A 71,677-nucleotide genomic window follows, 5' to 3' on the forward strand; every position below is an offset into this window, starting at 1 on the left:
AAATTCCTTCATCTGTCAGCTTGAGGATGAACCTGCCACACTGCAGTGCCAGGCTGGAAAAAAAATAATAATTTCACGCAGAAACTCCTTTGGGAGTTGTCAAAGTATGCGTAAGCATGGTGCCACTTGCTCATCTCCACGCAGCCCGGTGTCATTATCAATTATATGAAACTCGATCCGACCAGTATAAACGACAGTGCTGTGGTGACACGAACTGCTACAGACGGTGGCGCAAGGTGAATGGATGACTCGAGCAAACTACTGCAGGTGGTGGCGCCTGGTGCGCTGATGACGTTCCAATCAATATAAGTCGTTATCGCTCTTTAGCGCCATATCCATCTGCATCAAGCCATTAGGAACCGTGATCAACCGTACTCCAGTGGCGGCTACGTATGGCGCGGCCGTGCGGGCCCTATCTTGAGAGCAATCTGCGATGGGGACAGAGAGCACCGAGTGCCGAGAGCTTCGTGTGCGCTGCATTCTCACCGCTTGGTTCGTGTTGAAGCGAGACGCACAGGTGCTATCTTGAAAGCAATCTGCGATAGGGGCAGAGTGCGCCGAATGCTGATAGCTTTCATGAGCACTGTGTTCTCGCTGCTTAGTCATGTTGAAGTGAGAGGCAGCACGAAGGTCCATTCGCTCGATGCAGCGAGCCCCATCTTGAAAGCGATTGTCTTATGTGACGGAAGAACGGACGGACAGACGGGTTTCCTTATTGGGTAGGCATATAAATGCTTATGCATTAAAAAAGAAATTGATACGTAATTGAAAGTCCCAAGAAGTTGGTGAAATGGAAGAACACTTTGGTGCAGGTGAACTTAGACCAGTCAACTGACAGTTTCACAAATTCAGTAACTGTAGTGCAGCAAGGAAAGAAAAAGAGAGAAAGAAAAATAACTAGAGAATGGCAGCTTGTTTGTGCTGAAACGCTGGTGATCATGTGTTGTAATTTGTTTTCTTTTGCACATGGGCCAGTGTAGACAACAAACTAGCACTTTTTAAAAGCAATGAAGTGTTTGGGCTTGTGATTTTCTGAGACATCTTTGTATGCTAGAAACTATACTCTTGCACAAAAATATTCACATGTGGCATCGTAAATTCAAGCAGCACAGAAGTTAGTTGCTTACAATATTTCATGTTTCCTGATAGTATAGTGGTAGATTCGGATCAGGTTTCCGCAGCATGAAAATAATGTAGCAGTCATGCATACAGTGTTGAATGACCGCAGTTTGTTACCTGCTTGACTGTGATTGCACAGGTACGTATTCTACAAGAAAGAGCTCATTGCAGCGGTGTAGTGAGAGACAGTACATTTTCCTTGTCCCAGTCCAGTTCTTGCTGCATGCTTTCTTTTGTTACATTAGTTTCCATAGACCTTAATTGGTATGTGGAAACTAAAACGAATGACAAATAAAAATACAGACAAATGAGTGAATACTGTAGAGCCTCGGTACGATCTTGTTTGTTATGTTTTCGCGGCTAATGTTCTGAAGCGCCAATCCCGTTTAATTTCCATAGGGCCGCAATTTATTAGATTCCCATTTGTTACGTTTCTCTTGCAAGTTACGTCCAAAAAGTGCTAACACACATCACCGTCGCAGCTTCATCTGTTGGTGGCGCTTACATCCACTACTGCATGTCACCGCTGAAAATGGTCACTTCGCAGAACCTGCCGTTGCGGTGCAGAAGCATTGGCATCGTTATGCTCAGATCATCACCAGTCGTATATGTCAACGTGTCTCACGCAGTCAAAAGCCATCGAGGAGGTAAAAAAAGGCATAGGAAGTCGCCGAAGGTGTCTCGTGACCTTCGATACTTTGCGTCGTTACTTCGGTATGCAAGACTGTGTGGCAACTGAAAAAGGGCTGCAAATGCTCGAAAAGAGGCTGTTCCTGAAGATTCAACTCGAGTACCACATAGAAATTACAAGCTTCATTTAGTGTGATACATGGGTATGACCACTCCAAAAAGAGCGTTTGACATTGAATCTAACCACTAAGCAGCAATAGAGCGCTTTACTGAATGGGTTTTCATTAGTTTGTTGGCTTCCTCCAATTCATTTTCGAATACTGTACTGTCCCGTCCACATTCAGCGTTTTTACCGGCATCTCCTGCCGTTGCGTCTATTGGCGTCGTTGCATCAACGGCGCCGGAGATGTTGGCAATATGCACTCGCCAAATAGCATCATCACTTGAGCCTGCTGACCTGTAGTTGCTGACAGTGCTTCTAGCTAACTACAGGTTGTTCTCTTAAATGCTTGATTATGTTAGCTAGTTATAAACTGCATTGATAACTGCTCTTTATGTCAAGACACTAATGCTAAAATTTCTTGCATTGCTTATATATTTTCCTGGTCCTCTGTTGATCCTGTATTGCACCTGTTCAAAGGTGTTACTGTACAGTGGAACCCACTTATAACAATATTCAAGTGCCATGAAAATTCCATTGTTATAACCGATAATTGTTATAACCGGGTTGCATGAAAAAGATCAAAATAGGATGATTGCAGAGCTGTTTTGAGAAAACTATAATGACGGAGAGGCCAGTGCCCCTCCCCACTACCTTACTCCATCCTGCTGCTGATTGTGATGACTCGTTTAACTGTTTAACTCTGCTTCCTGCATACTCAGTTACAAAGGCACGCACCCGACGCGCGTACCGAGTCAAAACGAAACTACTGTTTGCCACAACCACTGCAGATGAAATCACGGCCGCTATCGACGTGATCATGGATGGCGACTACGCAGTCATGAAGGCCAACACGCTGCTATGCCAGGCGGTACACGCAAGACTAAAGGCACAGCTAAAGGCTTTAAAGGCACAAAGTGTTCCGGCATTGCTGTCATCCCAGTATGATTTTCACTGATGACATGGGCGATGCGAACTCAGTCGCTTCGTTTCGGTGGACGCTAACGCCGTTTTGGCGCTATTAGCGGTGAGAAGTTGGAGTGGCGCCCTCTCCCGAGTGACGTCACGGCCAGGACGCCGCTTGCTCCGGCTCGCTCGCCTGCTGCGCACGCTCATTGGCTTTGTGTATGCTTGATGAATGGGGTGCGCCAGCCATACTTCCTGAAGGATGTTTTGGCTGCTTTCTGCTGTCATGCTTAAAGTGCAGTCTCTTTTTCAAAACTGCGTGAATCGTGAAAATTTGCTGTTTGGATGTTGAAGCTATATAGAGTTACAGGGGTTACTGCTTTTGCAAAGCACAGGTGCGCCGTGTCTGTTCATAAATATTGCATAAAAACAATGTCTGCAAATTCAGTATGGAAAATTTTAATTGTACGACGCTTCGCTCCAAACTTAACATTCCTTTAGTACTTAGTTATGGCAGACATTTCGTTTTACACAGAACAGCAATATTGTGGGCGTTTATTACGCACATCTCCTCATCTGTATGTTATCATCATCATCCTCACAATTTTACCTATCCTTCTCTTCTCCTATATATGTGATCATCATCATCGCCTATGTGCTGCGCTTGTTCGCTGACGAGCTCCCGGGCCTAATAAACGTCGTCCCAACCAAGACGTCACAAGTGGTGGAGGTGGAGGTTCGCCCCTATCTCCACAGCCGTCATTTCACCATCGTTACGGACCACCACGCCTTATGCTGGCTTTCCACGCTCAAGAACTTGTCTGGACGTCTGGGTCGCTGGATTTTACGCCTCCAAGAGTATGATTTCGAAATCATTTACAAGTCCGGAAAGAAACACCAAGACGCCGACGCTCTTTCTCGCTGCCCACTTCCTACGGCCCCGCTCGACGCCTCTGCAATCGCTTCGCACGTCACCAGTTCGATCGACACTGCTACGGTTTCCTCCCTGGCCTCAATGTACCAACTGCCTTTCGACAATGATCAGCCACTCGCCTCTCGCCAGCTTGCTGACCAGTCCTGTCAACGCTTCATAGCTCACCTCTCTGGGGCTTCTCGTCCACCTAACGCGCGCCTCCGTCGCCAGCTCGCGCACTTTAAGCTGGACAATGGCGTGCTGTATCGCCGTATTTACCATCCTGACGGGCAACGCTGGGTGCCAGTTCTACCACGCTCTCTCCGACTTCGTGTCCTCAACACCTTTCACGATGATTTGACAGCTGGCCACCTTGGGTTCCATAAAACCTATGACCGCATTCGAAGTCGTTTCTATTGGCCTGGCCTTTCTGCTAGCGTCGCCAGATACCCTGCTCTTCCTGCCAGCGTCGCAAGCTCCCAACATCTGCTCCTGCCGGCCAATTACAGCCGATTCCATTCCCCGCAGCCCCGTTCGAAGTAGTTGGGATCGACCTTTACGGGCCCCTTCCGGTCACTACTGCTGGCAATCGATGGATAGTGACTGCCGTCGACCATCTGACGCGCTACGCTGAGACAGCTTCTGTGCTTACTGGCTCTGCTTCGGAAGTTGCTCACTTCGTTCTTGAAGCCATTATTCTGCGCCATGGTGCTCCTCGTGTGCTGCTCAGTGACCGTGGGAAGGCGTTCCTTTCACAACTGCTTAACGAAGTTCTTCGAGCCTCTGGCACTGCCCACAAGACAGCTTCTAGCTATCACCCCCAGACTAACGGCCTGACCGAGCGGTTTCATCGCACCCTTGCCGACATGATCGCCGCTTATATTCAACCAGACCACAAAAACTGGGATGTTCTTTTACCATTCGTCACTTTTGCCTATAACACGGCCGTGCAGCGCACAACTGGCTACTTGCCATTTTACCTCGTTTATGGATGCTCCCCTACTTTCTTTCTGGACGTTTCATTCTTCAACTCCAAGGCTAATTCATCTCTATCATCGTGCGAAGAGTACGTCTCCCGACTCGACCACTGTCGCCAGCGTGCTCGCCTGAACACAGAGGCAAGACAACAAGACCGGAAAAATAATTACGATGAATGCCATCGCGTTGTATGTTTTCGACCTGGTGACGAGGTCCTGCTCCTGACTCCTGTTTGCACCCCTGGTTTATGTGAAAAATTCCAGCCACGGTTCATCGGACCGTACATAGTCCTTGGACAGACTTCGCCTGTCAACTATCGCGTCACTCCTCTTGACGCCCCCACAGACCGCTGTTGCCGCAATACCGAGATTGTCCACGTGTCCCGCATGAAGCCCTTCACGCGGCGTGCCTCGACACCATGACGGCCGGCCGGCCAGGATGGCCGCTTTCACGTTGGGGGAAATTAGTGTGGGCGTTTATTACGCACATCTTCCTCATCTGTATGTTATCATCATCATCCTCACAATTTTACCTATCCTTCTCTTCTCCTATATATGTGATCATCATCATCGCCTATGTGCTGCGCTTGTTCGCTGACGAGCTCCCGGGCCTAATAAACGTCGTCCCAACCAAGACGTCACAATATTCGTATTTGGTGTGAACTTTATAAATAAATCAGTATGTTATAATAGGATACTGCCTGCGAAGCTTTCGTCAAGCTTCTTATTGCTCTGTAGAGTTCTTCTACTCAAAGTGGGTACGGCAGCAATGCGTAAAAACAAGAGTTAGGCGCACATGTTCTACAAAAAAAATTTGCTGCTACTTTCACCTTTCTCCGAAACAGCTACCCAGAAAAATAATTCGACATGGCTGTTAACATGACTGCGCTTCATGTATGTATAGCAATCACTTGAAAGAAAAGGTTCGTAGTTAAGATCAAGAGCCATGCCATTATATGCCATGCAATGTTTCATAGTGGCCTGAAGTGGTCTTTATGGACAATATGGGTAGACACCTCCCGCAATGGAAGCAACTGACAATCATTATTAAGTTATGACGAGGTGCGCATTGTTCGCGAAAGCCTTCCGTTCACTACAACTTCGAATTTAAACCATGAAGGAGTCCTTTACAGCGCCAACTGGAATTGCTATAACATACTCGAGGCACTAGAGTGGCAGCTTCGTCATGCAACATCGTCACGCAACTACCGTCTGCATGATGATGTCTCGAACCACAATGGTGTTTAATTATACGAACTGAGAACTATTCGCTGTGTCAGCCCATAAGACACCCTCATATACCAGCCTCATAAACAATACACTATATGTGCCAGCCTCATGTGAATTCACTTGATTTTTGATGTCATTCTGTGAATGCTGATATTTTCTGTGTGTCCCATACCACTAAAGAATGAAGCTTCGGCTTCTTGCTGGCTGCAGCCATATGGTCTAAAAGGCATATTTCGCCCCAAAAGTTGAGCCGAGCAGCTGTGTCAGTTTCGCCAGGTAGATCGGTCAGAACGGTTGTTGAACTGAGTAGAGCGTGTAGCACTTAAAAGAGAATAAATATTGGTCCATGCCTTTTTGTGAGCAGCAAACAGCTTAAAGCCTCAATTAGCTTTACTTAATATTACCGCCACTTAAAATTAACAGGTTAAGAACGGCTTAATTTTGAGAAGCAGTTCAAGAAGCAAACAGTACTGGTAGAATGTGTAATGATGTGTTGTTTAGTCCTCGTGCTACTACTGAATGTTTCTGTGAATAAATGCGAAAATTCAATATTTTGCCAATGAGCAGCTTGTCGTGAGCAAACAAGATTTAGCGGGTTAAAATCAAGACAAATGTTGTAGAAGTCATATATAGCCAGCGTTTCTTACATGGTTGTTACACCACGGCAAGTATGGTCGCTTAACTAGATTGTTCTATGTTTTCACATTTATGCTTTTATTATCTACGTGAGCTACCGCTGCACAGTGTAGAACTGCGCATGAAAAACCCACACCGCTTCGAACTGACTTCCGTTGGCCAGCACTGTAACGTTGCCTTTGAGAAATATATTGTTGTCTAGAAAATAAGCTCTTTCAATAAATTTTTACGAACCGAGACACCACCAAAATATATTTGAGACGACTGTCATAAGTGCACCAGCATAGGGAACGACAGCGAACAGACGGAAACGTTGCAGAAGGCGCCCAGATGCAGCCCGAACTGTAGCAGACGACAAGCACAAATCCTTGCCATGACGTCATGCCAGCGACGCTCGCAGCGCCGCTTTTGTTCGTTCTCGGGGCTCATTGTGTAGCACATTTGCGGCGCTCCACCAGCCCAGTGCTATCAGCGCAGCTGGCGTAAAAGTTGTTGCGGTCCTTTCTTGTTTCGGAGGGTGGAGCGGCATAGAGCTATAGGTGCAGCCCATTCGTGTTCGGAGGGGTGGAAGGGCGACGGGAGAGAGGCGCGCGAGGCTGGCAATGCAGAGAAGGATGGAAAACAGAGCGCGGTGGTGTGCAACGGCTCAAATTTCAATTTTTTTTTTTCAAGGAGTTCGCATACCATTCCTTTTCGGCACGGACACCCAGTAGCCAGACTTCATCGTTGTAACCGATAATCCGGCATGGGGGCATTGTAGTGAGCAGGTTATTTCACCATAGAAAACGTACAAATGTTGACGGTGCAGCAGCTTCTCATTCTTTTAACCGATATATTATTAAAACCGGTATTGTTATAAGTGGGTTCGACTGTAGTTCCAAGTTATGTACGTTTCTCATGCATTTTGTAATGGTGATGTGTCTTAAGATGGTGGTGATGCACAGCCTTTGCTGTGAGTTTTGCTTTAATAAAACATACAGAAACTGTCGCTTATGTGAAGCACTGGCCAGGACAGAGGTGCAGGCACTTGCCCTTAGCTGCGAAGCAGTACTTTTCCATGCTTTCATAAAACACCCTGAATGAATACTCGTGGCGCAGTCCATAATATGGTTGCACAAGCAAAGCAGCAGAGGAATCATTTACAAGGTGCAGGTAGGCAGCGTGCGGCTTTCATGTGACTAAGAGAAAGCCTGAGTAAGCTTAAGAATACCACTTTATTTTTACATGGATTAAGAAGTTCTATGCCGCTGTTCACCTACGTTACACAATGTTTGTTGGGTCCCAGCAGTAGTGCTTGTTCTTGTTCAAGCTACTGATGGTGGCAACTTCATCATCAGTGAGTGTAAAGTCAAAGATGTTTGCATTCTCTTCGATTCGTTGAGCATTACTCGACTTGGGGATGATAGCTGTAAAAAGTCACAATCGTAAGCAGTGATTATGGAGACCGACCATTCGACTTTCCTTAATTGCTGTGCCTCTACGGGTTATTCAAGGTAACTTCAGGAACAGCTGATAGAAGGAAAATAACTGTACCTATGCCGAGTTGAAGAGCCCATCGCAGAACCACCTGTGCTGGCTTCTTTTGGTGTTTACCCGCTATTTCCACAATAGCTGGCTCTTGAAGAACCTGTAGACAAGCAGAAATGCAGCATGTCAGAGCAAAAGTAGACTGCTATAGTACAACAGTGATTAACAGTACAATTAAACCTGGATATTACGAAATTGACAAATTCCCCGAAAAACTTCGTTATAAAGAGGATTTCATTATATGCAGCTTCGGCACAAAAATTCGAAAAAGAAACGCTTACCGTATTTACTCGATTCTTACTGCTTACCGATGGCGTTGTAGCATCGTATAAGGCCCGTTTATAGTAGTCCGACAATGGGCCTCTTTGATTATCCGTCTCTGACAGTCCCGAACTGTCCGCGAAGGTGCACACGCAACGCTCATTGGTTGAAAGCACTGCTTCGGGCAGTCCGGGACTGTCGGGGATTGATAATCGAAGAGGCCCGTTATCGGCGCGCGGGCCAGCGTCGTTTGCGGCCAGTCACGTTACGCCGGTAGCGCTGCGCCAGCCGAAACGCCATGTCCTCTATACTCCAACGTGCGCGCCGTCGGCTGTTATCTTCAGAACAATCCCAAGCCCGCGCGCCGCTTCGAACAGCTGTCTGCGACCGTCGGCGAAGCGGCGTGGGCGCCTTTATTTGTTTGCGCGAAATGGCATTGTGGGTCGGCACACTCGGCGCGACCAATGCGCGGAATGGGTTAGGAGCCAATTCGGCACCGGGCCCGTCGGGGCGCGTCGGAAGCCGCCGGTGCGCTCGGGTCGTTTTCGCCAACATGACATAGCATGGGCGCTCGTGTTACGTCGGACTATAAACGGCCCTATAGTGTCACCTATTGTTAGGTTAGTGAAGTGAAGCGCAGAGACTTGCGCAGTAACCAAAGAGTGGCGCTGCCAGCGGATTGAATAAAAAAAAATGTTTTTTTTTCTTTGGCAACATCAACTGGAAAAGGAGAGTGCCGGCTTGGCGGGCTAGGCCAGCTGCAGTAAGCGGCGGGATCAGGTTTGAATGAAGGTAGGGGGAAAGGTCACGCCCGCGGCTGCAAGATCGCCGGGTCGAGGGATGCAGGCCAGCCTCGCGCACGCTCGCACGCACGCACACGTGCGCTCGCTCTTGCCTCGCAGTCGCCGTGAATTCGAGCGCGCCAAGCGCGACGCCGCTGCTTCGCATTCCGTCGCGGCGGAGAAGGTGCTTCCAGTTGCTGCTCGCGCAAAAATGACAAAATTTAGGGTGCAATATCTAGGTTGTCGGCGGGTAAAATTAGTTATTTTGAGGGGGTCTCCCGCTGTCACTTCGTTACGTAGAGGTCTCAAATAGATGTACTTCTATGGAGTAATGGCGGGGAATAGAAAAAATTTTTTATATCCAGGAATTCGTTATATGGAGGTTCGTTATAAGCAGGTTTAACTGTATAATATTAGTATGACAGACATGCAATGCCTAAATTCAAGAGGAGAGTTGAAGTAAAACTACAATGCATACATACTACAACCATCACTCAACACTGTGAAGCTGCACATCGTTGAAATGGTAAAAGTGCAAAGGAAACTTTGACATCATTTATTTATTTAGTTATCTTTTTTTTGCATGAACGGTTGCAAAGCTAGCTAAGATATCCTTGTAATTAATGATGACAGCTGAAACTGATGAACTGCAGTTGCACCAGCTAAGGGGCAACAGAAGCAAACAGTAGAAGTGCTTAACATTGTGTACTAAAATTCTAGTTGGTATATAAAAAAGAACTAAAGACTTCACATAAAACTGCAATTGAAAGGACTTCCAACAGCAAGTTCAGGTCTTTTTTACACAAGGTGCTGCTAACATATGTGCTCCATGTGTACGAACTTCCACTAGCAAGATGCAGATACTATGCGGCTTGGAGATCTCTCTGTGTTTACTGCGGTTCAGTACTGTGGCGCCATTTAGCAAGCACTTGTCGAATGATAGTCACTGCCTTTGATATTTCAGTGCACACCTCGACATCATTTACTGCCTTTTTTCTTTGCTTCATTTGTCTTAAAATGCATAAGGGGCTTCAGAGAAGATAACACAAACCAGTGGAAACACTAAGTATAACTTGTTATAAGAAGTAAAATTTTGTATGTTTGTACTCTTGGAGGCACATATGACACATAATGAGCTTCAGACAGGAGGCTTCATGAACCAGTGCTCTTCTGCCAGACTTAGTAGGCATATAACACTGCAGAACCTGGTTGATACAATTCTGTTACACACAATTTTCCAGCGCCAACGTTTGCGATCAAGAACAAAAAAGACACAATCACCGGTTATATGTTCCGGGGCAACACTATCTTTCGGCACCGACGTTCAATAGATCGGCAAACTGCGATCGTATGATACGTTTTTCGGCCGCTAGATGACATGTAAACAAGAAAATGTGCGAGGCAGTTGCAAAGCTAGATAAGATATCCTTGTAATTAATGATGACAGCTGAAACTGATGAACAGTTGCACCAGCTTCGGGGCAACAGAAGCAAACAGTAGAAGTGCTTAACATTATGTACTAAAATTCTGTACATTGTTTACTAAAGGCGCGAGCGATCGAGAGCAGTAAAGCCACCCACCACGCAGCTTCGCCGCAATACTTGCTCGCCCGTCTCACATGAAAACGCCGATGCACACTCGGTTTCTTATTCCGGTACCAGCAAATCTCCTCCCGGGTGATCACACGCCGCATTCATAGCTATCGCCGCCAGCCTACTTGCGATAAGCATTTTCACCTATCCGTTTTACAGTGCGTGGGGCGTAGCGCCGTTGGAAGTGTACTGCACGCAACCTAAACGTGCCACTGTCCCCTGCTGCAGGCGGCGCGATGTGAGTGTCACCAGTTCGACACACGTCACCGGCCACCGTGACCAGTTCGACGCACGTCAACGTTTCGTGCCGCAACGATTCGAGCAACGCTTAATTCCTAGATGTCAACTACAGTTGAGTCTGACCAATTTTTTTAGTTCAGATCGTACGTTTTCCTGGATAGTACATTTCTGCCGCATTTTTTTTTTAACATATGAAAGAGGTTCTACTGTACACATGAATATCGTAAAGTGGCAACAGACACTTTTGTTCATTTTTTTTATTATTTATGCCTCGCGGCAAATACCGCGTAAAGGAATATAACCAGCGCAAACACTAAGCATAACTTGCTATTGCAAGTAAAAGAAAGCCCATGTTGCCTGTACAGATCTCGAACTTTTCATTATGACATCATGCGTAAAGACTCAACCAGACGGACTGGCACACAATTAGGTAGTTCAGCCAGAAATACTCAGCCTGGGGACATGACATAAGCTTGCTATACAGAAAAGCAGTTCTACAGAAATTCGCCAAGTGGGGGAAGTTTCATGGAAGGAAAAAAACTGACTTTCGCTTGACACTAGCATGAAGCTACAAAGGAAAGCTAAAAGCGTTTCTCAGAAAGAAAGATTTGCAGTTGAACGAAAATGCGTTCTGGTAAGGGAATTGAACCTGAGATCAGTGCCTTACTAAGGCAGTCTCTGTGGCAGTCCTAAACTCTAGAGGTGGCCTCCATAGAGTTTCCATGGTTCCACGTATAACAGCGAGACTTCTTGAATGAGGACAAAAAAAAAAACAAAAAACATGAACACAGACAAAGACAAGCACTGTACTTGTCTGTTTTTTTTTTATTTTGTCCTCATTCATGCAGAACCAACTAGCCCAATCTCTAACGTTTCCGTTGTGTTGGTCCCGAGTTCATTCAATATGCACACTGGGATGAATTTTTCTTTAACTGTGAAGCTTTCTTTCCAAAAAACGTGTATGGTATGCAAAATTCCACCCCTTACAAGCATTCTTGCATCCTGCTGCCGACACTCAAGAATTTCCTCGCGTGACTCAGTATTCATACTGTTACTATGTGTTCAAGCAAAACAATATTCAAGTGGTATGAAAGCACTGTCAAATGAACAAAATCACAGAGGCACGACCAGAATTTTCCGCAGTAACTTCACAAAAAAGTAATGAGCAGGTACTCACAGCAGCAACTCCTCCTGCAGCACCGAGAGACGAGTAAGCCTGTAGCACAATTTGGTGTTCTTTGCAGTAGCGCAACAGGTCGCTTTGCACCAGGTGCGGGTGAAACTCCACCTGGGAAATGTGGTGTTTATCACTACATCTGAATCACTACAGCTAAAATTTTCTAATCTTCCACCAGCAAGACATGCAGAATTGCTATGCAATGTTTGAATCAAGAGAACCATTTAAAAATCACTGATGCTTTTTTGACTTCTAACCGGAGTCAACCTTGAAAACCTTTTGGGAAAGGAGACGTATCACTCCTAATCGTAAGCATGGACAATGCTCCCGACACTGCAAAAGCTCACCTGGTTCACAGTAGGCTTCACACTGCAGTATGTCAGCAGTTCCTGCAGGTGCTTGATGGTGTAGTTGGAAACGCCAATGGCACCCACTTTACCTGCAGATAGTCCATGCTTCAAGTACCACATTTTAAGTGTTGACGGCCACAGCAAAGAAAATACTACATGGGAGATTGCTTGAATGTGCACAGAACCAGCTTCCGAGCATGACCACTTCATGTGAGAATGCCTGTACGATTTGTATGATGCCAATAGCTCCCAAATGATGCAGTTATGGTAAGCCAGATATTGCGCGTTGTAGTCATGTGCATTGTTCTTATGCTGTTTGCACACGTGCACAAATATCTCTCTTATAATGCCAATTTTATGTCCCCATTTGTAGGCCCTGTAATCCAAATAATAGCTGCCAGGGTAACACACATAATCTTAATACATCGCGCAAAATCGAAAACTACGTCATTAGTAGTTGCAGATAAATCTTCAAAACAATGCTGTGCTATTCATGATTCTGTGCTATGTCTAGTATACAGGCTAATAATAATGCATCAGCATAGAATATTGCAGTACTGTAGTTCAATTTTACCCCTTTCACTTGATCTCTATATATCGCGGCAGAAAAAATGCTTTCTGCATTTGCACTTCTGGAGAGTGACATGGCATTGCTGCATACTCAATTTTACAGTGAAGCTGTTAACCTGTATGCACCCCCCACATGCGCTCCCAGGGGGACTACCCTGGGCAGCTTGCATCCATATCGAGGACACGAATGCAGATGATACGATTGGACAGGAATGGAGCGGATTGTGCACGTGGCCTGCGCTTCTGTGGTTATAACGTAACGCATGTATGTGGGGAGAGGGGGGAAGAGTGTGGCAACGGTGCCTGTGCACGTGGCCTGCGCTTCTGTGGTGCCAGCAAGGCTGCAGCAGCGGTTGCAGAAGATGCATGGGAAGTGCGGTGACCGTGGTGAAGCTTGTGTCAGCGTGTGTGGTGTCGTATGAAAAAAAAAAAAAAAGAAATGTATGATTTCATAATGTATGCAGCCAATGTATGCAGCCTAAACAGCTTCACTGGTAATCTGTCCCCTTATGAATGTTGCGGCCCCACAATTTTCTTTAAGCATGATGGGGCCAAAGGGAATTTTTGTTTAACTTGAGTCGTCTGCATCTGAATCTATGCCAATACAGTCGACTTCACTTAATTTGACAGCCCCACGAAAGGCACAAATTTGGTTTGCATTTCCCAGCGTTCAAATTAAAAGCAGAGTTTAATGTGCATGGGCACCTTCCGAGTTTTATAGATACGGCCAAATTAAAAGGCAGGTTGAATTTATCAGTGCATAATTCAAAGCAAAGCATTGCTGTAATTCATTTGTGGAGGGAAGGTTCATCTACCTTGGTTGTACAGGTTCTCCAATTCCACCCAGCTTTCCTTGCGCAGTACAGCTTGCTCTGGGTCTTCGGGCTTGCGCCCCTGCACTCCAGGCCAGTGAAGCAACAGCAGATCTACCTTTCCACCAAGCCGCTCAATTGTTCCCAGGGCAGATTCACGGCACTTTTCTCGGCCTTGGGCTACAGGTGGCACCTTGCTCGCCACCCAGAGGTCGGACCTCTGCAATCCATACTCCTTCAGTGACTGCAGGGCACCGACAAGCGCCGCCTCGTTCCTGTATAATGGCGCCGAATCTGGCGCCCACACAGCTCATAACCGTAATGCTAGAGAAGTGCGATGTGCTTCATCTTGGCTCTTATGAAAGGCAAACAGCAAGAAGCGTGTAAACGCATGAGCAAGTAGAAGGCTTTACCACCAAGATTTTGAGTAGATGACTCGCTAAATAATTGCAAGTGCCTCAGACTTCTGTTAGTGCGAAGTGTTCACAGTTGTAGTCACATTCAGTTCAGTGTTTCACTTTTTATGTGCTTTCCAAAACAAGAGAGCGGTTTGCAGGAAAATGGAGCCTTGAAGTGATTAACAGTGGAAGAACAAGGAATGTCGCTGCAGCCAACATTTCGACAAGGGGACTAGTCTTCGTCGTGGTTGATGAAGAAAAGTTTTCTCGTTGAAACGTCGGCTTCAGCAACATTCCTTGCTTGAGCACTGTTAATCATGCGGGTTGATCACTTTTAAGTTTACTGGAATTTTTAAAAATTGCCTGCTGTAGGTAACATAGTTGTAGTCCTTGAGCTAGATTATTCAGACAGGTGGACATTACTTTCACGAGCAACACATATTCAAATAATTTAAAGATTCACCAAGTAACTTCCTAATTAATAACTTTACAGTACACATTGCAATTTATGAATTGTAGCTGTCGAGTTTACAAGGTTTACTTTTTTTTTAACAAAGTGCTCTTTTATGCATTGAAGCACAAAAGTAACTGTAACACCCATGTATTTCATTTCACACTTTGGGAAATATCTCGAAACTGCCGACGTCCTGGAGATTGTGGGCTCCATCTCGCAGTGCTCCACCGGGAGTCACCTAGACCACCGAGCAGGTCCGAGGATCCAAGCCCCTCAGGGGGACAATCAGCTCAGTTGCGTGTGTTGCATGTGCCCAAAGCGGACACTCCTTCGGTCCCCACAGGGAGCGAGATAGAGCACCACAGGGAGAAGGTCCGGAGTATAATGAAGGCGTTTATTAGACTACCTTGGGATTGACTAACTGTTACACCTTGTCGGCGCATTGAACATCAGCCAGAACTCCCACAAATAAAGGTTGGCACAACAATATCTGTGAACACTGTAACATGCTGCTATACGGGAGGATGGCTCCCAACGACTGTGTTGCCAAGGCAATGTTCCTTCAGCTAGGTGTAGCCTCCGAAGGCGACATGGTGCAGTACGACCGCGCACGTGAAGTGAGCCGCATCTTTTTGGTGTAGCCTTCGCTGGGATGCGATTCTACGCAGCCCCAACCTTGAAGAACAGTTATGGGCTGTCCAACGAGCCCGCGACACGGCGAAGAGGCTCGGCCTCTCTGTCCCGATGTGGGAGCGGCCCGCTGCGCGGTGTCCTATAGGACCCTCATAAAGTTTTTCATCCATCCATCCAGAACAGGAGCAGCAAATAGGTGTGCACCCTTCTCAAGTCGAGGACCCTTGGCAGGGGCCAACCAGCCAAAGGGCTGACCGGGAGAATCGTACCGTTTCGCCATCTGGGAGCTTCCCGCGCCCCCACTCCCCGGTCGGCTCAAGCTGCCAGGAGAGAGGGGATGCGAGTTCCCACCTAAACAGACCAATCGGGTGAACCCCTGGTCCATTCGGGGGTGGACAGCACCAAGTGTTCTACGATCCCGCTGCTATACGGCACCCTCGGAGGAACGAGAGGGGGAAAGCGTCGGCCCGCATGCACAAAGTTTTGAAAGTGACTTCGCCGCGATGCGGCCCCTATGCCCAAGATGTGCTGAGCTATGGTGCTGCAATGAAATGGATAAACGCAAGACCCACAACATGCATTTCAAGTAGATGCGTTTGCAAACTCACCAGGTACAATTTGTAAATTGCAATATGCGCTGTAAACAATAAAGAAAGAAAGAAATTATTTAGAACTTGATTATTGATTTCTTGTTAATTAGTTGAATATGTGTTTTGGTATCTCATGCTAGTAATGTCTGCTTCTTCGAATAATCCAGCTCAAGGAGAAGAATTATGCTATCTGCCACAGGCAATTTTTAAATATTCTGGAAAACTTAAAAATGATCACCCCGTATATCAGCGACTATAAACTGAGTGCACTTACATGAGGAACAAGGGCTGTGTCCAGATGAATACAGTAACCAGTTGTCATTATATTAATGTTTCTAGGTTCCGATGGGTTCATTTTGGATTTTACAAGTGATCCAGCCAACCAATCATTAGGTCATATGCAAATGCATCAAAGGTCAATTGTGTTACATCTGCTACATCACTTTAATCTTACACCAGCAGGACATGCAGAATTAGAGCTATGTGATGTTTGAATCAAGAGAACCATTTAAAAATTAGATACGCTTTTGGACTTTTAAGCAGACTCAAAGCAGATGGAAGGTCAATTAAAGCCATACTGAATTAATGGAAGTCAATTTACTTGAATTGCTCCCTTCAGTGCTGTCATAACACAGACAGAAATGCCAAATTATGAATCATAGACTATCAGCACACTTCATTAAATCATTCACCTCTACTTTTGCAAGTAGATTCTAGCATCACAGTATCAAAAACATAGATGGGTTCATAATTTGTTTAAATTATAATGTACACATAATATATATATGAAAGCCATTTTAAAAGCTTGCTCTGTTCGCTGTAATGCAAGATGACCAATAGGTACAGTGATATAAGAAAACATGGATGCTAGACACCAATCCACAAATAAAGACGCAATGCGTAGAGGTAACACAGCCTGTCAGAAAGAACATAGGACTGCCATCTGGCTGGTCCACATTTTTCCTTGTGTTTCAAGTACCACTACAAATAAACTATAATCTCTGCTTCAGACATTATTTGAACAAAAAAAAATCATGAAATCAAATGTAGAGTGCACAAGTGCATCAAAAAACAGCCATAAAATTACTTTCTTCAACATATATAAAGGAGAGACAGAGAGACAGCACCCGTTCCGGGGCTGGCTGTTCTATTATCTGCTTCGTCCTCGGCATTCGAGCGCCCGAGCCCAAGTGCATCTCTTCATCTTTACACTCGGCCACGCTGTAAGTTTCCGGCATGGCTTGCAAACACGCCACTTAACATGGAGGCAACCTGCTCAGTGTGTGAAGCTGTCATTGGTGAGCCGTCCAGTGCCGTCCAGCTTCTCTGGCTGGCGGCACTAGCTGTTGCGTGCTGGTTGTAGGTTTTGCCGATGATTATCCTGCCGCTCAGCGTTGTCAATTTCAGGCGAAGTTGAAGCGCTTCCCTTAAAGGGTGCTCCATTGATTATTGTTAGTGGTGCTACCAGTCTTCCCCTCTTCTCCTCAGTTTTTTGAGGACTATCACAAGAAGAGTTTGAGAGGTTGTCCACGGATGGTGATGCTCTGAATGACTGGAGGGCAGAGTCGGAGCCATTCTGAAGCAGCACTTCGTTGCGGTGGCCACTGTGCCTTGGGCGCCGCACTGACCCTGAAGGGAGCACCTTGACACCTGCACGGATGCTACACTTAACAGTGACAGCGCCGACAGGTGCAGCAGGGGCGTTCTCAGAAATAGGCAACCGTGGTAATGGATGGCTCTGGTGAGTGGCCGCTGACACTTGCCTGAACACCAAATCATGATTTCTCATAGCAGGAATCAGAACTGAAGGATTGCCACCACCACTGCTGCTGAAACCACGAGGTGTTGGGGCTGGTTGCTGCTGAATACTAGAAGCTACCGAAGTGCTGCAACTGCTCCCCTGGTGCAGTGGTGGCTTCGGGCAACAGGCATCCTGCAGTGAAGGCTGTCTTGTGATGCCTCCCTTGTGACCTGGTGTAACTGACGTACACTCCCGAAGACGAGAACGACGACGGCACCGGGTAGAGTGGGCCTGCACGCAGCTGCTGCTGTAGCCCAGGGAAGATTATTGCAGGACTCTGGGCCAATCGGTCCAAGCCCTGGTCGGGTTCTCGCTGCTTGTGACCTAAGTCTAACGCCGTCTCGTAGACGGCGTTACCATTGCTACCCATGATGGTAGCAATGGTGATCCCCTGCATTGCACTTCTCTAATTTTTACATAGCTTTTTCTGATGTTTCATGACTGTTTCTAGAAGCACTATCAGCATAAAATTAAATGGGAAGCAAACGCTTACCGGAACAGCTTTTGTGGGCAATTTTAATGTACAATGTGCAGATCACTTCATCATCAGTTTCTAAACATTGTGCAGTCCCAAATCTACAAGTCAAAGCAATGAGTAGAGTTGAAGTACAAATAGAAGATAGGGACGAGACAGACAAAATGCAAAAAACATGCCTGAGCCTATTTTGACTTGTCTGCATTTGAATTTATTCTGATAGCACATGGGGGGCCTGTTTACCAGTTCATTTTTTTCCCTGGTGTGTACTATTAGTCTCGGTTTCCAAGATAATGCAAAGCTTGCACTTGTTCATTTCAGGGCTGCCACATACCAATCAGCCTGTATCCCTGCTTCAGCACAGTTGGCAGGAGGGACTTGAGTGCAGCGTCCGAGATGCGATATGTTCCAACTGGATTCAACAGCAATACACCTTGTGAAAATTTATTAACCAAAAATGCATATATGTAAATGAGCACAGGACATAAAGTGCATGTTAAGTTCAGTGGAGTCCATCCAGTTAAACCAAGACAAATTCTATGAAGGAGAGCCGAACTAGAGCGGCACTAGTACCAAAAAATACCAGCAACTTTCTCATTTGGCTATCTCCTTAGTCTTATGCTTGGTTTTGGTGGATTTCATTCATGTTAACATGAACTAATTTGTCCATAAATCTATACTACGTAAAATTTGATGGCTAGCACTGCATAGAAAAGAAAAAAGAAAACAGACATCGGCAAACATTTTACTACAAAACGTTGTGTGCCATAGTTTGTTTATCATGTGACTCCACGTGCCTTGGCTGTAACCCGAAACATGTCAAAAGGATTAAAAGATGTCAGATGAAACAGGAAACATTATAGTCGTACATGAGGAAGGTTGGCAATGCATACAATCTAGAATATACACTGGCGTTACATTTATGCGATGCAGCATGTTTTCATTTACAAATAAAGAACTTTTGCAGTACATATTAAACTAGCACACGCAACTGGGACTAAGAATTTCTGTCAGCTCTGAACAGCGGATACACATTGGCATTGCCTTTATGCAGATGTAACATGTTTCAAATTACAAAGAACTTCTGCAGTACATTTAATACTAACCAGCACACGCAACTGGGACTGCAAATTTTTGTCAGCTGGGAAGAGCAAGAGAGAATGATAATGATGCCTATATGTTGCAAACCAAAGTGGATTGAGCTGGTGTGGCCTATATGTCACCAACCTATTGCTGGGTTATAAACAAGTCAATGTGAAATAAGTTTATTCCCAAGCGTATGAGGTTGCATTCCCTTATTTATGTTCAATTAACTCCGGACACAATGACTGTGGTTCATGACTAGCAATTCACATTGAGCTTGTTGGTACGTCATACTACAGAGCTTAGGCAAAACGCAGTCAAAACACCATGACACAGGATAACAGGCACGCACTTTAACAATACAGTATGTCATTCTACCATTGTCATTCTACCGGTGGACCATTAGAGTTACAGAATGGATACCGAAAGAAAGAAAGCGCAGTCGAGGATGGCAGAAAACTAGGCGGGGTGATGAAGTTAGGAAATTTTAGGCACAAGTTGGAATCGGCTAGCGCAAGACAGGGGTAATTGGAGATCGCAGGGAGAGGCCTTCGTCCTGCAGTGGACATAAATATAGGCTGATGATGATGAAGTCATTCTAGAAGTTGACTAGAGGACGTATTCTGAAACGTTCCTCTTCGGCGATCGTTCCCCTTTTGCCTTCAGGCGCGTGTTGATTAGCTGGTTGAGCAAAATTGAATGACGTCGAGCTCAACCAGCCAATCAGCTCATCCAATTTTGCTAACACAGCCAATCAGCGCGTGCCTGAAGGCGAAATTGTTGCTGAAGTGGAACGTTTCAGAATACGTCTCTAGGGTAGTCATTGAAGCACATACATCGCACCAATGCATCCACTTGTATACCAAAGAACCATGCATGCATCTATTTCATTATATCAACTAAATAGTTGGAATTTTTTTGCATGCCATGATTTCAGACTGAAGTATGAACAATGGTGTATGTATTGTGCTAGGGGTGCCTCAATGCCACGCTTCTCCGTCGGAAGGCGGCGCTGACATCGAGGCACCCTATATTGTGTACGTGCTCAGCGCCGCATCTAAGGAGCTAGGGGTAAAATTATGCAGAGCTTTTATATCGGGAATAAAGATTGCCGATGTTGAAGAACAAAAGAACACGAAATAAGAAAGCACCACGGGTGTGCCTAATCCGCGGCCAGTAGCGAACGCGCGCGCGCAGAACGCTGCCGCTCGTGCATCGGTCTCGAGAATGGACATTAGTGCGCGTGCCACACGCCATCAAGGCATTCACCTCTCGATTCTCGCAAGTGTACTGTGCGTGATATTCGAACCTCACCCAACATACAGCCGACCGCAAAGGTGTTCGGAGCACACGACTTGTGAAAAACTCGACCATTCCCCACCGACACACGAAAAATCCTTTACTAGATGCAGTCTTTTCTTTATTTCTTTAGCATGCTGCACCGCTCCTAAATGTGACATATTTCTGCGAACAACCAACAGACAGACAGACAAAGAACTTTAATGAAGGTCCTGAGAAGCTCCGTTGCCGCCTCTCACGTCAAAAATCTGTCGAAGCGCGGCATAGCCACCACGAAACGAAATTGCCTTGCGGCCAGCTCTCGCGCGTATATCTGCATCGGCTCCGCGCGCGAGCAGTGTACGTAGGGTGGCGACTGCGGAGCACAATCAGGCCCATTGTCTGAAACGCGATAGCAACACACTGTATTTAATCAGTAGTATAGTAGCATGGTGATCAGCTACATGCATATATAGGCTATGCCAAAACATGCCTGCGGTGTTGCGTTACAATCGGCAGTTTCGGTTTAGGGTACCGGACCGCACGTGACCGTACCAACTGCACTCGCTCTTTTAGCAACGGTGCCCGCGTGCTGCATAAGCTTGTGATTAATAGATTAAGTTGTTTGTTTCTGCAAGCTTGTTAGGTTTCATATTGAAAACAGAGCAAACGACGCATTGCTCGTCCGTGTCTTTCGCACTGAAAAGTATGCGAGACGAATGCTACGCATGAAATAGGCTCACATCCGATGGCAGGTAGATGAGCTCCGTTGTTCAACAGCAGTTTTGAGGCCATCGAAAGAGTCATGGCTCACCAACAGATAAAAGAAATGCAGAACAACTGCAAACGTGCTTGAACAGGCCAGAAGATATCGGTTGCTCAAGGAGAAAAACAAGCACGGTTGCCTGGTCCCGTGTCAAAGAAAGCGCCAGAAGCGGCAAGTGTGGTGCAATCGGTGAAAACGAACCGAAACCGAAAGCCTAATGACAAATCGTGCTCTATAACCACGTATCCTCTATCATTTTACCGCATGATTAGCATGACGCTACGCAACAAAAAGCAATAAATTCGCAATAGCTGACTGACCTCTTGTTAAGGCAACTTTCCTTGTCGCTACTCCCCACCCCGATCGACATAACTAATGGTTGCATGCACCAAGATTTAAGGACGTAAACATCGTATATTAACATTTATTATTGAGGTAGTAAGGAACTATTCGTTAATGAACAGCAGTCCCGTTTTTAGAATGTGGCGTTTGTGTGAGTGAGGGGTAGCCGATGTACGCATAACGAAATTCTGCCGAAAAAAAAAAAGAAGAAAAAAGTGCAGTATCATGGAGCCTCGGAAAATATTTGTACCATGCAACATTCGTATGAACCACAAAACACAATCGCAGCGCCAGCGCTCACTGCACATCACGGTGAGTTCATTTCAAATGTAAAAATTTAATTTACCGACAAAATTGCACGCGAACACCCTAGAGTGACGAGAGTTATGGTGGCTCAGTAATTTGCAATGTCGAAATTCCAGAACGCTTTGTACGCATACTTTCGCCTAGTGTAGTGTACCATATGTGTAGTTCTGGCTACACTCATACTGCCAGGTGTTTAGAGTATGTCTAGAACGTTGTTCTGGCCTACGCTAGAGCCTATGCCTACCACAATGCCTACCAAACATATCTTTTTGTACCAAACCTACCAACAACCAGTGCTGGCGCTGCCAGCGCGGCCTACCTAGGCCTACCAGGGAGTACTTGGTACCTGTGTAGTATTCTATTTGTTGAAAAAGAAAAGTGTTAAAAATGTGAACGAACAAAAAAGATGACGTATTTACTTAAATTCAGTTAATTTAGATTATTTTATATATTTTTGTTCTAATTTCTTAACATTTAGTTTTGTAAGCACCGTGTGAAACAAAAGAGAGAAATAAATTTTTGTTAGAAGTAAAATAATTTCGCTAGAGGAAATTTTATAAATAACATTTTTTTCGAAATTGTTTACTACATTGAGCACGATTCAAGTTACGAAACCAAAAGAGGCAAACACGAACAAGCAAAACAACGCGATGCTTTTCAAGCATGGCGGCTGTCGAGAAGCCAGCGGCGGCTGCTCCGTGCCCGCAAGTTGGCGTAAAGGACGTAATCGAGAGTGAGTCGAGCCCATTACTCCTACTCAAAGTTGTCATAAGTTGATCTGGTTTGCATGGCTTGTGACTGGCAGCGATTGGCCTTGCGCGTATTTGCGTATTCGATCGTCCAAAACAAGAGGCGTCTCGTACCTACTCTCTCGTAAAGTTGTTTCGAGCTTTCGGTTGAGTTTCTGGTTTGTATCGTAGCGATCGTAACGCGTTGTGCCTGCTGCATTTCATCCGTAGCAGCACAGGAAATTATGTTCTCAATTTCGCCGCTCTCTAGCAGTGAAATTCAGTGAGGCGTCCGTCGATGACAGCGAAGTGTCTGCATCTCTGCATTGCGCTGTGTGGTGTGTTTGTGGTAGTGGTTCCCGATCTTTGATGATGCTCGATGGACTGTGCCTCCTACTTATGACTGCCCCTGGAACAGATTCGCAGAATGGAAAGGAAAATCCGAATGAGAACCCCAGGGAGAGTCTTCTGGAGAAGCTCCGTGCCAAGGCCAAACACTACAAGCCATGGGGAGACATGGCCAAGGCGCTCCGCATGGCTATCATGGTGAGCTTTCCCTTTTAGTGGTTCATTCCGCATGTGTGTATGCGGGCGAAGTAAACAGCACCTAGCCATTTACTGTAGAACGTTGATTGTCTGTGTGTGCACGGAGAGAATGAGCATCGCAGTTAGGTAGAAGACATCAGAACGTGTGGTTTCGAGTCTTTCATTTTGATAACGGGACATACGGGTCCTGTGCACATTCTCCCGAGCCGTCCTAAGATCATATTGCAGACGTCCATGCACATCCTTTGACCCTTGCTGTAGGATGTCAGTTGTCGTGATTTCTGGCGTACGTGTTTAGAATTTGAAAAAAGCGTAATATTTCATTTTTGACAGGTGATATGTGCGTGATTGCGATCCCACTTGTAACGAAGGCCGATATATTTTGACACAATCTGCACTGTTATTATTTGCAAGATGCTCTTAAGTGAAATTCCGTGCACACTCTAGCGTCAGCCTGGCATGATAAAAAAGATATCTTTACTGTTTAGAATATGCACAAAGTGTACATACATGTTCAAATAGTCAAGACCTTTGACATGTCAGTCCATTGTTTTCTCGTAGAGCTAGAATCGATCGTCCCATCGTACTGGAAAACCATTGTATTCAATATCACTGCCAGTTTTCATTGCTTACACATGCAGTCTCCGTAAGGAGGAGTGGTGAACTGATTTTGCAGGCTGTACAGATTGTCACTGAAACAGAAGTTAGACTATGCATGCCCTGTTCTTTGGCAGCTGCAACCATTTGCCACTTGGTAGTAGCCATGTGGTAACAGTGAAGATGCATGTGAGTGAAGGCAAAAGCAGCAAGGCACTGTGCCACTTGATGAAAGGGTCCAGTGCCCCGCAGGGGCATCTGCGTGAGCAGCGTTTAGTGTGTTGCAACACCACGGACCCGAGCAGATGGGAGTTGGACCCTCGCGCGTGTAGCCTTGCATAACTTAGCCATGCCCAGGCAAAAGGGGATCCTGGGTGTTGAGCTGATGCCAAATGTTTGGACTGTGAAGGCGTTTATTAGGCACCAGCCTTTTGGGCCGATCGTTATTTCAGGGTCTGAGCTCACAGCCCGAGCGGCATTTTCCAAGAAAAGTGCAGGAGAGATCAACCCACTAGAAAGGGCTGGAGAGCATGACCCACGATGGCGTTCGCATCCTTCGCTACAGGGCCTTTAAGGCCCATCGATAGAGGCAACACACCCCTTTGACCTCGGCTTCACGTAGACAGCACCCCCCATACTAACCCATCCGGGGAAAATTGGTAGTTACCGTTTCCTGTCCTCCTCCCCAATCTTTGTCTTTCTCTTGTTTGATCTGTCCTGTCTTCTCTTCATTGCCTATTACTCATCTCGGCTCGCACATGCGGGCCGAGATGTGTTCGCAAACACTACCTAGCACTTTCCGCCACAGACTCTGGTCAGCGACGGTCTCCGCATCGTGGCGGCCACAAAGGGCTCCGTGAGCTAATTTTGCATTCTTGAACACAGCATAAAATGCATTCAAAATGGACCTACAAATTCTACAGTGGAATGTGAGAGGACTTCTCCATAACCTCCACAATATTAGAGAACTTTTTCATAAATATAATCCAAAGGTGCTGTGTGTTCAGGAAGCACATCTAAAACCTACGCAAACAACCGTGCTCAGACAACATGCTATCCCTCGGAAAGACCGTGACAACGCTGTTGCCTGGTCTGGAGGTGTAGCAGTAATATTTGATAACTCTGTTTCCTTGCCAAAATCTCTCTCTCCAGACGCCCCTCGAGATGGTGTTTGTGCTAGCAATTCTCTTCAACAAGTTTATAACCATCCGTTGCATTTACAGACTGCCTTATTACCAACTAAGCAAAACATAATCCTGCACGCTCATTGACCAGCTTCCAGAACCACATATTATCGCTGGCGATCTTAATGCTCACAGCAATTCGTGGGAAGACTCCTGGTGTGATGCGAGGGGTTTACTTATGAAAAACTTTCTAGTAACCTGTGGTGCATGCCTCTTTAATAAAGAAAGAGTCATCCACCTGAACGGGAGCACGAAGCTACAAAGTTGGTATAGCGGCCGCCCCGGAAAGGCTTTGGTCCCGGGTTCGAATCCCGGACCAGGTTGAATTTTTCTTCAACTGTGAGGCTTTCTTTCTGAGAAATTCTTTTGTAGCTTCGTGCTACGATTCAGGTGGATGACAGTTTGTCCCTTCCATGTACTTTCCTCCACCTTGCAGGCTTCCGCAGAACTTATTTGCCCTAATACAGCAGTATGACAGTCCACCCGTGCCTCTTATTGCAAAATAACATCGGCTGACTGGAAACATTCTAAAGAGTCAACCTACTTAACACGAGATTTTATGAAAAATTTTTGTATTGATGATGCATTTGTGCTTGTACAGTACAGTAGTGGGTCATATACTTCCATAATGGTGTTAGCTGTTACTTATTTAGCCTTCAGTGCTTTTTTTTTTGTGTAGAATACAAGCTCAAACTAGGTGCCTTTCATTGTTCCTGATTGCTAAAACGCTCATATAAAGCAAACAGGGAATAAAGCCAAGGAAAGCATAGGGGTAATTAGCCATAGTTGAAATTGAAGTGTAAGAAATAATGGAAAAAAGAGAAATGGAATGGTGGACGAAAAGATAACTTGTAGACGGTAGGTACCGAACCCACAACCTTTGCATTACATGAAGTGCCTACCATTGCTTCAAGGCTTCTTGAAAGGCCGGTAAACGTGGCTGCTACCACCACATTTAGGAGCACACAGTTTTTTTTTTTTTTAAGTACTGTTAATCCCTCACTGGATTATTACATGGGTGGGAATGAATACATCAATAAATGCACAGAGGTATGATGCTATGATGCTAACAGCATATGCACACACAATAGAAAAGAAAATGATCCAGGCAAAACAATTAGAAAATTTTTTTTCACAAATTTTTATTTCCTGTTTATTTTGAGTGTCCCACTTTCAGGTGAGCATTTTTAGTGCCACCAAATTCTTGTTTCATTGTGGGCTACAGGTTATTTTATCAATGCTGTCAGAGTAGACTTTTTCTTTTATTATGCTTGCTTGGCTTGATGGTGCTAAGCTGGAAGGTTAGCAGTTTGGTTAAATGGCACTACTGAAAAGTAAATAAGGATTGTCATGGGAATGCAAGTGTGAAGTATAGTAGATGCGTCACTTATGTTCAGCACCTCCCACTGTATTGCAGGAAAAACACCACTTGGTGGACAGTGCCGAGCGCAGCCAGCTTCAGAAGTGCCTTGACACGATCCAGAAGTCCATCAAAGGTATGGCTATTCATTGGCACTGCATGGTTGACTTGAGATTGAGAAACCCCGCGCATATCAAGTATACATCCTGTTCACCAAGCAAGTGAGAATGACACTGACGGTCCTTGCAATGTCTTCATATATTAGCAAGATTGAAAGAGAAATGGCGCTACTGAACGCTACTGTAGCAGAAATGGCGGCGGAGTGCAACTGTAAGCGAGCGTACCCAGTACATATTCCCACATGACGCTGGTAGGCCAATAGAAACACGGCGGCAGCCTATGTGAGGACGGACGAGGGGAAAAGGAGAGGTGTCCTCGCCAAGGTGGCATTCTTCAAAGCGTGTCGCTACTTTACGAAGTTTGAGGGGCTTTAATTGGTCCCAGAGGGCGTGTAAATGTAACTTTCGTATTCTCGCCGCCAGTGGGTGCGACCAGCCACACCTAATTGAGCCCCCTGAATAAAACTAAAGGTACTGCCATTCTTTTATCTTGCCACCCGAGTCGGTGAGCGAGGTGGTCCGGGCCTTCTCCACTCCTCGCAGTTGGAGCAGAGTCACATGGTTGTGCTGCCATTTCCACGGAAACTCGCGATCTGCTGGCCGCACCTTTCGTTGGTGTTTTTGTTTGGACTTACGCTGGCGCCATGACAATTGCTCATTATTATGGTGCGCAGCCTCACGATTGCGGTGATCGCGAATTCTGGTGTTGCATCGATCACATTGCCACGCAGAGTGATCACCACAGTCAAAAAGTGAAAACTGACAGGGCGAGCAGTGAGGGGACTCAGAAAAGGAGAGCCCAAGAGAGGACGAATGTCGCTCCCTTTATCCCCCTTCTTCAGAGGGCTTAAACCCAATCACTCATTGTGAAGCCCAGACGTCTAGGTGCTTCTAGTGAGTGGCAAAGTGAAGTCAGTCACCTGCAGAATCTTGGTTTGAGCTAGTTGGTGCTGTCACATTACCTAGAAATGTCTTTGAATAAACCACTGTGGTCTTCACTAACCATAGCTTCTTCACAACTTCTGTTGGAAAACCCCTCCAGTTACTTTGCCAGCAGTTAATACAAAAATAGTATGAAAAATGCGTTTAGGCTGCTCTTCAATAATTTTAATGCTTACAGAGTCCAAGGTTTGGTTACTGTTACCCCATTTCATTATAATAAAGCTCTAATTTAAAATTTACATGCTCCATACTGCTCCATTAATAAGATACAGTGGAATCTCATTGATACGATCTTCACGGGAACCGGAAAATAAAATGTATCACTAGAAAATCGTATTATCCAAAATACATTGCTCCTATAAGACACTGGCTGGGAAATGAACAAAAAAAGCTTATCCCGAAAAACATATGCAGAATCATATCAACACGATTTCACTGTATATGTGCAACAGATTGCTCCAGAATGAAATTTTATCAGCTCCTAAGATTGCTACAAAATGACTTTGGGCATTCCCACCCCTGCATCGAGAATGCTGTATTTTTCTTGGATTTCACATGTTGGTCCATACCAGTGATTGCTTTGCTGTACTCAGGGATCCAGCTGGAGCAGTTTTTTTTTCAGAGCCTTTTTGTGTGACCCTGCTCATTTTCGGCTTTCAGTGACATCGATGCAGTCCATGATAGAGAGGCTGGACACCATCACGCGACAACAGGGGTGAGTTGCATGGAGTTTTGTTATGGAAGGCGCAGTTATGGGCCATGTGCTTATAATGTGGATATTCCAGCCTCATGTTCACAACGGGTCCTGGAGGCCAGGAGTGCTTCATCAGCTCGGACATGTTCTATGTGGAAGTCCTACTGGAGGCCAGTGGAACGGTGAACGACGTCAAGATTTCCCATCACGGAGATCCCCTTGTGAGTGATACCATCTGCTTTAGTGCATTGGAACGCAAGATTGTGGATATTGGTCAGCTACCAGAGTGTATGCCGAACCACGTTGTAGCTTTTCTATTTTGAGGTTCCAGTGTATCTTTATTACATTACCAGGTCTTGTCTGCCTCTCATTTACCGACAAATCTTTGCTGAACAAGAAAGAGAAGGCTAAAATTCTGAGTTTCAAAATGGCACTAAACCAAATGCCTCACAAAGGCCGATGACAATTTGATAGGCGGACTGATTTTAGTCGAGGAATTCATGAAGGTAGGTCAAGCTGTCACCATGTTGGCCAACTTTCTAAGGTGCTGTTGGTTCAGCTCTGCCCAGCGACAAAGAAAGGAATGACAAGCTGAATATTAGGGATGCTTAGGTGTAGTTTTTCATTCATTGGTGCTATATATACGACTGCTACTGTTCATTATAACAATCGAATCTCGTTAATTCGACCTCTCAGGGGGCCAGAAATTTATTAGAATAAAACAGAGTTCAAACTAAGGAGAGCCCTTTTAAATATAGCACCCGATCAATTGTGCGATACAGCGCTCAAAACCAAAACCGTCACTCAGCTTGCATTGAAAGTCTTATCTTTATTAAATCAGCGTGCAACGAGATATGCCGGAAGAAGCCTAGGCTCCATATAATGTCTAACTGCGAGAATATTGCGCCTCGCACGCTATTTGCTGTGGGTACGAGGGAAAACGTGCAAGGGTGAGCTGAAAAGGATGGTGGCTGGAGCCTGCCCAATATTGAAGATGATGTGATCACGTGCGCGCTAGGAGCGGGGAATGGGGGGTTTAGGTGAGCGGCGTGGTAACGTGATCAAGAGTGCACCAAGGTCTCCTTCCTGCTCCTTTTAAGCTGGTTGGGAAAGGAGGGCGCACACCGCTTTTAAGGCACGCAACATAATGGTAGCTAGCGACGCATCGAACTTTTGCCTTTGGCCCGGGTTTGTCCGAAAAGCAGTCCATGGAAGTGAGAAATTTTGTTTGAAATAACCATCGCGCAGTCTCTGGAGTTTGAATTCATGGGTCTTTTTCTCTATTCAGTTACATAGAACTTTGCCGGAACCTACAGAGCAGTTCGAATTATTGGGATTTCGCTGTAGTATTTATTGGGCAAACTTCATGTTCATATTGCGTTTGCAAGTCATTTAGTTTTGGTGCACACAAACACTAAGCTTCTGCCATGGGCAAATCAATGTAAGGGCTATGGTTTTATGCAGTGTGTATATAATAGCTCGCCCTCTCTCTTAAAAGCAATAACACATTTGGCTGTTATATGTGTGCAGGCTATTTCTTTTTATTTGGAACTTGCATGACCAGCTCTTCACATAAGGTGTCTTGCACAATTCCTCGTGTTTTGTTTGTGAACTAATAATTACAGCAACAGCATTCGTTGGAGTAGGCTATACAGTGAAAAGTGTTAATGGTACGATTTCTACGTGCTAAACTGCAACATTGCTTCTCCCAGGTGACTGACTGATGTGTTTTTGTTTTTCTTCTCTCTTCCTTCCACATGTGACAGAGCTGTCCTGAACTGACGCAGGTGCTGATGTGAGTCCAGTCACCTTTTGTTTCGCCTGTGCATTGGTGTTCTTGTTATAAGCTTTTTCGTTTTTGACCCAGGCGGGGAGACTTCGCAGAGTTCACCAAACACCTCGAAGGGCTGGCATCAATCTATCAGCTGAATGCAGACAAGTGAGTGCACTCCTTTGTTTTAAAAGAGAGAAAATTTGATTCTGGCCTTAATTAATTAAAATAGTTTAATTAATGTGCCCACATATCACAGACCCTATTGCTCTTGATTCATGGTACCTAATACATTTATCCCGCAAAAGTGTACTTGCACCTCAGTAATTGGCTCCCTTTCTCCACTGTCAGCTTTTCTTTCTTTCTTTTCTTTTTTTCTTTTTTGTTATTTATTTACACAAAAGGAAAAGCAAGGCCATTAAATGTAAAATACAAGGAAAAGAATGGATTATTATCTGTACAGAAGAAACACAGCTAAAACCTTTGTCAAGTTTAAAACATAGCAGCTAAATCAATGTTTCCGTTTTTAGCAGACCATACGCAGTAAAATCTCGTTGATATTATCCTAGTACGATTGCATGGTGCCAATGTTTGCGACGGAGAAAACAAGAAATGACCCAATACAGTTACATTTCTTTTTAGCTATTAATATATTCCTGGGAAATATGATCCTTTGGCAACAATGTTCATTAGTTTTGTGATTGTACGATAAGTTTTCCGGCCACTAAATCCCATGCGAACAAGAAAAGGCGTGAGGCATGCGCGATTGAGAGCAGTAGTGGCCCACCACTGCAGTTTTGCCGTAGTACTAGCCCGCTCATGTGATGTGAAAATGACGGCGCGCACTTGGTTTCCTCTTCCGGTACCAGCATATCTCGTGTGTTGTCGCATGTCACCATTCACAGTTATCGCCACCAACCGTATTGCGATAAGCATCTTCACCTATCTGTTTCACAGTGCTTGTGGCGTTGTGCTGCTGGAAGCTTACTGCATGCTTGCAGGCGACGTGATGTGATAGTCATGTTTAGCTCTGGCGGCATCGTATTCGAGCGTCGTCCACCAGCTCAATTTCATTTCGGTTTCCCTGCGCTGGCTTAAAACACTACACATCCCAGGCTGCTCAACAGCTCAACGCGTGTCACCGTCTCACGCTGCAACGATTCTCACACAGTGGGCACGTTAAAACTTCCCGCCAATACGCCATGCCTGAAGAAGCTGCCAAGTGAGGCCTAATTTGAGGAGTGCAAACACAAGCTTGCCGAAGCCGCAAAAACGACAATGCGCGTCTCGGGCTGCTCGAGAAACACCAGTTCGGCGCGCGTCGGGCGTCTAGTGCTGCACCGATTTGAGCGACGCTTCGCATTACGTAGATGTCAACTACAGTTGAGCCTGCCAAATCTTTGAGTCACTTCAGATCGTACGTTTTCTCGGTTAGTACGTTATTTCTCGTGTTTTCTTCCAGAATGCATGATGGAGGTTCTTCTGTATATTACTCGTAATGGCCCTGTTAGCTAAGCTGATGTGAATGGACATCATTAAACGAGAATGTATTAAAAACTCAAGCACTGGTTACATAGTTGGGCTTAATCTGTGGAAATATGCTACAATTGTCCTTGGTGCTTATGGCACAGCAAGTTATCTCTGACTGTAAAGCCTACATGTATTTGGACAAAGTAAGTTACAAAAACTAGTAATGCTGTACCACACAGCGCACACTGTAGTACTGCATAGATCACAGTTAAAATATGCATTGTGGCAACATTAAAGGGACACTTAAGCAAAACAATAAATCAACTTAGACTGATAAAGTATTCTTCGAAAACTCTGCTGTCGTTAATTACACTGCAATAGGGCAATTATTAGAAGAGAAAATGAAGCTCAAAGTTATTTTCTTTTTTTTTAAATTTTGTGTGGAAACCCCAACGTCAGCATTTCATTGTGACGTCATGACTTCTAAAGTAATTTTTCGTATTTGGGCCTTGTTGGCTCAGTAAAAGTTGCCAAATATGTGCCTTTATTAACAACAATGTTTCCAGTTAGAGGAAAGAATAGCTGTTTATGCAGATGTAAAATCACGGTTGCTGTCCTCTTTTTCCCAGTAATGATGGCTGCAGCACTCGAACTTGTGTGAAATGTTACACTTACTAGTACTGATAGCATAAGGCATGATGTGGTATCCATCAAGGATCAGTACTGGGTAAGAAAAAGACTTAGCAGATCTTTGTCTGAACTTTTAATGATGGAGCTCTGCATAAGCTGAGGCGTTGCTTAAAAGGCCGACGTTCTGTCAATTGGAATCTGTCGATAACGTCTCATTATTCTGTCTTTTCTTGTTACAGAAAACAGAAGACCAAGGCATACCTGGCTCTTCAGGCCCTGGAGACCGACTTGAGTATCTTGTCCCAGCTGCAGAGGTATCGGAATATGTCAGAGAAACATACTGTGTTCTAAAAAATTTAATTATGGGTTTTACGTGCCAAAACCACGTCTGATTATGAGGCATGCTGTAGTGGGAGACTCCAGAATAATTTGGACCACCTGAGGTTCTTTAACGTGCACCTAACTTTAACTACACAGGTGTTTTCGCATTTCGCCCCCATCGAGATGCGGCCGCCGTGGCTGGGATTTGATCCCGCGACCTCGTGCTTAGCAGCCCAACACCATAGCCACTAAGCAACGACATAGGGTATGCTGTGTTCTATTCTTTTATTTCACATTCTGGCTTTTCTTTAATTCAAGCACTCCCCACCCCCTTATTTTACTAATTTCCATGATGACTAAAATGGGCATTGTGTTGCTGAGCACGAGGTCGCGGGATCAAATCCCGGCCGCGGTGGCCGCATTTCGATGGAGGTGAAATGCAAAAAGGCCGGCGTGCTTGCGTTGTAGTGCACGTTAAAGAACCCCAGGCGGTCAAAATTAATCTGGAACCCTCCACTATGGCGTACCTCATAACCAGAACTGGTTTTGGCACATAAAACCCCAGAAAGAAGAAGAAGGTGACTAAAATGGGGAAGAGTGTGTAGACTTGAAGCAAATGAAACTCTTTCACTCTCTCGGTCACCTGTAAGAATTTATGTTTTCATTAAGGGCCATTGTCACGTTAACGCTTTCCTGTTTTACTTTTCAGCTTCATGAATGAGCCGAGCAACCTTGTTCACAAGTCTCCAGTTGGCATTTTACAACCGCGCAAGGGAGGTAAGCACAAGCTCCACACAGACAGTACGTTTATGGGTCTAGGAAAACAGAAGTACTCACCGCTGTCCACCAGAGTGCCTGCACTGGCAGACACTCCACACACACTCCGGCACCCTTGATGTCACCCTTTAACTGGCAGCTCAACGATTATGTTGACCACAAGAGTATCTGCAAAAACTAGGCGAACCTCGTGGTCATATTCTCACCAACGTGAAAATTGTTTCCTTTGTTTAAAGAAGCTCTTGTATTTTATGTCCATAGAGGTACATCTCAAGAACACACATTGAACTTGTCAAAGCAAGTATCAAACACCAGTTTTTGACCATACATTTACCTTTAGCCGGCAGGCCAAAAATATTTTTCGCCACCTGTATCTTGCTTAGTTTTCAGGGAAACCCTTTGTTATTTTATTTGGTACGTTTTTGAAAAATATAAAGGTGAATTAAAGCAATAGACACATTCTAGGCGAAGTCTTTCTTATCCTGCCAGTTAAAGGGATACTGTGCAAAAGCAGAAAAGGCACTTTAGTGCTCCAAGCCTGCTGATTATAATTTTATGCTGTGAATGAAGCCCAATGGGCATGCTTCTTTCAGATACAGTTAAACCTCGGTATAACAAAATCTGTAAAATCTGCAATTTGCTTCATTATATCGAAATTTCGTTGTATTGAAATTTGACCTTTTACGCAAATAAGTGCAGTCGCCTATAAATTTTTCTTACCCACAAAGGGACCGCAGAACTTTCTGAATTGTCGGGCAATCAAAAAAAAGCAAACTTGAATGAAAAAACAATTCATTTTGATGAATTTGGGAGTCGGCGACGAATGATACGGTTGCATGCCACATCGACGATATCTTCACGTCGGCGGTACAAATTAAGCGAAGCCAGCCATGCTTTTGCGTGCACTCTGCCCCTGCAGCTGATAGCATAGCCTGCACTGGGATGACGCTATCATGAAAAGCGCTGGCAGTGGGGAGCGAATGCTTCGTCTGCCTCGCACCAACTGGTCACCGAAACTTGAGATTAAGGAACCTCTAATATTACATGTGCGGGAAGACAGCTTACATGATGCCATGCCGTCTCGGCATGCCCAGTCTTTGCACATGCGGCAGATTACCTCTACAACAGGGTGCACGGCTGTGCATGCACTCGGCCGCGTTTACAGCCATGCGCAGCCACAGCCCGGATGTGCGCTGGAAATCGAGATACGTGCCAACCAACCCCCCCTTCCCTTCCGCGCCCCCCCACCCCTGCGCCGCTCTTGCTCCCTTACCCCTCTTTCTCTTTGCTCGTGGGGGAAGGCGGCACTCGTGAAGCCGCCATCTTTCTTTTCTCACCCTCGCACGCTTTCACTCGCAGCAAAAGCACACATTGCCCCGGGGGGCGATACGATCTTATCACACTTGGACTTTATATGGAACATGATGTGGCTCCACTTGAGCGGTCACTCTTGTCATGCGGTGCGCGATTTGAGAGGTGCGTCTGCAAGCAGCCGATTGTAATTCAATCATTTTACCATCTGCATGTGCAGAAGTTTACGTGTATGGTCTCGGCATTCCTTTGCAGAGGCAGTGAAATTTCGTTATATTGAAATTGCATACAAACACGCTTTGTTATATTGAGGTTCTAAATACATGGTGTTATATGGACAGGAGGTTATGAAAAGTTCTTGATATACTTCGTTATATTGAGAATTTCATTATATTGAAGTTCGTTATATCGAGGTTTAACTGTACTACAGGCTTTTATTACTATTGCTGTGTATACCCTCACCTGTCAGCTGGTTATGAGTAGTTTGAAAGAATATTCCTTGTAAACATATCTCCTATTGTTTTGACTAAGCCATTCAGTTGTCAAATTCTTTGTACTGCTATTTTAAATAGGAATGCAATGCTGGGATCTTTTCTGTGATAGCTTTCAGACATAAATTTTGTTCATTTCCGCTAATCCAGAACAAGTCTAGCCAACTCTCACTGTGCCCTTTCTTTTTTCAGTCCTGTATAATGGTTTGTTTAAATGCTTGCATTACTACTTGAACAGTATTGTCTGCATTTTCCTTTCTATGACAAAGTTTTATGTGCAGGGTAAAAAAAAATAAAAATTTCGGGTCACAAGCTGTGGCACTACTACTGCCTTTCATCTCTGTGTGTTCCCTTTCCTTTCAGGACACCCCATGAAGCTCACATTCTTTATCTCACCCTACGACTTACTCGATGTGGACAGCAAGTCTTCCATCCCGCTCACTGTCGAAGGCAAGTGTTTAGCTGCTATTACCTTCATCTGTCTTTGTTGTGTGTGGTGTGTGGTGCTTGTGCAGCCTACAAATACCATATCCTTGAGCATGTGCACATTTCGAATCCTAAAGATAAAGACTGCAAGGTGCAGCATTTGTAGTCTGTTCTTTCCTGTGCAGGGAAATGCTTCACAATGAAAATTAATTAAGAGGCCAATGATTACTTCTTGCTGCCACTTTTCACATGAAGGCTTAATGGGGACCAAATGATATATGTAGTTCTAAAAGCATTATACTGCTTCACAATTTGTCATACAACAGTGCTAATAATTCAATATAGTATAAGTATGTGTTCCTGTCACACAGCAACGCATATACCGTATTTACTTGTGTAATGAACACACTCGCATAATGAACGCACCCCCCAAATTAGTCGCGAAAAATCTGAAATTTTTTTTCTCACGTAATGAACGCACCCCCAACTTTGCTGCTGTGCGGTCCCATGATCGAATGGCCGTGCTATAGTTTTTCGGAGAGACTAGGATCTTTTACTCTCGCACATGTGTTTAAAGCAAGTGTACTTAATCTCAATGCCCGTTCATGACAAAGCCATGACGAGAGAACACTGGCGGGAAGCGTACGGTAAGAACAGGCTGAGCATTATCATAGTAGCTTGGGACCTGACGGAAGCAGCGGCCGCGATAATGCTCAGCCTGCTCCTACCGCATGCTTGCCGCCAGTGCCGGCACAAAGGCTGACTTACGGACTCTGACTACTCTGAATTGGGAGAGCGCGGGCGCGATGCAGGTCGCGGCGCTTGGGAGAGTACAATTGAAGGAGGGGCAGCAGGCATAGTCTGCGTAGTCTGTTGCTCGCTTTTCTGCCTGTCTTTGGTTTCGCTGTGTGCGATAGGCCCAAAGTCGAATTATACGCCTGCTGTAGGACAGAGAGTTTATCTGTTCACAAAACTGAAATGCTGATCAGATACCAATAAAGTTCGACATGCTGATGAGCAGGTCGGTCGAGTAAAGAGACGCACCCAGTGTTCTTGACAAACCAGTTGCCGAAAAGCAGCGCTTCAACGTGATGTGTGCGATAACGGCAGACGGCTGGAAGCGGCTGCAAGGACGAACTGTTGAGGGAACCATAATGTGGATGAAGCGGCCAGCGACCTGGACGACAGGTCTGATGGTTTCAATGCGTGGTGAAGGGCAATAAAAATGCTGTTACGGTTTGCAAATAGCTTACGTCTATTTTTACTGCAAAGATAAGTTATCTAATGCATTTTCAAATCATTACCATCTTAGTTTTCAATTTTTGGCGTTTCGAAAAAGTTCCCATAAAATTTACCCTGCATAATAAACGCACCCCCCAACTTTGCTATGATTTCTGGGGGAAAAAAGTGTGTTCATTAGGCGAGTATATACGGTATATAGTACTATAATGGTGCCCTAGCGAAAAGCCCAGTGTTGATATTGGTCAGTTAGCATTCCTTAAGGTGTGGTACATAAGTGCCTTTGCATTTCAGTCCTATGAAAATTGGAATTTGGTAAGTTTGTATACAGACATTGTATGTAGACATAAAGCAACAATGGTGCTATGAGGGACATCATATTGGAGGGCTCCACAATAATTTTTAGCACCTGGAGTTCTTTTACGTGCACCTCAACCTAAGTACTACACGAGCATTCTTGCATTTTGCCCTCATCAAATCATGGTTGTCGTGGCCAGGAGTCACAACCATGATTTTATGCTTGGCAGCAGAATCCCATAGCCACAGAGCCACCACATCAAGTTAGCCACCTATGATGGGAACAAAGAAGTCCAGCATATGGTAATGCAATACAAAATTGACGCTTAAGAAAAGGAAATTATATTGGAATATACAAAGTGCCCCAATGATACCATATCAGCTACAGTAGAACCTCGTTCATATGTTTGGGGGGGGGAGAGAGAGAGAGAGAACCAGAAGGAAGAGAGAGAAACAACTTTTATGGGAAACGGCAAGGAACATACTGAATCGGGAATACATAAAATTTGAAGCTACAAAAAAAATGTTGCGCTCACGGTGACATCTACTAATGCGAAGCATTGTGTGAATCACTGCAGCACGAGGTGCCGACGTGTGCCAAGCTGGTAAGGCCCGAGCGGCCCAAGACGCACGTGCTAGTCATTTTGCTGCTTCAGCAAGTTTATGTTTGCACGCCTCGAATTTGGCCTGGCTCAGTAGGTTCACTGGGCAAGGCATTTTGGCAATGAGTTTTGATGTGCCTGCTCTGCAAGAATTGTTGCAGCAAGAGACGCTGACGCGCATCTAGCTGGTGCCACTTAAGTGGCCTGTGAGATTTTTCATGTTGCATAGTGTTTTAGGACGGCTACAGAAAACTGAAATGAAATTGAGCTGGTGGGCAACGCTTCAAGATCGAAATATAACCCTTATTTCGAGCCGCCTGCAGCAGGAAAAGGAACCTAGTTTGGGTTATTGCCTATTGAAAGCGGGTAGTACACTTCCAACGGCAGTACGCCACACACCACCTGGGAACAGATAGGTGAAGATGCTCATCGCAATAGGGTTAGTGGCGATAGTTGTGAATGCTACGTGCAACAACCCGCGAGGAGATTTGCTGGTACTGGAAGAGAAAACTGAGTGCATGCCATCATTTTCACGGGACACGGACAAGCGAGTACTGTGGGGAAGCTGAAATGGCGGGCGCCTACTGCTCTAGATTGCACGTGCGTCACACCTTTTCTTGTTCACATGAGACCTTGCAACCGAAAAACGTATCACAAGATAGCAGTTCAGCAATATACTGCACGTTGGTGTCGGAAGATCACGTTTTCCAAGAACATATTTAACGGTAAAAAAGAAGCGTAACTGTATGAGGTCATTGTTTGTGTTCTTGATCACAAACGTTGGTGCTGGGAAATCATATGAAACAGGGTCATATTATCAACAAATTTCTATTGTATAGAATTTTTAAATCTAGTTGATGTTTTAATAGTTGCTCTTAGGCAGAAATCTGATTCCACTCTTCAGGCATGCGTGGCAGATGTTTGTCCGTGTCTCTTTTTTTATTGTACTTTGTGTAAAAATTCCAGCGCAGTAAACTGGCCTTGTGAATGTCATCTCATCTGTCACTCATCGCTCCACTTTGCTCTTATTTTTCACAGCCATCCTAGAGAAGGGTCTTGGTCACTCTGTGTCTGTCTGCATTGAAAGCTCAGGTTCACACAAGCTCCAAACAACATCACTCATCAGCGTCACCAACACCCCTGAGGGTAAAAAGTGAGTACTCGCTTCTAAAGAGAGTTTGAAATTGCCTTGTTCAAATGGCCACTAGAAAAAACATTGAATCACTTGATACTTGCAGGTTATAATTTTTTTTTGTTACAAAAAGACTGATTCATCAGAGGAGAGGATGAGGTCCAGGCTTTCCATTTTGAATGTCACTTCCAAACTATGGCATCAATGACGCCATTGTGATGTCATGGATTTCACATTATATTCATGTATTTGAGCCATTTTACTGTGCGAGCAGTTGATGCAAGTGTAGCACCATGTCCGTCGCATATGTGTTCATCCCTTGCGTAGCCTCCACAACTTGCTAAATGGCTTTAAGTGATTTATTTCTACAGACAGAGAAATTGGGGTAGCGAGATGAAACATTGCACAGATATAGCATGCAGTGTGGACAAACTAGAGGTGCTTTTAGAAATGCTCAGGCGCAATTAACCACGCATAAGCAACGACTAAAGTTTTGAATGATTGCCCATTAAATGGTCCTGTATACCGTAGAAGCTTGTTTGCAAATTGCAACAGATCGCTGCAGACAGAGGAATAGCAGAATTCGGATAAAGATTTCTACATATCAAGTTGAACCTTTGTAGTACGTATGTTCTTATGTGGGTCTCAAATAGGATTTTAATTAAGTGCTCAAGGTGCCCTTTGGAGCAGATGTGGCTAGGGGGAAAAGAGTGATGTTAGTGGATGAAAATAGGACAGCATACAAGTGTTTTGGTGACGGCGCAGTGCAGGGTTATGATGTATGACATCAGTGTCTCAGGAGAGAGTATGGTGCATGCAGTGGTGTGGTACTTTATTGGAAGCTTGTCGCACAGACAAGGCCGCTAGGAAGAAAGCCGTCAAGGTTGCACAAGAGTGAAAATTGCAGTGCTCATGCAGAATATCGACAATATTTGCATGATAATAAGCAACAGCACTTTAGCAATGGATGTTTATGAGGTGAACATTAACTGCTGCTGCAGTATTTGACATGGGTTTCTTAGAATGGTGCATACATCTGTAAGGATTTCATTAAAAAACTGGGTTATTATGCAGGGAAATCCCATGAAAGCGTTAAGTCTGTTCATTTGCTTGGTTTTAATGAAATGCAATATACTTTCTTTTTCCTTACCAGTGCGCCAGGGCTAGTGCTTGTAGAACCTATAAAATCAGCAGGAGCTGGAGTAAGAACTTCTATGCAGTGCAGTCACCCGTCCTTCGTTTTAGCTTTTTTTTTTTTTCTAGCTTATCGAGATTCCACTGGCAATAAGACTGACCTATTTGTGAATCAAGGCATTTAAGTGTACAGTTTGCTGAACTTAATATTTCTCTCCTTTAACATTGCTGCTTGAACCTTGCAGCCTGCCATCATTTGCTGCCCTGAGCAACCTCAACAGCACAATGCTACCAGCAAGCTTTGTGCTCAAGCTGCCCAAGCCCATTCCCATGGCTGTGGCATTGGTTCGCAAGATACATGCTGTCACATGTAAGCTCTGTTTTGCTGCATGATTCAGTAAACAGAGGGTTTGAAATAAAGATCCTGTGCAAGATTAAAAATGTACTACATAAGCTGCATACATTCTATGCACTTGTTTGCTCAGTGGTGCTAAGTATAACAGTGCTCAGTGTTTCACATATAGATGCACAAATAGTAAAGCAAAGTGCTTGTTCTGTTGCACGAAGAAAAATGAATTTAAAAAGCTAAGCAAGAAGTCACTTCATGTCAAAGTTTGTGCTTAATTTGTCATGCAGAAAATGTCGCTCTTGGTACATTGTAGCTGCTTCAAAGCTTGCAGACCCTAGGCTGTGCAGTATGCGCACATCCTTTAGGAGTGGTCTTCACAGCTTTATACACGCAGGCAGGCAGCCTTTGAGGCCAAGTTTTGAAGCCACTGCACTGCACCAAATGGTGGAAAGGTTCAAGGAGGTTTACAACACCTTGTATGCCTAGTCATCTTCTTGCTCAGGTTACACCCTCTGTCTGATGGTATTAGCTTACACACATGTACCTGATTCACCCTGAGAGTGCCTACTACTTATTGTGTTCTGTAAAAATAATTTGGTGGTTACCAAGCATGATAAGTCATCTTCCTGTCATCTGTGGTGGTGTAAACATGTCTGGTGATAATTGACTGTAGTCTTGGGCTTCTTTGCATTCATCACAACATCCCTTGCAGGCAGAATATTCACTGCGCATTTGCACTGGGAGAAAGACATTGCTCTCATTGTGATTTCTGCTTACCGCGCAGTGATCGAGTGTGCCGACACCAGCACTACACAACCTCTCCTGTCCCTCATTATCAACCAGGCATCAGAGGGGAAGCTCACTGCTTCGAGTGATCGTGGCCTGAATGTGGTGAGACAAGAATTGTTACAGGATGCACACTCCCATAATCTTTGCAAGGCAGCAGTTGTGCATAGAGGTCATGCTTGCAAAGAGGAGTTGGCTGTACTGTAATGTTTTTGTAAGCATCCTCAAGTCTATTATGCAACTAAGACGTAAGATGAGTGTCATTCTTTAGGGGGTCATGGTATCTCACAGGAGTATTCGACCACTGTGGATTGGGGCTTGGAGAGCCATGGGGCCGCGTCAGCCGTTGCCTCGCATAATTTAGTGCGCCACTGCGCACACGCTCAGGCTGCACAAGTGGGGCACAGAGCGCTGTGCATGCAAGAAAACACTGTATTGCCCTAAGTTAGCAGAAACAATTTATTTGTCGCTTATTTGTTTATTTGCCACCCAACACTGCACAAACGCCTGGTTCTGGGGCACGGGAGTCAAAAGGGCTCCTGCCTCAAGGGCGAAAAATAGACAGGGGCGCCGCGAGCACGTCGCTGGAGGAGGATGGCTCCCTGCGACACGTCACTAGGAAAAGTCCCCACGGCTATGCTTGCTCTAGAGATGATCAATGGGCCTACTTGCGAGAGCTTGGGTACTCTCCGTCGGCTTGGGCCTTCAGAAAGTGCTGCTCGACAAAGAATGACCACGCGCAAGCAATAGGCACCGCTCTTTGGCCTAGCGTTCGGAAGAAGCAACACAAGGTATCCGCTGGCTGTAGGTGCGAAGGCTCTGTAGATGAGCTCAAGTCCAAGGCCCTAACAAAGGGGCCAGCAGATGAGAGGAGAACGTGTACGTACCCAGTGCTGTCCCACAGAGACCTCCCTCATGCTCGCTTGGCGAGAGCGAATTCAGTGCAGCCTCAGGGAGAACACAGCAAGAGCGGCAGGAAAGCCCAGCTTGTTCATGGCAGGAAAAGGGTCAACTCTAACTGCACATAGTTGAGTGCCGTGCTCAAATATTGAATATGGTCCTGTCTTTTTGCTAAATGGCAAGGCAAGTGTTGTGGCTTGCCACCACCTTGTCACATTACTATTTATATTTTGTTGCTTTCTAGTTTATTTGGGAGCTGAGTTTATAGAGACCCTGAAGCACCTTTTATTGAAACTATAGAAACATGCCTGAATGACTGATGTTTTACAGGAAATGTATTCCCGAAGAATGTATTTTTTTTTTAATTTGAGTATGAGCGTAGATATGAACAGGGCAATGCTTACTTTCCCTATTCCCCCTCAACTAATTTATCTATCTCAGCCAAGGCAGGGCATCGATAGCAATGCTTTGCCTTTTGCTCCTTTATCTTTTTTTTCTGCGGTGCACATGTGGTAATCACTCAAGGTTGATGTCTGACAAAAGTGCCTGAGAATAATGAAGGAGCAGTGACAGGACTGGTGGGACTCGTTAATAACTACCGCTTGCCTGTCCTAGATCTGGAAGGGTGTGCATGGGTGCACGAACTTGGGATTTCGAGTAATGGGTCACAAGCAATCACCAAATGGTTGGCGTCCATGGGCCACTGCCACTGGTTGCCAGCTGCCAATGCCAGCTGTCATGCCTGCTGTAATGTCATTGCTGATGCCGCATAGGGCGAAAAAATTGGTTAATCCCTCTTTCAGAGGTATTGGTCATAACACAAAAGTTAAATGTGTATTCTGAGAAGCAGTGGCAGCTTTCTTGTTCATTCACAAATACAAGTTCACAAACATGCACAGTCTTTTATTAATTACAGTTTCACTTAAATTGCGAAGCAGTGGCAGTGATAGCAAGCATGCGAGGCCTGTACTGCTGTGCAGCGTAAACAGCACCCCAGAGGCTGTGAGGCATCATTGGTAATATATCAAACACGCCAATACCGCATGACATGTTTTTTGTGAGCGAAAGCACAACATGCTCCATGCAACTGCACTGCCACCGACACAAAAGCACCCGCATGAATGAAATGAAAACGTGGCACAGACTCGCCATGCATTTTCATCCCTGATGACACTGTATTATTTTTATGGTCGCAATCACGCACATCGTGCATGGCAAGGCACTGCTCGAGTTCAGTGATAAGGGTTCAGTGGGGATGATTAAAGGTGACTTGTCCATGACGAATGTTGGATTGCGACAGTGGAAAACGAAAAGTTTGCTCGTGTGCGTATGTCTGAACAAGAAAGTGCATGCTGACCGCTTTCCCAACTAATTGTCAAGGTGTTCCATGGAGAGGATGTGTGGATGGCAACACCATCTGGTGCATTTTCCAACATTCCCCCTTTCAGCTCTACCGCCTCACAAAACGGCAAAGTAGCACATCTTGCGAGGATGCCAGGAAATTAGCAAGATGATGATTGCGTGATGTACATAGTACATAGTACAGATTTTTGGTGGAGCCCTGCATTAAAGGGTTCCTGAACCACCCCTCGGGCTTGGTGAAAAAACACAGTCAGCGGATAGCATATGCTGCTGTGAACATCTCAGCCAAATTTTGCAGTCGTGCGTGGTGCATGGAGCTCGCAAGTGGAACGTGAAGGCACCTTGTCCTCGCACGTGCTCTTTTCAACAGAAGCCTGCTCCTCGCTCTTTTCAGGACACTTTATTTCAAAATATAGCAGCAGCTGCTATTGGCCAATAGCTGGCATCAAGAAGGGTGTTTGGAACAGTGTGCTTCTTCCTACTGTTACTGTGTGTATTTATTGACACAGTTTAATGAACAGGCTGAAGTAAGTGAAAATCTGCTTTTGAATTTCGATAAAAATGATGTACTTCTGGAAGAAGCCGACTATCGTCTGCTCACTCGGCCACGGCCACCCGCATAGGAGTTAAACTTGGCAGCCCTGCTTATCGATGTGATAGCTGTCACCAGCACTGCACAAATGCCCGCGTGGCGGGAAACCAAAGGGGTCCCGCACCAAGGGCGAAAATACAGAAACGGGCGCCTATAGCACGTCGCTGTGAGAGCACAGGCTCAAGCTGGGACATGCCGCTAGGAAAAGTCTCAGCGGATATGCTACTTGCTCTGGTGATAATCAATGGGTCAACTCGTGAGAGCTCGGGAAATCTCCTTCGGTTTGGGCTTTCGGCAAGTGCGACTCGGCGTGGTACGACCTCGCGCGAGCACTAGGCACTGCTCGTCGGCTTACCGTCAGGAAAGGATCAGCACAAAGTACGCACTCCTCGCATGGGCAAAGGCACCGTGCGCGAGCTCAAGTCCTAGTCACAAAAGTGTCGGCGGACGAGAGGAAAGCATGTACGTGCCCTGCGCTGGTCCCGGAGATAATAGAGCCACGCTCAGTAACTAGCAGCCGAAGCGTGGCCGCGCAGTGACGTCCGCGCCCCGCCCTCACCGCAAACTACCGCGTGTGGAGTGCCACCGCTGGAACTGGTTGGGAGCGGGCGGGGATAGGCGAGGAACGGCAGAACAGGTGAAGCCTGCGCAACGGCGCCTCCCTCAGTCCCCTCAATGTTATGCCAGATTGCAGCTTTTCTGCTGCATGGAGCAAAATGTTTGGCTCGCATGTTCACAGCAGTATTATTGACAGATAGGTAACATTTTACCACTGCGTTTAAAAAGCGTTTCAGCGCCTTTTAATTGTAAATGCGATAAACCTGTAGGTGAAACTGATTTTACTGCATTTTGGTAGCTTTTGTGTGGAATATTCGTCTTTGCTTGCAGACACTGCCAGATCAGCAGCACTGCTACTATCTGCTGTCGGGCAGCCCCGAACTGCCAGGAGTCATGGTGTCTGGTGTGCCCTTCACCCATCCTACGCACGTGCCACAGATCTTGGTGTTCCTGCGGCAGCAGCTGTTGTTCAACACATTGGTGGCCAGCTGTGTGCGCCCCTCCAGCCGACAAAGTGAGCATTGCGCAACTATCTCATTTTTCTTGTTAACACGCTCTTTTTTCACTGCTACCTTTTTATTCATTACGAAAACTGGTGGAAGGGACCCTTGCTGAGGCTCAGCTGTAATAGGGTGTTAGCCAGCATAGAGTTGAACACCACTTATTGTGAGCTGGATTGCAGCTGATCTTACTTGAAAATCCATGAGACATAAATGCATGCATCAAACCACGTGTTCCAGGGGTTCTCAATTTTTTTTTCCTGAGGGAACATGACAAGCTTGTCTCTGTAGCCTTGCCACTTAGAAGTGTATGCTGTATTTCTCAAACTGGATTTTGCGACCGGCATCTTAGGGTTCCGCGAATGGCCAGAATGATTCCGACCCCATCTCGTTTTTCCCCATTCAATTCCACAATTTATCGATTTAGAGAAGAACTTAGCATTTTGGATTTAACGAAGCCATTGCATGCCACATCCTCACTGCAGTAGTCTGTAAGCAGCGAGAGATCCACGCTGCAGCGGCACACAAGACTCATCATTGTGTGACTTGCGAGCCCACGGTGGGCGCACTGAGTGCTTTTAATTCGTTCTCAGTAGCGCAGTTTGTAACATATGAGCGGGATGCGACTCAGAAGTTCTGCAAGCTGAGAGCCACTTGTCTGCCTGTTTTACTGTTGTTGCCGGTAAATGACGATATTGACCGTTTAAATGGTGTATTGTAACCGACAAGCGGAGCACGTTCATGCATCATTTGTGGCTCAGGTGCATCGGTGTCGACATGGTGCCGTTTTGATACAGGCTTGTTTGTTACCGGTGCTAACATATGGGGCCGAAACTTGGAAGATAACAAAGAAGCTCGAGAACAAGTTAAGGACCGCACAAAAAGTGATGGACCCAAAAATGCTAGGTGTAACGTTAAGAGACAGGAAGAGAGTGGTGTGGATCAGAGAGCAAACAGGGATAGCCGATAGTCTAATTTACATTAAGAGAAAAATTTGTCGGCCCTTCCACTCCGTGAAGATAGTTAACCAGCGAAATTGAAACGTGCGGTCCTGGTGTTTATCACTGGGTTAATCTTGAGGGTTCCTCAAAGTATTTCTAAATTATGAGATTACACGTTCTGCTGCGATGGAGAGAACGATGTCACTGATGGTATGCCTGCAGTCCGCCGTTGTCGCTTGCATTCGATGTGTCGAGTTTGCTCAGCGACGTAGGTAGCAGCATTCGCCTGCCATTGCCACTTGCGATTTCTCGAAATGAAATACTTTAAAATTAAATCTGTCCGTCACGTAAGACAATGAATGGCTCATAACCCCTTAAGCAATAGCTCATACCCCCGTAAACGCGGCCTCCCCATTACGACGACAGAAGAGAAGTGAATTTCTGTGCTGGAATGATGAGCAGCAACGCAGCCAGCCGTGGAAGAAGACAACGAGTGTGGGAGCAGTGGTATGAGTGCAAACCGAGGGGCGCCAATGAGCCAGCTGCGGAAGAAGACGACGCTCGAGCCATTGCTGATGATGATAGTTTTCTGTACACATGCAATTTCACCTAGCCATATACGGTTTCGCCTAGACATATAAAGCTTCGCTTTAAAGAAATGGAGCTGGGCAGGCCATGTAATGCGTAGGGTAGATAACTGATGGACCATTAGAATTACAGAATGGGTGCCAGGAGAAGAGCAGCGCATTCGAGGATGGCAGAGAACTAGGTGGGGTGATGAAATTTGGAAATTTGCAGGTAGAAATTGGAATCAGCTAGCGTAAGACAGGGGTAATTGGAGATCACAGGAAGAGGCCTTCGTCCTGCAGTGGGCATAAAAAAATAGACTGACGATGATGATGATGTTTGTTACCGCACTGTGTCGTTTCCGTATTAAATATGGGAGACAAACATTTCGATGTGTGGAAGGGGCACAGCTGCTTGCTTGCCGACGCGTTGCGATCGGTATATCAAAGACCATTCGGAGCGCGAGTGACTTGTGACATTTATTTGGGAAAAATGAAATAAATATTTGTGCGCCTGGCCATACGTTTGCATGACCATACGTTTGCATGAAGACACTGTTTATGGTGCACGCTGCATTACGGTGCGCAGAGCGTTGCGACATTAAATGATTGCTTGTCTATTTATTTATTATTGTGAGTTCCTCATCAAAAGTGATGGCCTTTGAGATTAAAGGCAACGTGCTGGGCCGGTATTTTGTAGCGATACCTTTCCAGTAATAATGCCTTTTCGTGCTTATCGCGCTTTGTCAGTGGTTGGAGCGACCGTCCGCTCGCGTTATCAACTGGGATACCTGGCTGTGAGTGGTGGATGATAAGACTAGAGTAGAATAAGTCATAATGCCTCGCTACAAGATCGCGGCCCTAAACTGTAAATAACTGAGGCCACACGCAGACACGGTAGCAATGCTACTTTGGTTATGTGGATTCACAGGGAATGAGGCCCTGGCCGCTACCCCCTTCACCTGAGGCATGCTGGCAACTTCAGCACTCACAGAAGTGACCCCCCCCCCCTCCCATTTTCATTGTCTGTATGCTTTAATCAGCCCTTAAGTGAGTCTGTGTATAAGCACATCAGTGGAAAGTGCGCGAGGGGAGGGTTTCCGCAGCACACCGCAAAAGCTGATGGGGTACTCCAAGGCCAGAAAGTTTGAGAACAAGTGCATGGACCTTTTGGTGAACGTTCACTTGTACAAATGGCCATACAAACTTAAGATGTCAGTCACAAGTATTTCTAAAGTGAGGGGAAGCAAAGACGCAATGGTTTCTCAACATCTCTTGGAAGCTTTTAGGGTTCCCTGATATTAAAGGAGTTTGGGGCTGAGCATAGTGTCTGTGCACAGCTCATTGACATGCATACGGTTAGCCCCCTGCCAGCTGTTACTTGCACTTATTTTGTGCCTTATTTTGTGTTAAAGTTATGCTAAATTTTATTGCATGCATTAATTTTTTGTCTTGATAACCTTGCCATAAGCGAAAATTCAGCATACCAATACTATGTAACACCTGCTTTCAATGGCTTTCGGCTTCTCAATTTCATGCACACTGACTTGACGTGATGTCACATTCATTGTACTTTAAATACCAACACTGAACTAAGCCTGTTGTCTGTTTATCTGTCACAAGGAAATGAAAAGTAATCTGCATAGGCTGGGCCAAATTGCTAGGCTTTACACACCTTTCAAAGCTCGCCATATTGCTATACATATCTTAGTGCCTGCCCATATTCCAGATAGTAAATTGTTCCACGTGTGACTAGTTCTCAAGCTCTTTGTGGACAAGCTGGTAAGGCCCTGCCTTTGTTTTTTTCTTCTGCAGGTGCCGAGATGTCACACATGTTCGAGGTGAACACCACATCTATATCAAACATAAGCATCTCCTTCGAGCACCCGCTGGATGAATCTCTGGCCACAGGTACAGCCTCTTACTGCAAGTTGGTCAAACGATTGCTCTTTGTGGCTTATATGCTGCTTCTTTCTCCCTGCAGTTGACCTAAACCTTAGTGAGATCACCAGCGTCAAGTGCCGCATCTACACTCTCAACAGTGACATTAGCATCTGCACTGATGAATATGCCAGCAAAGTTATGCAGCGGTGAGTGCATTCACTATTAGGTATTTGCAGCGGGCACAAGACGAAAGTGAAATAGGTTCTCTGTGTGGTTTTAATATATATAACAGCTGTAGGTAAGTTGATGATAATCTTTTGGTGAGATGACAGTGCCAGTCCCTCAAATATTGGATTCTGGCTATGTACAGTAGCACCCCACTGATACGTTTTTCACGGGACCGTAAAAAAATAGATGTAAGAGCCGGGAAACACAAGAGCCGATAAATAGGAAAAATTGAGAAATGAGAGTAGTGTTGAACTGCACACAATATTATTTTAAGTCTTACGTGTGAAAAAAAAAAAAAAGTCGTAGTTTCGCACGAAAGCCGAAGCATCGATTGCGATTGCAAATTAGTAGACAGCTATACAATGTAAGGATAGTAGTTTTATCGTCCGTATAAACTTGTAAACATTCGCTTATTAACTATATTACCTAACAAGCATTGTGTCAGCGCCCACAGGCAAACATGAACGCATCACTCGATGAGCATGGACACGCGCTGTCAAACGCTGGCGTGAGGAAGCGCCGTTGCAGCAGCGAGCGAAGTGACCTTCGTGCTGTTGTCTATCGCTTCGACGCAAACTGAGCATCGACAACACACAGCACGCACAAAGCTACGAGCCGCGACACACCTACACTGCCTAGACTCTGCCCCCAACACACATCGCTTTCAAGATACGGCCGGCGCGACCGCGCATCGCTGCGCAGTACGCAGTTGATGCTAGAGTACAACGCCGCTCGCTATCCCTCCCTCCCCCTCGCTCCCTTGCTGGTGCCTCGAGCGCAACGGAACAAGGCGCACTCCCTCCCTGCTTTTCTTTCTTTCGTGCGCGAGATTTAAGCGCGGTCGTCGGATCCCCTCGCACGTTTTCACTCGCACATACAGCGTACGGCGCGTGGCGATGGCGTTATCGCACTTGGACTTTATACGGAACATCTATGCGCCAAAACTAATTTTAGGGCCACAACGCTTCATAGACACCATCTTTAGATAGCAAATACGGATCTCAAAGGCCATACTTTTGCTGGCGGAAACAGAAAATACATCATAGGTGTCGCCCCCGGCACTTTGGGAGGCCAATGCCATCGTCAAGCCACCAAATCAAGCGACATGAAAAGTCAAAATGGCTGCTCGGGCCAGCACGGGGTGGCAGTTCGCAACGTATGATGCGGGAACGGTCCCACAGTTGCGAAGCAACGGCGGGGTTAACAATGCATTGGGTTCCATGGGAGCTGTGCCGGGACCGGCCGAAAACGACACAACAGCCGGGAAAACGCAGCACCCGGGAACGTAACAGCGGGATTCTACTGTATATCCCTTCCTTAAGCAGTTCCAAAATATAGATAGAAATGAGCGTGTCAGTGTAGTTCCGTGACGTGCTGCTGATTTACAAGCTTTCCTGTGGAAATTTTGTGTACATTTATTATCAAACAAAATCTTATCGAGGTGAGAGGGTTGAATTAAGACTGCATTTATGTACTAGCAACATACTTCTTGTGGCAAGTATTTTTGTGAGCAGTGGCTCCAGAGCAAAGACCATTTTCGTTTTTATTGGTCCTTTTAACTTTTAAAACAGTCTGTTTTAAAGTTATTTATCCATTGCACTTATAAACTGAGAAGCCGAGTGCGTGATTAACTTTGGAACATTTTTGTACTATGTGCAGGTGCCTGTCTATCCCAGTAACCATGCGAGCTGTGATACGAAAGGCACAGGGTCAGCGAGCACGCATGTCCAGCCAAGGAGATTCGTACTGCAGTGCACTCAACAGCAGTGGGAACGCATACCTGACTGGTCTGCCTGGCTATGGTCCCAACCCAGCAACTGGCTCATTCGGCGACTTCACACCAGCCTGGCAAGGCCGATGGCTATCGGGAATCCGAAGAGGAGCCAGGCACTCTCGGTTCGCTTCTGGGAGGACCGCTGCCATCACAGAGTCCCAACATGATGTTGATGAGCATGCTGAGTGACGTGCCCTCGGCAAGCAACTCGCCCGCCGCACCAGGGTTTCCTTTTTTAGGCCAGGCCAAGCCTCGAAACAAGCGCAAGAGAAAAGCGACGACTTCGTCGGATGGCCGCAGCCCCAAGCGCAGAGAAGATGATGGCGGTGGGACTGACCCAGAAGAGGAGCCTTTTTTAGAGTCTGAAGCGGGGCAGAACAAGGCGGCGCTTCTGAACCCCGCTGAGCCGGCTGGCGCCACCGCGGAAACTGCCACTGACAGCAATGCCAGCTTCCTCCGGGAAGGAGGAGGAGGCGCACTTTTTTCTGAGGAAGGCACAGATCCGGGGGAAGCGAACCGGCCTCCTGGCCGGAAGGTCAAGCGTGTTCGCAGCGAAGAGGCTCGGGAAGACATCAAACTCGAGAGGGAGGGCTCTCGGTCCCAGGACAGCGGTCCAAAAAACTTGCTTCCCGGTGGGGACTCCGATAAGCTGTCCCGCTCGGCGTCACCACCGGTCAGCTTCAAAATCGAAAAATCAGGGGACAGTTTGAAGATTTCCAAGACGGAAAGCAAGTCGGGTTCCAAGCCCCGCGATTCATCAGAGCTACGAAAGAAGATGGACAACAGAAAGGAACGCAAAAGAAAAAGAGCAGAGAGTGTCGATTCAGGCTGTCGTGAGCCAGCCGTGGCTGTGTCTCCAGAGCCAACAGAAATGTCCCAGCAGGCTTTCAACCTAAGCACAAAGCCACATGGCTCCATGAGTCCGTCAACATCCCGCCCTCCTCTGAAGAAGTCCACGAGTTCTTTTGTTAGCAATGGAAAGAAACTTTCAAAGCCACTCCAGCCTGGACCTTCAAGCTGTTCAAGAAGCAGCGCAGAGACCGACAACCGACCCTCTGTGAAGTCTCCCCAGAAGAGCAGCCCCAGCAAGCCAGTGTCTTCTTTGTCAGGGAGCACGTACGTACCTAGTAGCAGCCCTGTGACAAAGCAGCCTCCATCATCACCGACAGGGACACTGAAGTTGAAGCACCTCAATTTGCCTTCGTCAACCACAATCACACCAGTCGTGGCTAAACCTGCTTTGCCATCACCGACATCCACAGCAGCTCCCAGTATTACAATAGTGCCCACTACATCTGTAGCTGGTGGCTCTAACAACCTAAACAAACCTCCAAAGTCACGCAAGGGTTGTTTAAATGCGGTGATTGCCAAGCTGACCAATACGATGGCATCACCGCTCGTTGGGCCGGCAGCTTCCGAACTTTCGGGTGGTAGGCCAGATGTAACTCTGAAGACATGCGAGAAGAGAGACAGTCCAACATTAGGCAAAGAGGTAAAAGAAGGGAGGACGCCAGTCACTGAAGGTAGTGCAATAAAGGAGGGTTCAGGTATCAAGCTCACAGTCACCAAAACATCTGGCATATATAAGTGCTCATCAGGAAAGGCCAAAATGGGTGCATCATCATCCAAGGGAAGCCTCTCAAGTGGGGCGAAAGTTAAAAGCTCTCAGAAGTTGAGTGGCTTGCCCGTTGGGGCACCAGCCAAGAAACTTCCCACCAAGAGCCCCGCAAAACTCAGTCCAAGCCAGGGGTTCAGCCCGTGCGACAGTGCACTTCCGACATTAGTGCCTCGAGTAGCCCATAACAATGCAGGCTCTCTGAAAAACTCACCCAAACTGGCTGCAACTAGCAAGGCAGGTGCACGGCCTGAGAAGAAACCCAATGAATCCACCAAGCCTATTGCCGAGAAGGAAACCACCAACTTGATGCCACCGCCACTGCATTCTAGAACTGGACCCAAGAGTGGCGAAGGTGGCCAGCCTCCGCCCGATGAGGCTGCCTTGCGAATGCTCCTCGGTCCTGGGGAAGGTCCAGATGATGATCAGTGGCGGGCGCTCAAGGGGGATGTGGGTAGTGAAGAGCATCTGGCGACCAAGCTTGAAAACGGACCAGAAGTTGGACCTGTGGCACTAACAGTACCACGGGTACCTTCTGAAGTTCGTACCTCCGAAGACAAAGGACCCAGTACAGCAGCTGCCCTTCCAGTTCCCTTAACCAAAGCAGCACCCCCGGCTGCTGCCACTGCTGGTGAAGATGATAGTAGCCCTGAGGATGGCCTCGTCATCGATTTTGCAATGGACAGCAAGAAGGCGCCTCCCGTATGTCACAGCTCCCCGAGGCCGCCAGAGCCTGTGGTGGCCCCTGAACTGTCAGCGAGGGCGTCACCAGCGCTCAGTCTCAGTGCCAAGTCGCCATACTTTGTGCCGTCTCCATCACTAAAATCTCCACAGGCGGGGAGCCCACCCTCCAACCATTCGGTATCAAGCTCACTTTCTAGACCCTCACCATGTGTCATTGACGACGACCTCATGGACGAAGCAATTGTGGGACTCGGGAAGTGATGAGCCTAGCTGTAGTGCAAGTGCGCATGTAGAACGCTTGTGAGGTAGCTGTGCTCCTGGACAATGCTGATGGATTAGCATGTGCCTTCGTGCATTGTGCAGCTAGTTGCTGTCACAGACTCGTGCAGTGTTAATCGTAGCTACTACAATTGGAGAAGCCATCCCAAGGCTACCTCCGGCAGCACAGTTGGACTTATTTGACTGCCCTGTAGATATTGTACATATAACTTTTTGGAAACTGTGTATATAAAGTGTTTGTGTAACCATCACAATTTTAACTTACCTCGAACCAGGACAGTGTTGGACAAATTACGTGGGTGCAAATACATGCATACTGCATGAAGCAGAAAAAAAAATGCTTACTGCCTTTTACTAGTACAGAACAATTACTGCTGCTGCACAGTTACTCTTGTGTCATCTTTGTTGACTTGTGCTGTAAATAGTTGTCCATCTTGAAGAAGGACAGCAGGGTTTTGTTCACAACACCTTCAGCTGAAGGCAGTATGTGGACAAGTAGCATCAGTTTGTTTTCATTGGCAGTATTTATTGTGGAATCATTGTATTTCACCTTATGGCGCAAGTGCTCAGTCTTCAGGGTGCTGTATGGATAAGTCTTCAATGTATATGGCATGCTTGCATTGGCACTTGTTGCTGGCACCACTAACTTGAGCTCTTTAACTGCCTTTCTAGAGGACACATCTATCATTCTGCCATTACTCCCGAGGTGTAAAGAGCGCATCATACGGATAGCAAGCACGAATTGGTCTAGGCGAACGTTTCGTGACATGGTCACTATTGGGTGAGCTGGCATGATAAGTACGACCGACAAATAAAGGACAAATACCAAATGTCATAAAAGTAGTCTGTTCCAGATATTGTCAACTGGTTGCTGATGACACATAATCCACATTGTTCTGCGTAGGAGTGGGGTATTTTCTCTGGGATGTTTGGCATGACGTAGGGGCTCTCACCCCCTCCTCTCCCCATTTACAATGCACAAGCTCAGTGTGACTATTCATCAAATTTTACATTGAGGCAGTTGCAGTTGCCTTTCCTGATTTTTTTTTTTTTCCGAAAGTTTGTTGCTATTGGTCATGGCAGCTTAGAGCCATGCTGTTGCATCGGTGGTTACTGATGTGGGCATTCCATTGAGCTAGGGCACACCATTTACTGCTTTAGATTGAAGACAGCTACTGGTGCTGCCGCAGCAGCGGAGGCTACATCTGGAGTAAACCTAGCTAGGTGAGTGTTGTACAAGTGCATGATTCTGTCTTTACCTTCCTAGAAGTAGCTGGTTGTCCATTTGTGCAATGCTTGCTACTATTTCTGCAGTGCAGTTGCAACACAGAGAGGCTAAAACTACATAGAGCACAAAACATTTGCTGCAAGTGAAAGCATTACAGATGTCGTAGCATGGTTTATTGATTTGTGCCTTGGATGGGGACTGCTGCAGCTGTTATCAGTGCACCAGTCGTGATGAAATTGACATAATTAGTATGGGCATATTTATATACAAATGCTTGGTATAATAATTATGGCATAATTATTACCTGTAATATTTATTTGCAACTGACATGCACTGCTATGGAGGCATGACGATGGCTACATACTTGCTGCCAAGTGCAGTCAGACTTCCACAACAGGCCACAGGTGCCATGGCTAAGAGATACAGACACTGAGTTTGATATAGGACACCTTGTGGATAAACAAGGGGTGTCACATTTTGATTGTTATGAAAATCATATAAGTATTATCTGGCAGGTATTTTACATACATCCTCTCTAGGAAATCCAACAGTGGGTGATGTGGGCATGTATATTTTTATTAGCTACCCGAGACATCGACTACACATTGGGTTAGTTGTTTCTTCACAGTGGCCCACTGTGGAGCAATGATTTGTTATGTACCTGCTTATATTCAGGTTGATTGTTGCAAGCAATGCTGGTACAGCTAACTTGCTGCACAGTGAATGTATTGATTGAGTAATAAACTGCAGCTTGTTTTTTACAGCAATCTTGTTTTAGGAACTCTCCCGCTGCATTCGTGATGCCACGGTAGGTCATAATATCTCCCTGGTAATGGTAATCATGTCATAACAAGATGATAGTGCAAGACGAGATGCATTAAGATTTGAACGTGGGGCTTTCCCTTCTGAAAATTTACAACTGCACCACCATGACATCGACGAAGCAAGAGTACTAAGAGTAGCAGTACCTTACAGGGCATCGGTTGTGGTGCATGAGACGGTTGAAAGCAGGCACCAAGATGAAAGATAAACGAATACAGCAGCAAAAAGTGAAACGGGATGTGAAAGAAGAAGCAAAAGAAACAGTTCTCCTGAGCAGACGTTTTTCCCAGAATGCCCTTCTGTTAATATTTCCCTCCGATATCAAGATGCCCTGCACAAATTCAGCTTGAATCTTTCGTGGTCACAAGTCCGAACTATTGTGGATGGGTTTTATAAGCACTATGACAACACTGAGTGAGTACTGTATCTTGTCCAAGAAAATTTTTTTTGCCCTCAAGGCCTTGCAAGAGATGTCCAAAGAGGCACAGAAATTAGGAGCAGGGAGGATGTTGGAGATGAGCAGTACTTAAACCGTTTTTTAACATGCAGTGTTTAGAAAAAAAGAGTTCAAATTCAAACTGCAATAGATGCATTGGAGAAGCATTCAGCGCAAAACTAGTGTTAAGGAGGATAAGGTTGACAGTTATTTTAAATAGGACTGCACAGTCTGTTTGAATTAAGTAAGTTCAAAATATTACATGTGCCATTGCTATATATTTCATTCAAAACAAAGCACAGCAACAGGTGGATAAAGAAAAACTGTTGCGTACCATCAGCATATATTGAAACACGAAATAACTGATCAATGCTAGGGGTGTTTGACTAGTAAAATTTCCTAATCGAATATGGATATTTGAGGAAAACAGCCACTGAAAATTCAATTGAATATTTTCTCATTTTTGAAGCAACATGTGGTTTACGTGGAGCCTGTCTGGTAAAAAACGAAATCGGGCTCACGTACGGTACACTGACACATGCACTTAATAGCGTTCACAATTGCAAGTCTCGATAACTGAACAGCCGTGTAAATGATAAACAATTTCTTTCAATTATCTGGGGTACCATGGCAATGACAGTAATGAAACAAGATGGCTGGAGAGAAGAACTTTATTGAATTGGGGAAAGGGGGTAGGGGCTTAGGAGCTTAATGGGTGGGGCCCTTGTCAGGGCTCCACTGGCTTCTGCCGCCAGCTGGACGTGACCCAGAAGAGCCTTCTGCACCTCCGGGTCCGAGCTGGCAAGTTGTGCCTCCCATTGCTCCAGTGTGTTGAGGCTGGAGAGAAGTACGATAGTCGTGATACTACAACACCACAGATTGCTTTAAGGGGATGCAAACATGGTGATACTGGAAAAATAATAAATTGGAAGCAACTTGGATATAGACTGCCTAAAAGCGAGCCATTCTTGCTGAATGACTGCAAATTAGTGAGCAGAAGTTTTCTGTCCATCCAGTTCACTCAGGAACTGGTGCCTCTGCGCAACAGCCGCAACTACCGTGCAGCAGAATCTTCAAGCAGTCCTCACATCCATAGTTCTGTCTGCCACAAGACTTCAATAAACGTTTGATCACTTATATATTCGGAAGAAATGAATATTCGACAATTTGGCAAACACATGGCAACAACAACGAAGATAGGATCAACAGCAAATTTCTTGTAATATTGGGCAAGAATGGCGCAGAAATTCATCAAATATTGCAAAAGGCCTATGAAAATGGTGTCCTAAAGGAAAGGACTGTGTTCAAGCAGGTCCAGCACTTGGAACATAGTTTGAATTCTCGAATTGAATAGCAGGGACTATTCAATTTGTACTTGACATTTTGAATATTCGCATAGCCCTAATCAGAATGCCTCTTGTGACTTGTAATTACCAAGTAACCGGATTCTAAGGGCGGAGTTATTCCAAGTATACGTTTAGGAGTCTGAATTAAGGCACTGTTGCAAATGCAGCTGAACCTGGAAATATCGCAATGGAGTAGTTTTAGAGTTGTTCGAGTTTTCATTTATGCTGCAATGGGGCTGAAGTGATGTTTTTTTCACACCATACCAGTAAGAGCTCAGAAAAACCACACAAAAGGAGGTTACCTTCACGACGAGATGAAACCTATGATTGTCTCGTTGCACCATTTATCTGCAACCATTTATATACTGCGTACACTGGTCAGCTCAGTTACACAATAAGTCTGTCCCAAATGTTAATTCAGCGAGTCAGCAAAGATGTTGGGTGTTACGGAGCCGCTCTCTCACTCTGTCCACTCGAAAGGACCCAGTTGACCTCTAGTACGAGCCAGACTGCTGTATGTCAAGGCAGAATTTTATGCGTGCACTTTTCGTGCAATCCATTTTTAGTCTTTTTCGAAATGGAGATCAACGAACAGATGGAATAAAGGATCAATATCAAATTTATTTTGGAATTGGGCAATAATGGTGCAGGAATTCGTCAAATATTGCACAAGGCCTATGGAAATGATGCCCTAAAGGAAAGAACTGTGTTCGAGTGGGTTCAGCATTTTCGGAAAGGCCGTGAAAAAAACCCAAGGATGATGAAAGATAGGGACGCCTCTCCACATCATCTGAAGATGAAAACAATGATCATATGCGTTTTCTTCTGCTCAGTGATGACCGATTGACTATGAGGACAATATCAGAAGCACTTGGTTTGGGGAAATAGTCTGTTCACCTTATTTTAACTGAAAGTTTGGCAATGAAAAAGTCTGCACTATGATGCCAGAACTACTGACTCTTAAGTAAAAGTTGCAATGAAAATAATGTTGCATATTTTTGATTGGAAAAAACTTCAGAAGACAAGAATGAACTCTTGAAAAGGGTAGTCACCGGTGATGAAACTTGGATTTATGAATATGACGTCGAGCTGAAATCAAAGAGCAAGGAGTGGGAAAAAAAAGATGAGCCAAGGCCATAAAAGCGTGGCAGTACAAAGCAAAAATCAGTCATTTTGATCGTGTCCTTTTTTTTTTCTTCTTTTTTTTATGGCCATGGAATTGTGCACCACGAATTAGTACCTGAAGCTCAATTTGCCAATGCAGCTTTCTACGTGGAGTTCTTAGAGACCAAATTTGGCAAAAGTTGGGCACTGGATTCTGCACCACGACAATACCCCTGCACACTCTGCATTGATAGTGTGCGTCTTTGAAAGAACTTTATGCACACAAGGGGGGGGGGGGGACGAGTACAGAGAAGAGGCTAAGACACACGAGCGCAGTGTGTCTTAGCCTCTTCTCTGTCCTTGTCTTGTGCGCATTATGTTCTTTCATGTCTTACCAACATGCCCAAACAGTACAGTGTGTCTTAGCCTCTTCTCTGTACTCGTCTTGTGCGCATTAAGTTCTTTCATGTCTTACCAACATGCCCAAACAGTCACCTTAGCAAGTCTTTGACATGCAATTCCGTCACTGTGCTGGAATACCCTCCCTACTGGCCGGATTTAGCCCTCTGCAACAGTTTTCGTTCCCCAAATGCAAACTGGTGCTCTGGGGGTGGCATTTCGGGGATGCGACGACAAACTTCCAGCAATGGAAAAAAAAAAAAAAAAAAAATGGTGGAGCCAGAGTATTGTGTCTAATGGGGAGCATTTTGAACGTAGCCACATTGATGTATTTGGAAGTTCGCAAAACGAACTTTTTTAAACATAATGCATAAGCTTTTGTGGCAGATCTCGTAAAAATTCCAAAACTTCTCACCGCAGTCTTTGCGCCTCGTTTCGCGCTATTCCATTTCAACATGTAAACCAGTTCAGTCCATTCGTTGACATAAGACACCTCTACGTTGCTTGCCAAAGGTTTGAGGGCTACGAGGAGAAATACCTAATGCTACTCGGCGATGCCGGCGCGGACCAGTTCTTCGATGAACACACGGGAAGCACTGTGTAAGCACTGCCGGAACAAGAGCAGATGCATAATTACTGCGGCAGCACAGTTTATTCTTGAACAAGTTTCGATGACTTGTACTGTAAATAATCGTCCATTTTGAAGAGTGACAGCACTGTTTCATGCACGACGCCTCCGGCCGAGAGCGGCTTGTGGTCGAGTAGTATCAGTTTGTCGTCGTCAGCGGTATTTATCACGGGATCGTTAGACTTCGCCTTATGAGGCAAGTGCTCGATCTTCAGCGTATCGTATGGATAAGTCGTCACTGTTGACGGTATGGAGCTGCTCTTACTCATTGTCGACAGTACCGACTCCTTGAAATCTCCGGCAGTTGTCGCAGAGGGCACGTCTCGCATAATTACGTGCCATATATTTCTATGCTCAAATGAGCGTATCACGCGGACAGTGAGTATTAGATGGTCCCGGTGAAAGTCTCCCGACATGATCAGCTGGACACGAACGGAACGTGATGGAATGAATGATGATGATAGCGTCGTTATTTACATTGTGATTGCATATGATTTTTCAATTGTAAATTCAAAAGTCATGTACTTCTGAATAAAGTGTACTATAAAATACTCTGCCTCCGAGGGCAGACTTATTTTTGTCAAAAGAGACATACTTCACCGTCTTCACGTAGCTGTAAAAAGCATTGTAAATAGTCTAAAACCTCCCTGTCTAAATAGCGCTAGTGTTGCTTATAATTGCCACTTAGTGGCAGCACTTGTTTAAAGGCTGAAAGTGGGCGTCTGTTTTGCGCATCATTTTCATTATTATTTTTCATAGGATTCATATTATTTTCTTTAAACCGCGGTGCTTTAAACTTTAAGCCGGGCCAACTTTATAGATGTTTCTGACATCCAGCATATCTGACCATTTCGCCATTATTATTGTTCTAACAATTAGCTCATGAGATTGAGTTAGAAGTAGACGTTTGACATTTCCTGCCAATTTTTTTTTAGAGAAAGTACTTGAGGAAATGAACTTGAGAAGAAGTTTCAATCATGTGAAGATTTATACATCACATTCACATAAGCCACACATAAGCATTAAGCTTGTTGCAAAATTAATAATAAAAGGGATTGCCTTTTGTACACGTGCTGCACTCTAGCGTCGACCATAGTTAGTAAGCTGTGTATAAGTGCCTTGTCAGGCTATAGTCGCACGACTAACATTTTACAAAGCATGGTCATAGCAACCTGACGCTACCGTACTGAAGAATTCGTCCAATCAACAGTTTCGACCTTCCTCTCACGATACGCATGCGCTACTTTTGCATCAACCAACTAGCAACATTGGAAGCCGCGAAAGGCTGCACGCACGAGGCACGATTCTCGACGTTTCAGGAGCGCCTGCCTTCATCGCGCACCTGGCTCCAGTAGGTTCTCTTTAGAGTATCTGCTTCTTTTTGGTTCAGCCCGAACGTAATAAACCGGCGTAACGCTGCGGCTGGAGTATATTTTTTAGCGTTTGTGTTGCTTCTGTTAACGGTGTAAATAACTGTAGAATTGACTAGGGCGGTGGTGGTCGTATGTTTTGATCACTATTTCGTGCGTCTGACCAGCTACGGCGTGTTACTGTGTGATATAATACACAGCGTAAGTATAAACCCATTAAAGGCGCATCGGCTAGACCAAATCGATGCGTGTTCTGGCTCAGATGTGGAAATGAACCGCACGGAGCTGCTCATCGACGCGGGTGGGGCCGAGTGGCCTCTTTCCAGTAGTGTTGTTGCTGAGCGCGTTTTTATTTTTCTTCTGCAGCTGTTCGCTCGACAGCATGGTGATCCTTACCAGCTTCCCGCCACCGGACGAAGGCATCCGTCATCGCGAGGAGGCGACAGCCGCATTTATCCAAAGCAGGGACCTGGGCAAAGGAACACTGTACATCGCCGAGAGGTGCGCGTTGCTGGATGTTTCACATAGCCCACGAAAGGCAGGAAACGTTGGCTAGTTTATAAGAACGGATTAAAGGACACGAATACGTGTGCACAGGTTCTGTATGACGACTTAATTGAAGTGGACAGTCCACTTGGTGAACCCCTCCGGATCAATAGCTGCTTGAATGAAGTGCAGCCCGTATCTGTTAAGTGCATAAAAGCAGCTTTTGTTCGACCTAGCTAGTCATGAAGCTGTTGTCTTAATGCTGCAAGTCCTTGGGACTTGTAATATGGGGTTCTCCTATTGTGGCAGTTACAAGTGGTGTTAATACTGTCGCCCCTTCATAGTATGTAATGGCTTTTTGAATGTCCCCTAGGGTTTACCGCACCTTTACCCACATACACACTTCATAAACTTCACTTTCAATCGATACCTCATGCGCATGGTATGCATTAATAGTCGCGACACAAAACCTGGGCCTTCAGTTGTGGTTTTAACTTGGCAACTTGTTCACCACGCAAGATTTAAGCATTTATGAATAGTTACATGTCATACCGCATCTGCCTATTCCGTTAAATGTGTGACACTTGAAAGAACCTTTTAGGGTGAAGTGTGCAGCATTATACCTGGCGGAATGCGTGACACAAGCTATACACTCGCCAACTTGCCTTTTAATGTAACATTTCTAGAGCATTCAGTTCATATTGCCCACTTTCTCAGCTGAGATTTACTTTCAAGCTACAATTTTATTATGTATAGAGCAGATTTCCCTCCTAAACCGAAATGTGCTGCACGTGATCTTATTTTCAAGACTGCAAAATAGCCTGTTATCTTCCGTTGCAAATGAGGTGGGACACACTTGCCTGTAAGTGGTGTTCCCCACTTTTTCTCCAATGTGATGCTTAACGCTAGATCTAACATTGTGCACCGCATAAATAGCCATCAGGGTGACTAGCACAAGCTGTGTTGGATGTGATATACCGAATTGCTGCATTGTGTTGCAGAGGAGACAAACACACTTGGCTTCAAGCACAGTGGGAATTGAGTGCATTCTTCATTCTCTTGCAACCAAGCACTGGCAGACAGTCACAGCCTAAATGTGCGCCTCAGCCCTCATATTCTGAGGCCTTATCCTGCACTACCACCACGTGCATGGTCATTTCATCACTGTAAAAAAAAAAAAAAAAAAAAAAAACATTTTACGTTCTGAAGAAAAATATGGCAGCATTTTATAGCTGTGAAATGTTCGATATATAGCATTCCTGGAAAAAAAAATTGTGGTAAATTTTGTAGATGCCTTGTTGTCGCATACTGTGACCTGCACATTTATTTTGCCAGGGTCATTACTCACTTTTTAGTGCTCAAATGTCATATACAGATAACTTATTATTGTCAAATTTTTGTCTAAGAACACATTTTATATCTCTGCTTCTGTAGTATGTCTATGATTTGTCATTTACAAATCTGGCTCTCGGAAAGTGTCATTTGGTTAAAAATATTAGCGTCATCATCTGTTCTACAATCCCTTCTACAAATGCATGTTTATGCAACTTGCCCAAGGTTTTGCAAAGTAAATATAGAAATCTGTTCATACTGGAGCCCATGGGTGGCCCCAAAGAAGAAACAAACAGAGCCAGTGTTTATGTGTCTAGGTTGTTGGCTAGCTGTTGTCCCCGTGCCCTTCTTTTTTGGATATTATGTCACCATCTATTGAGCTTGTTGCACTGACCGTCACAATTGTTGTCATGACACTGCTGTAATTTGATGTCATTTCCTGTCACTTGTCATGGCACTGCTGTTGTTGACAGTAGCACAGAAGTGCAAAAGCAAGAGCACTGCAGTAAAAGAACAAGAGCTGATGTAAACTCATGCAGTTGAGCGACGTAGAACTAAGCCATCGGCTTTTTGTTTCTCAGACTTTGCCATGGGCACTTCAACATTGCTGTGTGTTATATGGTTGAAGACAGTGCTCCTAGCTGAAGCAGCTACACCACTGCAGGGACTGAATGCAAAAGCAGCCATCTTCCGATATTTCCACGCATGTTAAAGTGCCCATTACCAAACCACAGAAAATTTTGGTTATACACTCGAAGTTGTTACGAGCCCTCTGGGGAGCGTTCTACCGCAAGAAATTTTAAAATTGATTCATTGATAGCTGAGATAGAAATATTTCAGTGCCGCGAACCCATGATTTCAGGAGGCGAGCTTCACCGCCAACCTAGACACTCCCTCCACTCGTCCCGTCTAGCCTCCACAAGTGAAATTCCTTCCCTACGTTCTTCCATACTGCCGCTGGAGGATCGCGTGATGCATAAATCCCGGGCCCCACCTTCTTTTTACAGCGAAGCTGTATATGGCTAGGCAAAACCAAAATCTGTCCGTCCGTCCGTCCGTCAAAGTCTGACCGTCCGAGAAAGGGTTCAAGTGCAATGGCACATACCCCTGTGCACTCCAGGTGGTAGGCTTTGGGAACTGTAGCGCACCCTTGAACTACCCTTATCACACGTAAAAGAGAAAGAGAGGCGCGCCATTATCTGTGCCATCAGTGACGTTCCCTACGTCACAGCCGAGCGCGCGTGCAGCAGTTTCTCTCCAACTTCAACATGGGTTGCGCATCGGCCACAGGCCACGCATCGTACGAACTCCTGAACAGCAGGCAGCTTACGAAGAATAGCGCCGACAGCAGCACTGTGAGAGAGTTCGTGTTCGCCATGCTGATGCTGCAGTCCAGGCACAAGAACAGGCCCGGCTGGCCGAGCGCAAGCACCAACTGCATACCGAGGATCCGGCATCCTACAAAGCCGTCGTTTCATGCACTGTCGGATTTTAACCCAGTGATAAACACCGGGGCTGCACGATTCAGCTTTGCTGGTTTACCATCTGTACGGAGTGCTTGGGTGGTGATTTTTTTTTTTTTTTGCCTCGCTTTTTTTTTTTTTTTTTGCGCAGAGCACTTCCACTGACAGCGTCGCGCGCGTGCTGTTGCGTTTGTCTCGTTATGTACAGCGCACAATTTTGCATGCTGTGCACGAGAGCACCCGACTAGTGGTAACACTGAGGCAGACCCAAGCGGATCACAGAGCATGATCGTGCTAGAACACAGTAGAAAATGGCATAGTTTTGTTGTCTGTGCACACAACAAGCAGACAAAACGGAAGTACATCTCTCTTGCTGCAGTGCGAAGTAAAACAAAAACATGCAGACATTTGGTTTGTGGGGGCTTTGTAAATTTCTCTAAAATTTAATTGATATTTTGAAGCAACAGATCACACAAATAACTAATGATGCCTTGAATAGTTATCGAAGTCACGTGTCACTGTGAGTGGCATCACTGCGCACTGCCATGTACGTAAACACACTTGTGCGATTGACGTGTACTCTCCCACGAGGAGAAGGGCAAACGGCGTTTGGTTTCAAATTTTAGCTCTTTCCATGGCGCGTAGCAATGTGATACTTAGCAGCCACGATCGTTAGCGCACATTGTATGCACTACGCTTGTCAGCTCAACATGACCAGACCTGATGTGGGGCCCTTTAAAGAACTCTCGGCAGTTGAATTTGTGTGGAGCCCTTCAGTGTAATCTCTCATTTGTCGTGTGCAGCTTCGTAACATTGAAACCAACCATTCAGAAATAGGTGTTCTTATTACTGATCTCAATCTCCATTCATTTTACACGAAACTTTGCTTTTCCATTGTATAGCCTCTCATCATGTGGTCTGATTAACGCAGCCGTGTCTCATGGGTTGGCCAAAACAGCTCTGGTTTTTCACTGGAGTACCCGTCTGTGGCACTGCACGCTTTGTCGCGGGACCTGCGAGCCTTTCCAGAGGAGTGCCTCTATCTTATGATTGACGGCGATCTGGGTGAAGGTGAAGAAGGTGAGTGTATCGAGGAACCGTCCTATAACAGGGTTCACAAAGCCTGGGAATACATTTATTATGGGTAGGCTATCGTTACGTATCTGCTGACATTGACTCTTATGTTCAAGAATATTTACACATTGGTGTAAAGGTGGCACTTCTTTTTTCTGGTAATATTGACTTTGTTTAGTGTAAAAAAAAAGCACTGTAGAGGTGGCTTACCTTTGCAACTACCAGGGTTCGCACAGCCCCTTGAAATCCTTGAATATCCTTTATATTGACAGTATAAGTTCAAGGGCCCTTGAAACTACTTGAATACCCGTGGGCTCCTTGTAATCCTTGAAAATCCCGTGGGATTTGTTCCGCTAGAGGAAATTAACGATGTACCTCCGCAAGTCATGCTGATATTTAAGGCCCTTTCGCTTACGAATGCCCATGAAAACAAGCTGTGTTGACTAAAGGGCAACATCAGGAAGTTTCGGTTTTAAATCTCGCAGCCCCTACGTCGTCTGGCAACTAATATGCATTGGAAATCCCATCCAATCCAATGCGAGACATATCGCTCGCTCGGCTTGCGTATAGTGCCTAGAATATACTCTAGTGTGCCGTCCACCGAGAGTCTCCAACGCGGGACGGTGGCGCGAGCAGTGATGCCTGCCGCCGCGGGCCACCAGACGGCGATGCCTGTCGGCACCATGCTAAATCCTGCGGTGTTCGACTCGCGTTCGTTTGCGATGCGTTGATTGCTACGCGTCGATTGCAATGCTTAGTTCATTTCTCGCCTTGCTGCCGCTTTCGTTGCAGTCTTTTCTTATTGTGAGTGGGTTTTTTGCATCTATGTGTGCACTCGTCTGTCTAAAGAAACTTTGAACAGGTCGCGAAACCGCGATTTCCCAGAGACGCGGAAAGAAACGGCTCATCTCATTACCCAGCGCGTCCGCAGACCCCGAACGTATTGCGGATTGGGACAAGAACATAAGAGGCAGATCGCCGGGCAAATGGGGAGACTCGCGTCGTGTCTTGCCTGAAGTCCGCCCATGTCTCAGCATGGTCCGGCACAGTCTCGAAGTGCAGCGCACCAAGCGGCCGGCGGCGGCAGGCATCACACTCGGTGCCACCGCGACACCCGCTCTCGGCACACTAGTATGTGTCTTTTAGGTACTATAGTCGGGCCGTTTGTCGGCCTCCTGCGCGCCATTTCAGTGAAGTTCGCGCTTGCGTTGTGTGTTTACTTTGACAAGATGCCAGGCGGGAAGTGCAAGTTTCAGCCTGCGTGGCTGCAACATACGGACTAATGTACACTGATGTATACTGTAGCATTGATTAAATGACACGGCAGAAGTTAAACTGTAAAAAAATTATATCTTAATGTCCAAGCCTCAATAAAATACTACCATGATGGTAGTAATGGCGAGCAATTCGGCATGCAAAACAATGTCAAAGTTTGTACTTTCTTTCACAGCATACATTGCTCGTTGATATCATCATGTACTATATTGTGGCACTGTGCATAAACCGATTGCAGTTCCTTGTACTTGTGCGAGCATTTCCTACACCATGGTGGATGCTCACGGATGCAGTGACACTTGCTCATATCGGTACCATTTGCTTAGTGCAGTATCACTATTTTATGCTAATTTTGACAGTGGACAATTGTTTCTTTTACTATAATTTTATTGGCTCTGTGGTATACACTTGTTTGCTTAAAGGCTTTTAAAATCTGAACCTGGTTTTGTTGTTCACTTCTTCCACCACTCGAAGAATCCAGCGAGAATGGACAGGATGACGAGCAACCTGCGTCAGAGATCCGCTTCGTGCCAGACGACAAGTCGCATCGTGAGTGGATCCAGCTGTTAAAAGCATGCCTGAGACATGCATGTTTCGAAACATGATAGATCCCACATCTTCTTATCCACATACGCATTTTCATTCTTGTAATGTTAGCTTTAGCTCTAGAATTTCCAGCCTATTTGTGTTAAAGCTTAATGTCAGTAACATGTTTAATTGCATGTAAAAGGACAGGCTAGCATTGGTGTGGCACAGCATCCGTTACATTGCAAGAAGCACTTCATTAAATTACAGATGACCGTCTGTTGAGAGGAAGAAATCTGTTTACTGTTTTACTATAACATTGTAGATACAAAGAGGATATGTAGGGAGGTTGGGTTAACTAGATGGAATATTCCAATTTACTACCCTGCGTGAGGATGCGGAAAAAAGGTAGAGGACGAGAAAAAACAAGCAAAGTGCAGGACGACGTTTTGATTATAGGCTTTAGAGAATTCTTGAACTGTGCATAAGCCTATTCCAAGCAGTGCTCTTCAATCATATCAGTTGCAAAACTGGTATTTGATAGTTGATATGATAGGGTACTTGGAAAACTGGCCATATGCCCTGTGTCATATGCCCTGAGTTTCAGAATCTCAAGTGCTTGGCAATGAGAAGGGGGGAGGGGGTCTGCTGATTATTGTGTCCCTTATGTGCAACCAGGATAACTATAAAGTGTCACATTTATAGCATTGCAACAAGGAAAAAGAAGTGCATGTGCAAACAATATACAATCAGTTTATTTCTTTATCTCAATTTATTTCAAGCACTTATTAGCAGGCGATAAGTGGCAATACATCCAAGCAAGGTTTTATTTGGTCACTCTCTGGTGGCACATCAGGCTTTGGAATCCTTGCAGATTGACAGCATGCCTAGAGTTCACAATGAAGTTGCATATCTCTGAATTCATAACTCTGTATTTTTGCCGTGTTAACACTGCGTCAGCAGAGTAATTTTTGCTCCTCCTCTGGTCAGTATAGCTGAAGTATGAAGTAAGTAAACAACAAACATGTTTAGCTGGTTTCGACATTGCATGCATAAAATAGGCAGGATGTGACTGTGTCCGTTATTCATCGCAGTGGAAGCCATGTACAAGGCAATGTCAGAGTGCCAAGCCCTACACCCAGACCCTGCTGATGTTGGTGATTCAGATGGTAAGTTTTTTGGGTCGTTGCTGAGTAGCCATGGATTGAGTGAGCTGCCATCTTGCATTGGCATGTGCTTCCTTGTCCTCATGCAGATGACGGCGTTTATGAGGATGCCGATGAGGAGGATGAAGGGGCTGAGTACGATGTTCGAGCAGCCGAACAGCAGCGTGGCTGCCACCAACTTGAAGCTGATGCAGGTGCTACCATTTGTCTTGACTGGGCAGCTTTTTCCATTATATTTACATGCTATAAGTATATTTGCATGTTGTCAATGTTTGTCTGAGAGCACCTTTGCAACAAAAAAAAAAAATCTTTGCACTTCCACAACCACTACAGGCTGCCAGCAGATTTACCAAGAAGTGAAGCATCGATAAACTTGTACAATCCTGTAAGAATTTTTGAGATCACTGAATTTTTTTTCTAGTGCTTTAATTAAGCTTTGTTGTCCAGGTTTTTGTACGCCTTCAGTCATGTTCTATTTCCTCATTTTTTAAAATACTTTTTCACAAGCTCGTTCACCTCCTTAATCTATATAATTAAACTTGCCAAGAGATGGAATTGGCTGGTGTGTAAAAACCTAAATTAAGATGCTTTTTTTCAATGTTTCATTCAGAATGTAGGCACTGGAGCCCAATATGTATTTTTAATGTTTTGTAATAAAAGACAGTTATTGTGCATGTGCAACATTTAGTAAATTGATTGAGCTTTTGCATATGACACTAATTATTTTGCTGGTGACCATCTGACCGGTTCTCGAACTTCACATCCTGTTAAGTTCATGGTATTGAGCCTCTGCGCAGCAAGTTTGGCTAAGCATGGCTTGAGGTAATTTTAGCTGGCATGGTAAGAAAATACCATATTTGCATGAATATAATGCAACCTTTCTTTTTTCCCCTTTCCATGTTTCGGAATCTAGTGAGTTCAACCATCTTCAGATTTTGTTGTTTGTGAAAGCCAACCTTGCAATACAATACAATGTTCACACGGAGAGGTGCACAGGTCCTTGGTTAAGAGAAGGCGCGACAAATGACAAGTGGGGCAGCAGTGGAGAGTAGTCAGCCCAATCTGCTACTGTAGTACGCACTGGCCTTGCTCCTTGTGCATTGCATAAGTGTTCATGCAAGGGCTCATCATTATGGTAGATCACACTCTTCGCTCTTCTGTTCACACCAGTGCTCTCACAACACACTGTTGCACCGTAGTCACCTCTGGGTTGCATTAGCATGTGCTGTAGAGCCGAGGAGACTTGAGCCATGCACAGGGTGTCTACCACCAGGGAAAACCTAACATTTTCAGGGAAATCGTCAGTAATAGAAAATTCAGAGAAAGAACAGGGAATTTTCGTTTCGATTGCCTTGAATAAAAAAAATTGGTACCTACAGTGGTCATGGCAAAGTTAATAGTATGCCAAAAGGAAGCGAAGTTTTCAACGGAACATATGCAATCCACAAATAATGGTGTCTCTTGCTGCATTTGTGAATTTGAGCCTTGCCAGGTGGTTGGAATTTCATTATCATGAAGCACGATTCAATCAACTCTGATACTGCATCCCACCTGATTTGCAGCTTACTGGTAGTAGTTGAAGATTATGAGCTGGCATAGCAACTTGGCAAACTATAAACTACCGATTGCTTTCTTGCGCATGATCCTCCAGTGTTGTAGACTGCTAGGGAATTTTCATAAATATAGTCAGAGAAAACCTGGAAAAATTGGGAAATTTGAGAATGGCCAACGTACTAGACACCCCAATGAGGCACCCACAGGGGCTGGCGCAGCTCAGTACCAGCACTTAGTCATCTTCGTTCCGGTGCCAAGCTTGTTGGAAGCAACGGTCGCAAAAGCAACTTTATTTGTTGTGTTATCCTGGCTGCAAGTGCATTTGTATTGTTCTCGCAGGTAACGGTGACTGGGAGGCTGGGGATGAGCCCATGGAGACAGGGCAATTTGAAGACGCAGAACCAGACCATTGAAACTAGCATCATTCAGTAAGTAGTAGCAGTAAGTCATGCGCTACTTGGTATGACAACCTCTCACTCCGCCAGTTAGATTGGCTGGAAACCTTGTTCAGATGCTTCTACTATAAAGTGGCAGTGGTCTCGAGCACAAAAAACCAACAGCCTTTTGAAAAATGTGCGCAGCTTTTCTCTGCAGTGTTTGACTACATAGTTATTCTCTCATAGTTTCATCATACAGGTGTCACCTGAATGAGGAGCTTGCATGCACATAGCCTACACAGTTTGTCTCGGGGACACAGGATAAGACTTGTAGGTGGGCTTCTTTAGAAGGGGCAGAAAGCAAAGCTGTTACTCTTCTGTGACAGCGGTAATGGAAAGATACAGTGTCAGTTCCGAACTTTTGTAAGGGAAAGCTCAGATTCGTTGAGCACATGTAATTGATGGATTTTATGTGAGGTTGAACCCACAGAGGAAGGAAAGAACTAGGAGGGGGCATTGCTCAACACAATTGAAGCAAATCGAGTCAGCCCAACACGGGATCGTCACGTCAGAGCACGCGGTAGGCTTCAATGCTGCTGCTATGCAGGCAGAACAACTGAAGAAGCGCGCATCGATTAAAAGAAACTACCGGGAACCAAGCATTCTCAGCCAATAAGCTGAGTCGGCCAAATCGTGGTCACGTGTTGGGCCTACTTTTGGAGGGAAAAAGCGGAGGGAATGGCTTCACGTAGAATTGGCTTGCCAAGGCTGGCTGCATGACGTAAGGCTACTCCTAGTTCATTTCCTTCCTTCGTGGTAAAACCCAACGAGGTGCCATAGTTGCTCTGGCGTTGTGCTATTGAGCACAAGGTCACAGATGTGATTCCCTGCTGCAGCAGCCACATTTCAACGGGTACAAAATAGAAAAATGATTGTGTACTTAGGTTTAGGTACAGGTTAAAGAACCACAGGTATTCAAAATTAATTAAGAGCCCTCCACTACGATGTCCCTCGAAACCCACCGGCTTTATTCTCAAACAAGATGAAGCAGCTATTATAGAAAAAAATAAAATATGGCACATATGCCTTTCTTGCACTTCTGCATTTTGTAGATACAGTCAACATACAATTTTTCAGACTCCTTCGGTACTGCGAAAACGTAAAAAATTCGGGCAGTCCGAAAAAACAAATGCATGCTGTTCTCAAAGACTCAAATCGCCACAGCAACGTCCAAAATAGCTCTGAATTCCTGCCAGTACACTCATGAAGCATTTCAGTGCTTGTACTGTGACAGGAGATGGCAGGTTACACATGTATAATTAAGAAACACATACCCTCCCGTGAGAGTGTATGCTTCACTGCAATATGTTGCTTGTGCTTGACCACTTAACATCACTGCATTGCTGCGAAGTTGTCATTTAGTAACCGGTATTATGCATTGCTGCTTATACTTTTGCCGTGCTTCAAAATGATGAATTCAGTTAATGCCATTTCGTGCCTGCAGTCACGGCAGAAGGTTTCAGTGTCCAAAGTTTCAGATGTCCTTATACAGTTAAACCTGGATATAACGAAATTGACAAATTTCCAAAAAACTTCGTTATAAAGAGGATTTCGTTATATGCAGGTTCGGCACGAAAATTCGAAAAAGAAACGCTTACTGTATTTACTCGATTCTAACGCGCCCTCGATTGTAACGCGCACCGGTTTTCCGTGACCATTTTGTCCTCAAGAGTCAATATCTTGCGTTTCTGAGTCGAAGCACTCATCCTTGGAATGTTGCACAAGATACTGGATGCGTGGCTGCGTGTCGTTTCGCACAAGCGTGAGGTGTCGGAAAGGAAGCGCAAGCGACACAGTGGCGTCGTAGCATCGTATAGTGTCACCTAGCATCAGGTTAGTAAAGTGAAGCCTTGCGCAGTAAAAGAGGGGCGCTGCCAGCGCGTTGAAAAAAAAAAAAAAGTTTTTTTTTATCCCTTCGGCTACATCAATTGGAAAAGGAGAGTGCTGGCTCGGCGGACCTAGGCCAGCTGCAGCAAGCGGCGGGATCAGGTTTGAATGAAGGGAGGGGGAAAGGTCATGCCCGCGGCGGCAAGATTGCCAGGTCGAGGGATGCAGGCCCGCCTCGCGCACAATCGCACGCACGCACATGTGCGCTCGCTTTCGTCTCGCATTCGCCGTGAATTCGAGCGCGCTAAGCACGCCGCCGCCGTTTTGCATTCCGTTGTGGCGGGGAAGGTGCTTCCGTTTGCTGCTTGCGCAAAAATGACAAAATTTGGGGCGAAATCTCTAGGTTGT

The 71,677-nt window shown here is 45.5% G+C and overlaps 3 protein-coding genes across 5 annotated transcripts in view; 2 read left to right on the plus strand and 1 right to left on the minus strand.

Moving 5' to 3' along the window:
• Positions 1–7,766: 7,766 nt before the first annotated feature.
• On the minus strand, positions 7,767–21,504 carry LOC119442016 (uncharacterized oxidoreductase YtbE). Its single transcript, XM_037706723.2, has 7 exons — positions 21,338–21,504; positions 18,568–18,645; positions 13,886–14,176; positions 12,498–12,589; positions 12,151–12,261; positions 8,105–8,198; positions 7,767–7,977 (listed from the first exon to the last, which is right to left on the minus strand). The coding sequence occupies exons 1-7, from the start codon at positions 21,399–21,401 to the stop codon at positions 7,832–7,834; spliced, it is 876 nt and encodes a 291-aa protein (XP_037562651.1). The 5' UTR covers positions 21,402–21,504; the 3' UTR covers positions 7,767–7,831.
• Positions 21,505–22,633: 1,129 nt separating this feature from the next.
• LOC119442017 (mediator of RNA polymerase II transcription subunit 1-like) lies at positions 22,634–54,792 on the plus strand. Its single transcript, XM_037706724.2, is given in 18 exon segments — positions 22,634–22,741; positions 23,155–23,282; positions 26,481–26,559; positions 28,145–28,199; positions 28,270–28,399; positions 29,945–29,973; positions 30,046–30,117; positions 32,289–32,363; positions 33,080–33,147; positions 35,313–35,399; positions 38,552–38,666; positions 40,025–40,149; positions 40,913–41,019; positions 44,657–44,840; positions 48,149–48,244; positions 48,318–48,423; positions 50,105–50,319; positions 50,321–54,792. Coding segments are annotated over 18 exon segments (4,200 nt in total). The 5' UTR covers positions 22,634–22,671; the 3' UTR covers positions 52,780–54,792.
• A 5,172-nt stretch (positions 54,793–59,964) lies between these two features.
• LOC119442018 (methylosome subunit pICln) overlaps positions 59,965–71,677 on the plus strand; it is a 14,873-nt gene continuing 3,160 nt past the window's right edge. The window contains exons 1-7 of one of the 3 annotated variants that reach the window (XM_037706725.2): positions 59,965–60,111; positions 60,497–60,631; positions 64,343–64,491; positions 66,235–66,309; positions 67,380–67,454; positions 67,541–67,645; positions 69,345–69,433. In XM_037706725.2, coding sequence (XP_037562653.1) covers positions 59,996–60,111; positions 60,497–60,631; positions 64,343–64,491; positions 66,235–66,309; positions 67,380–67,454; positions 67,541–67,645; positions 69,345–69,418 — 729 coding nt within the window. In that variant the 5' untranslated portion in view covers positions 59,965–59,995 and the 3' untranslated portion in view covers positions 69,419–69,433. Of the gene's footprint in view, positions 60,116–60,149; positions 60,332–60,496; positions 60,632–64,342; positions 64,492–66,234; positions 66,310–67,379; positions 67,455–67,540; positions 67,646–69,344; positions 69,434–71,677 lie in introns of those variants that run through there. The other 2 variants (XM_049661812.1, XM_037706727.2) reach the window with 2 other exon arrangements.

Source organism: Dermacentor silvarum, chromosome 2, assembly GCF_013339745.2.
Source record: "Dermacentor silvarum isolate Dsil-2018 chromosome 2, BIME_Dsil_1.4, whole genome shotgun sequence".
Lineage (NCBI taxonomy): Eukaryota > Metazoa > Arthropoda > Arachnida > Ixodida > Ixodidae > Dermacentor > Dermacentor silvarum.

Excerpts from the sequence above, each read along its gene's own strand:
- LOC119442016 (XM_037706723.2), bottom strand. The coding sequence starts at position 21,401 with ATGACTCTTTCGATGGCCTCAAAACTGCTGTTGAACAACGGAGCTCAT. Across the intron at positions 18,646-21,337 it reads TCATCTACCTGCCATCGGAT|TTGGAACATATCGCATCTCG; the intron begins GTGAGCCTATTT and ends TGTTGAATCCAG. Across the intron at positions 8,199-12,150 it reads CTGCAGGAGGAGTTGCTGCT|GTTCTTCAAGAGCCAGCTAT; the intron begins GTGAGTACCTGC and ends GCTTGTCTACAG.